This window comes from Petaurus breviceps, unplaced genomic scaffold (genome assembly GCF_028583685.1).
Source record: "Petaurus breviceps papuanus isolate PSGF00001 unplaced genomic scaffold, PetGlider_PUasm1.0 355, whole genome shotgun sequence".
Classification (NCBI taxonomy): Eukaryota; Metazoa; Chordata; class Mammalia; order Diprotodontia; family Petauridae; genus Petaurus; species Petaurus breviceps.
Genome location: NW_027186289.1, coordinates 3009945 through 3072164, shown reverse-complemented (window position 1 = coordinate 3072164; position 62220 = coordinate 3009945). Strand labels below are relative to the sequence as shown.

The following is a 62220-nucleotide window of genomic DNA, read 5'->3' as shown; positions in this document are numbered from 1 at the left end:
GCGCACAGACACACACACCGCAGGCATGTGCTCTCAGACACACACACTGCAAGTGTGCGCACAGACACACACACACCGCAAGTGTGCGCACAGACACACACACCGCAAGTGTGCGCACAGACACACACACACACCGCAAGTGTGCACACAGACACACACACACCGCAGGCATGTGCTCTCAGACACACACACTGCAAGTGTGCGCACAGACACACACCGCAGGCGTGCACGCGCGGACACACACTCACATATATATACACACACACTGCAAGTGTGCGCACAGACACACACACACACCGCAGGCATGTGCTCTCAGACACACACACTGCAAGTGTGTGCACAGACACACACACCGCAGGCGTGCACGCACAGACACACACACTGCAAGTGTGCGCACTGACACACAGACACACACACTGCAGGCATGTGCTCTCAGACACACACACTGCAAGTGTGCGCACAGACACACACACCCCGCAAGTGTGCGCACAGACACACACACACACCGCAAGTGTGCGCACAGACACACACTGCAAGTGTGCACACAGACACACACACACCGCAAGTGTGCGCACAGACACACACATACACACTGCAGGCATGTGCTCTCAGACACACACACTGCAAGTGTGCGCACAGACACACACACCGCAGGCGTGCGCACTCACACACAGACACACACCGCAGGCGTGCATGCACAGACACACACACACACCGCAGGCGTGCGCACTCACACACAGACACACCGCAGGTGTGCACGCGCGGACACACACTCACATATACATACACACACCGCAAGTGTGTGCACTCACACACACCGCAGGCATGTGCTCTCAGACACACACACTGCAAGTGTGCGCACTGACACACACACCGCAGGCGTGCGCACTCACACACAGACACACACACCGCAGGCTTGCACGCGCGGACACATACTCACATATACATACACACACTGCAAGTGTGCGCACTGACACACACCGCAGGCGGGCTCTCTCAGACACACACCCACATACACTGCAGGTGTGCGCACACGGACGCACACACACTCTAGCATTCGGAGCCGGCAGCCCCTTCCCCTCCAGCCTTCTCTCAGCTTACTCCCTACCCTGCTCTTAGATCCCAGGACCCTGCCCTCCGGGCCCCAGGGAACCAGACCTGCCCTCTTGGGCTCTGGCCTTTTTCCATGGCTGTGCACCACACCCTGAGTGCTCTCCCTCCTCCTTACTGACCTCTGCCTTCCTTTAAGGCCCAACTAAAATCCCAGGCCCTCTTAATTCCAACCTTGTCCCTATTTATCCCATTAATTTTGTTATTATTTGTTATCTTCTCCGATTAGATTGTGGGGTCCTTCAGGGCAGGGACTGTCTTTTGTCCCATTGTGGGCTCACTGGCTACTGTAGTTGGTTAATAAATGTTTATTGACCAACTAGGAGGAAATCCGTCCCCCAGTGCTCTGGACACAGTAGATGATCTAAAAATGCTTGTTAACCTAACATGGACTGCAGAATGTATCCTAGATCTACATGACACAAAAGAAACAGTGACAGGGGGGGGGGGGGGGGGGCATAGTGTTGTGGAATAGGGAGGCTCCCGGTGTGATAATGCCGTTCTGTGCTTTCCTCACTCCTGAGTGAATCTGCCGTAGTGCCCAGCAGTGGCGAACAGGTGCTATGATGTTTCAACTGTAATGCTTGGATTGTGATAGCTGACGCTAAGTGTCGTGTGTCTGGCTGTAAGATGTAGGCTCTTTGATTCTAATGGTGTGAGTCAGGCCCGTAAGAGTAAAGTACACGATTTCCTGGCAGCTCATTGGTGGAGAGCATTTATAAGGGTTTCCTTGCCCATCTCACAAGACTGCATGCTAGAGAGCCTGGTACAAAGGGAGGCACGTAATAAGAGAGAGTAATCAGTAAACGTTTGCCATGAAGTTCTCCGAGCCTCTCCCTTTGTGTCCACCCATCTCCGTGACTCTTGTGACCCTGTGTAAGCAGGAATATGTTTGATTCAGGAGGTGGTGACCTTCAAGGATGTGGCTGTGCACTTCACCTGGGAGGAGTGGAGGCTTCTGACGCCTGTCCAGAGGGCCCTGTACAGGAGTGTGATGCTGGAGACCTTGGAGCACCTTGTCTCCCTGGGTAAGCAGAGCTGTCCCCTGTGGACAAGCCCCCTGGGACCGCCAGTCACATTCCTGGAGTGTCTCTGCATCCGCCTTGCTGGAGGCTCTGGGATTTCTGAGATGCTTGGTTGAGTTTTAACTTCTTTATAGATATTCAAGACTACACAGCATGGGAGGAGACTCAAAATCCTTTTTGGCCAAGAGATAGATTGTTTCTATCACTTGTCTTCAGGTCAGAGGCCTTTTGTCTAAATGGGAATCCTGTAGCAGCCCCCCTCTTCCCTGGCCCTACCTGCAGGTCAGAGACTCTTGCTTATGTCCCTGAGGAATGAGGAGAATTCCCTTCCTTATCCTCTGAGGTCTTCCCTTGGCAATTGGCCTGGCACCCTCCTTGAGGCAGTTCTAACTCTCCCTAGAAAAGAAGCCCTTGAAGGGCATAGAGGGGCTGTGTTTTACTTCATTTTGTACCTCTCCCAGCACCATTTGTGTGCCCAGTGGAGATCAGATGTCACCAATCTGACTGTGGCTCTCCCCTGACCCCACTGCTCCCTTCATGACCTCAATCACAAACCCTCTTCCTACAGGGCTCTAGCCAACCTTCAGACCTGTTAACCAGTCCTTCCCTTGGGCCACTCTGTCATCCACCCCAACTGGGCTGCTTACTTTGCTCTCAGAAGGCATTTCTGACCCAAATCCTATTTCTCTCATGACCCTCTCCTGTCCCCTGCTTTAGCCCTGGTTCTCAGCTCATCTGCCATCTTCTACATGAGACTTTCCTTATCCTTACGGAGACTAGCTTCTCCCTGGAGTTAATTAGTATGTATTTCATTTCTGCATATGTGTGCTCATCGACCACTGGATCGAGTAGAAATTCCTTGCAGCCTGGGACTGTTCACTATTGTTTGTTATCCCCAGCAGGGCCTGCACACAACAATTGCTTAATAAATGCTCAGTAGTTGATTGAGATAGACATGGAAGTGCCCCACCCTCCTAGCTCATGTTCCTTGTGAACCTCCCTCAGATCTTTGACCTACCCTCCTTTGAAATACAGTACAGGGTGTGCTCCAGAGGGCCTTTCTCACCGGTCTTGGTGCTTTCTAAGCTGCCTTCTTGAACAGATTTGAATTTTCAGATGGTTTTCTGTCCTCAACACTTAGCCATTTCTCTCTGTATAAGCAGGGCTGCCTATTTCCATACTGGATACGCTCTCCTGTTGGAGGAAGGCAAAGCTTGGATACCTGAGCGAGGAGTGCCAAGAAGGCAATGCCCCACTGAGTGAGAAGTGGGCAGGTGGGAGGCCTTGCACGCAGCCTCTCAGCTGACAAGTCACTTTGAACAGAGACCTCCCCTCAAAGGCCCTATGGGCTGTCGGGCATCAGCTGCTACTTTTACTGAAGCAAAGCACTTTCCTCTCTCTCTCGAACTCTCTCATACTTAGTTCCATCTAGGAAAGAGATGTTCCTAAGTTTTTAATGTTATTTTTTGCAGTTTATAAAGCTTAGAACTATCAGTACATGTATCCACATGCACATGTACATATGTGCACACACAGACATATACAGGTAAGGTTGGAGAGTGAGCCTACATCGAGCACAGAACCAGCTAACACTTACATCGGGCCAGGCACTCTGCTAGCCCTTTAGCATTGTTTTCTCATCTCATCCTCATGGCAGCTCTGGCAGGTAGATGCTGTCATTATCCTCATTCACAAATGAGAGCACTGAGGTAGACAGGGGTGAAGTGCCTTATCTAGGGTCACAGAACCAGTTTATTTTAAAGTGTCGATTAACTTGAACAACGTAGTGAGACACAGGTCCTGTTTGTATCCTGGTCTGCTTCCGAACTGTTTTATTCTGTCGTCTTTTACATGGCGGTGCTTTGTCTTTAGGTGCTAATTCTGCTTTCCTCGTTCTATATCACTTCTGATGAGTTTTCTCATTTGACTTATTATCATCATTTATATTAGCCCTTTGGCAGAGGGACATCTTTGTCTACCTTGTCTGTAATATCCTTAAGATTTTATTGGGGGGGTGGAGGGCAGATAGGTGACTCTGAATAGAGCCCGGGCCCTGGAGTCAGGAGGACCTGAGTTCAAACACAACCTTAGACACTTGACACTTACTAGCAGTGTGACCTTGGGCACATCACTTAACCCTGATTTCCTTGCCTTCCCCCTCCAAAAAATTTTTTTAATTAAAAAAAATTTTTTTTAAAGACATTATTGGTGGCACCACTAGATCCACCTGTTTACTGGTAGCATCCCTGCATCTAAGGGTTGAAAAGTTTATGTAATTTTATTGTAAATTACTGGATTGACTTCTCAACAGATAGTACCATATCTTGATTCTAGCAATGTGTAATATTTGCCTATTTCTCCACAGTCCCACCAGCATTAAAATTTGAAAATATAATTTTCTTTGCTATTAAGAACTTGCACATAAGCCAGCATTAACTTTTGTCATTTCGAATTTTAAAAGTTTTATTTATCTCATTGTTCCTTTCATTTAAATTACAATTGGAAACCTAGAATAGTTTCTTGTGGCTTTGCTATATTGTGTTCCTTCTTTAAATAATGTGTGTTGGTATCTTTTTCGTGAAAAGAAGGGAACATGACCCTTAACATTCAGGTCGTATGCCCATTTTGACTTTACTGTATTATGTGGTATGAGATATAATTACTTTTTAGTGTTCTGAGTAGCTTTGTTCTTGTATAATTGTTTTACAGTTCATTGAATGCTGGGTTTTTTAATTTTATCGTTTCTGACTTTTTCTTTCTGCTGAAGATCTTTCCTCATAGTTCACTGAAAAGAGACCATTTGTCAAGGATTCCTTCTCCCCTTCTGCATCTCAAGACCCCTTAATAGTATCCCTCCTTCTCCTTTACTCTAGTTTTAATGAGCAGGCCACTCTTCTTCTCAAAACCAATCCTTCTATATTTATCTTTGCTCCTCTTGTCCTCATGTCTTCTCCAGATTTCCCTGAAGTCATCCCTACTCTCTAGTTTTCCATCTCTTCATATTTTCCTTATAGCCTATATAAACATGGCCAATTCTCTCCTACTTCTAAAAAAATCATTATGAGACTCCCTCCAGCTATTGCATTTATCTCTTATCTTTCAGTCAAACTCCTTGGAAAAAATTGTTTCCACTCCATGTTTCCACTTCCTCTCTTCTTACTTGCCTTTCATCTCTCAGAAATCTCTTAAACTGTCTTTAAAGTCGGCAATGACCTCCAGCCCTTACCCTTTTTGTTTTCTTGAGCATTCGCTGCTGTGGATCACTCTCCCTTTTGGCCTCTGTCCTCTCTTGTTTTGTGTGACCCTATGCTCTGTTGTTTCCCTCTTCTCTCTCCTCAGTATCCCCTTTTCTCGGTCCTTTGTTGATTTATCATCCATATCTTTATGTCCCCAGTGATAAGTGTTCATAATAGTCTGCCAATGGGTCCCTTTCACTTTTCTTCTTCACATGTACTCTCTCATTTCACCCCCTTCTCAATTGTTGTGGCTTTAATTATCTCTATGCCGATGGTTTTCTGATCTATGTATATAGTACTTTTCCTTCTTTTGAGCTCCAGTCCAGCAGCTCCAAATACCTATTAGACATTTCAAACGGGATGTCCCTTTTCTCTTTCCCATAAAGCCCACTTCTCTCTGAACTTTCCTATTTCTGTCGAGGACACTGCTATTCTTTTGGTCACCTAATTTTAGAACTTCTGTTTTTCTCAAATCTTCTTTTCTTCCTCACTGCATATATGTAATCCATTGTCAGAACTTGTCCTTTCTGCCTTCTGAACATCTTTCTCTTCTGTCCTCTTCTCAGGTACCCTTACCCTAGTTCAGCCCTTCAACACCTGGACCATAGCAAGAACCTCCTCAGTGATCTCCCTGCCTCATTCTCTCCCCACCTCATTCTCTCCCCATTCTAGTCCATCTTCCACACAGCTGCTAAAATGTTATTATCCTGAAAGGGCAAGTCTTTCCCCTTTGACTTGAGGACCCTCTTTCCTTTCTTATTTTTTATTTTGGTCTTTATTAATTTTTTTGTTTACTTTTAGTTTACAAGATACAGTTCCACAATTCCTTGAGTTTCAAATTTTCTCCCCCTCCTTCCTCCCCATGGTGGCATACAATCCAAATACTTTCTTTTTTTTTTTTTTAAAGCAATTGGGGTTAAGTAACTTGCTCAAAGTTACACAGCCAGTTATTATTTCTGGGTGTGGTGCTGAGTATCTGAGCCCGGATTTGATCCAGGTCATCCCGACACTAAAGCCGGTGCTCTTACTCGCTGAGCCACCTGGCCGCCCCGATCCAAATACTTTCACATTAGACATTAGTCAGGTTATAAAGAAGGATTGTATCCGATGGAATGAACAGTGGGAAAGAGGAAACAAACCCAAACAAGATAAAGAAAAAGAGCAGGTAGTTTGCTTTAATCTGGATTCGAACTCTGTTCTTTCTAGTTCTTTCTCTGAATGTAGACATCTCTCTCCATCATGAGCCTTTTGGAGTTGACTTATAACCCTGCATTGCTGAGAAGAGTCCAGGCTATCAAAGTCTCACACATACTTGTGTCTGTAATTGTGTACAAATTTCTCCTGGCTCTGCTCTTTGCACTCAGCATCAGTTTGTATAAGCCTCTCCAGGTAACTATGAAGTCCATCTGCTCATTGTTTCTTTCTATGTCTCTCTTGTATCTCATAATTGGAGGTTGAATTTTCCTTTGAGCTCTGGCTTTTTCATCAGGAAGGTCAGGAAATCCATTATATCATTGAATGACCATCTCCTTGCCTGGAAGAATATGTTCAATTTTGCTGGATAGGTGATCCTTGGTTGTAACCCGAGTTCTTTTGCCTTGCGAAAAATCATATTCCAGTTCCTCAGTGTAGAAGCTGCCAGATCCTGTGTGATCTTCACTGTGGTTCCAAGATATTTGAATTGTTTCCTTCTGGCTGCTGGTAGTATTTTCTCCTTTACCTGGTAGTTCTGGAGTTTGGCCACAACATTTCGCAGACTTTTCAATTTGGGATCTCTTTCAGCAGGTGTCCCGTGGAATCTCTTGATTTCTATTTTATCCTCAGGTTCTAGTACCATGTTTCCCCGATAATAAGACACTGTCTTATTAAATTTTTTGGACAGAAAAACACCAGAGGGCTTATTTTAATGAACATTGACAGCAATTTTAATAAACAGGTAAATGTGAACCAAAAAATGTACCTTTATTCAATAAGCAAATCACTGGGGAAGAACAGGATGATGCGCTCACTGCTGCAGCTCTGATTGGATGCAGCTCGGAGCACGGTGTGCGTTTCACCCAGGTGGGGGGGACGGTGCATACAGAGGGTACCGTAATGTAGTGTGTAGCGCAGGGGATCACCTTCACTACAGTAGCAATCTCAATAGGGCTTATTTTCGGGGGAGGGCTTATTTTAGAGGAATCTTACACAGTAAGGGGAGGGCTTATTTTCGGGATAGGTCTTATTATCGGGGAAACACGGTATCTCAGGACGGTTTTCCTTGAGGAGCTCTTGGAAGATGTTGTCCAGGCTCATTTTTTCATCATGATTTTCTGGTAGGCCTATGATTCTCAGATTATCTCTCCTGGATATGTTTTCCAGGTGAGTTATTTTTCCATTGAGATATTTTACCTCTTTTTCTAATTTTTCATTCTTGATGTTTTGTTTGACTGATTCTTGGTTCCTCATAGAGTTATTTGCTTCAATTTGTTTGATTCTAGCTTTTAGTATTTTCCTTGATTAGTTTTTGAAATTCCTTTTCCACATCACACATTTTTCTTTTTAAGGAGCTGTTTTCTTCATTGTAATGTTTTTCTAATTTTGCCATTTTGATTTTAAAAGAATTATTCATTTTATCTTCTATCTCTCTCATTTGGTTTTCAAAGTTCTTTTTGAGCTCATCTAAGAATATTTTCTGTGCTTGAGACCAGTTCCCTGTTGAGGCTTCAGCTGTGGGTGTGGAGTCAACATTGTCTCCCTCTGCCTTTGGTTCCTCCCTCTCACAATAGTAGAACTCCAGAGTCTTTGTCTTTGCAGTCTGCTTTTTACCCATTTTGAGGCAGGGCCCTAGCCACGCCCTTCCTCTAGAGTTCCCAAGCCTTCACTGTTTAGGGTTTTGCTTTGGGGCAGTAATTGCTATGTTTTCAGGGTCAGGGGGATTGGAGCAGCCGGGTTCACTCTGCCGTCCTGGTCCATGGAGGTCCAGATAGGGGCCTTTTAAATTTCTGGGCTGGGGGTTAGTCGTCCCAGGAGTAGCTGCTGCCCCTGCCAGGGGCCCTGCCTTTGACTCTTGGCCAGCCCTGCAGTGACAGGCCTGGCAGTGGCCCTTGCAGTTGGTGAGTCAGCTTGCCACCACGTTGCTCAGGCCTCGTCCAGGCTTCAGCACACGCCGGCATCTCCCAGGCCTCTGTGCCAGCCCCTGGCATCATCTTCTGGCTCTTTCCTTACTTTCTGTGCTTGGCAGTGCAGTCTGGCCTCACACAGGACTCTCTGTCTCTCTCCTCCATGGCAGATAGCAGACAAGCAGCTGCCTAGGCTTCAGGGAAAGTGGGGCCTGGGCACTTCTGAAGCAGGCCATTCTGCTTCCAGAAAGCTCTGATTGTTAGGAAGTTCTTCTTTACTTAGCTCTGCAACTTCTCCATGTTTTCTACATCTGCCTTCCAATTCTAAGACAAGAGAATCCTCCAGATAACTGAAGATGACTCTTATGTCCCCCATAAGGCTTCTCTTCATCAGTCTGAATCCCAGTTCTTTTTTCTAATTCTAGGATGAGCTGGTACCAGGGCATTCACCATGCATGCTGACTGCCCTTCTTTGGGCCTTCCAACTGAGCAATGTTCTGCTATTAATGTGGCTTCCAAAAGTGATCTGGCAGAATTATCACTTTTCATAGTCAGTGCTCTTGTACTCTCTGTAGGAAAAGGGAATAGGTTCTAATATAGCACCTCAGCTCACTCACTGTGCTAAGCTACTTTTAGAAATATTATCTCATTTGCTCCTCACAACCCTGTGAGGTAGGTGCTGTTATTCCCATTTCACACTTGAGGAAAGTGAGGTTAAGTGACTTGCCCAGTGTCGTATAGCTAGGAAGTGTCTGAGGCAGGATTTGAACCCAGGTCGTCTTGATTCCAGGCCCAGCATGCTACCCGCAGCACTACTGGCTGCTGTAATAAACCTGAGAGAGATCACACCAACCTTGGTTGCCATGCAAACGTGTTTGCTTACGTTGATCTTATGATTTACTTAAACCCCCCCCCAATATTTTCTGAATAATGAACTGCTATCTCGCTCTACCTCCTCTATTTTATATTCATGCAGTTGTTTTTCAGCCCAAATGTAGGACTTTTATCTCTGTTAACATTTCTTCTTACTATTTTTAGACCATTTTTAAAGCCTATTGAGATCTTGGCCATTCCTAACCATCCTCTGTATTAGCTGTGCCTCCCAAATCTTTGTAATTGGCAAATTTGATTAGCATGCTGTATATGCTTTCATTCAAGTCTGATCCAAAACAGGGCTTCACAATGTAGACTACCTATTTCATTTATTTATGATATATTGTGTCTTTCGTTTTTTGTTTTGACAGAAAGCCTTGTGCAAATCAAATTGCTCTTTGAAGTTCTTTGCCTTTCTTCTTGATGGCTTTAAGAATTATGTTATTGGGGGCAGCTAGGTGATGCAGTGAATAGAGCACCAGCCCTGGAGTCAGGAGGACCTGAGCTCAAATCCAGCCTCAGACATTTAACACTAGCCGTGTGACCTTGCGCAAGTCACTTAATCCCAATTGCTCTGCCTTCCCCCCTCCAAAAAAGCAGAAGAAAAAAAAAGAATTATGCTATTGAAAATATTGCATCTGTGAAATTTTCCTGAAAAATACAAGATATTTTTGTTCTTCACAGTTTTGGGGAAGCCTTGTAATTCTTAAATTATTTCTAATTGCTTGATCTTCCGGATCTGTCACTTTTATACACAGAGATGTTTTCCATTTGAGTAATGTTTTGAGTTCTGTTTCTCCTTTCTTTGTGGTTTTGCACTATTCTACCCTTCAGAAGATAACACACCCAGTTAACAACAGGTGTTTTAAATAATCTCTCTACAGTCTTTGAGTTCCCTGATATGTAAGTCATTTAATGTTAGGCAGCTAGGTGTTTTATTACTATGTCCTCAAGTCTTTTTGGCTTCACTTTTTCCTAAAATGGTCTTTGTTCTACATTGTAGGCTAGATTGAACATCTTTTTCCTTGATGGAAGAGATAGAAACTAGAACAGTTTCCTTTTTTCCAGCACAGAAAACAGTGGCTAGTGACATTTTTAACACAATTTCTTTCAGATTTCCTTAGTCAGAAGACACATTGTGAAACCAGGGACTCAAGTGTGATGTCAGACATTTGGATGGGAACCTCATTTAACAAAAGTATGCCAAAGGATAGTTCCTGGTATTCCATAACAAGAGAAGCTCAATTCAACTTAGAAAGACACAAGGACAACAAAGGGAGGTGGTCCAGACAAGGAAGAGACACTCCTGAAACAACATTTAATAGGGCGAGTGTACCTCTCTGTAGTACCTTTGCAAGAAGTTTGAGTCTGGGCTCAGTCTTTGTTCCACTCTGCAAAGATGCTGCAGGAAAGAGTCTTCATAAATCTCCATCACTTGGAAAAAGCTTCTTGGATTTTTTAAACCTAATTACATCTAATGCATTATCCTTAGAAAAGAATCTTTCTAAATATGACAGATACAGGAAGCCTTTCAGTTACCACTCAGACCTAATTAAATGTCATCAAATACATATGGGAGAAAAGCTACTTGAACACAGTGAATGTGGAAAAGCATTTGACAGAAGATCATATCTTACTGGACATCAGAAAAATAAAATTGGAGAGAAATATTATAAATGTGATGAATGTGGAAAAGCCTTTAACCATAGGGGAAGCTTGACTAAACATACTAGAATTCATACCGGAGAGAAACCTTTTGAATGTAGTGATTGTGGGAAAGCCTTCAGTGAGAGAGGAAAACTCAAAAGCCATCAGAGAACTCATACTGGAGTGAAGCCCTTTGAATGTAATGAATGTGGGAAAGCCTTTAGTGTGAGGGGAAACCTCAGTGCCCATCATCGAACTCATGCAGGAGTCAAACCCTTTGAATGTAATGAATGCGGGAAAGGCTTCAGTGAGAGTAGATTACTCAAAAGTCACCAGATAACTCATACTGGAGTAAAGCCATTTGAGTGTAATGAATGTGGAAAAGCCTTCAATCAGAAAGGAAACCTTTTGAGCCACCAGAGAACTCATACTGGAATGAAACCTTTTCAGTGTAATAAATGTGGGAAAACTTTCAACCAGAAGCGTTTCCTTAAAAGTCATCAGAAAATTCATACTGAAGAGAAACCTTTTGAATGCAGTGAATGTGGAAAAACCTTTAGCCAGAATGGTTACCTTAAAAATCATAAAAAAATTCATAGTGGAGAAAAACCATTTGAATGTAATGAATGTGGGAAAGCCTTCCGTCGGAAAGGATACCTTATTACTCATCAGAGAACTCATACTGGAGTGAAAGCTGTTGAATGTAATGAATGTGGGAAAGCCTTTAGTCAGAAGGGTTACCTTAAAAGTCACCAGAGAATCCATGCTGGAGAGAAACCATTTGAATGTAATGAATGTGGTAAAGCCTTCAGCCAGAAGAGCTACCTTAAAAGTCATCATAGAATTCATACTGGAGAGAAACCATTTAAATGTAATGAATGTGGGAAAACCTTCAGCCATAAGGGTTACCTGAAAAGCCATCAGAAAATACATTTTGGAAAAAAATTATTTGAACAAAGTCAGTGTGAGAAAGCCTTCAACCAGAATTGCCTTGATAGCCATCAGAAAATTAATATTGGAATAGAATCCTTTGAATACAATGAATGTGGCAAAACCTTTGGCAAGAAGGAAGCCCGTATTAGACATCAGAGAACTCACAGTGATGTGAAACCTTTCGAATGTAATGAATTTGGGAAAGACTTCTATAGAAAAGAGCATCTTGTTACCCATCACAGAACTCAGACTGGGTTAAAATGTTCTGAATGTTAATGAATGTGGGAAAGCCTCCAGCCAAAGTATATACTTATAAGAATACTTATACTTTAGAGAAAAGGTTTTAATATATAGTGAATGGGAAAAAGGCTTCTGAGAACTCATGTTGGAGTGTAACATTTGAGTGTAATAAATAGCTTTGTCAAGATCAATTTGTGCCAAAGTAGATGGCCAGCAATTAGGAAATGACTAAACAAATTGTTATACATTAATATCATGGGGCATTATTGTGCTGTAAGAAAGGATGAATGTGAAAAATTTAAAGTATGGAAAACATGGATGCAGAAGGAAGTAAATGACTAACAATATATATGGTATCTCCAACAGTGTGAATGGAGAGAATAACAAAAAAACACTGTGTAATTTTAATACCCAGGTGTGGTCCCAGAGAATGAGGGAAAAGCATCTCTCACTTCTTTGTGGAAGTTGGCAACTGTGTGTAATACTTTTTATTCTCTGATGCCTTCTTGGTATTTTGGTTACTTTTGTTGACTACTTTTTGTTCCTTCTCCTCCTTTTCTCCCCGCCCCCCCCCCCTTTCCCAAACGACCCACTGGAGGGAAAATTGGGGAAGGCTATATTTGGAAATGAAGGTGGTGTAAAAAGAAAATACACCAATGAATTTATCTTTTAAAAACTACTAAACAAAGAAAAGATTATGCAAGTTTGAAATTATATCCTTTTCTTGACAATATTACAAAGTGTATAGATTGGGAAATGTAGACATGGTTGACCTATGTTTCATCAAAGAATTTTATAAATCCTCACAAAAAAAAGCTGGTGAAATTTGGAATTATACAATAGGACAATCCAGTGGATTCAGGGCGATTGGAATGACTTGCCCCACCGAGTATTTATTAATGGATTGATCTGACTGTAAGCCCTGGAATGGATCTCCCCAGAGCATGCTTGGACCTCTACTATTTTAACATCTTTATCTATGGCCAGTGAGGTCAAAGATGCCATGTTTATAAAATCTTGAAACCTAGGAAGGATAGTGGACATATCAATTATATCAAATAAGGGTATCCAATTTTTTTGATTGCACACTTCTAGCAATAATTATTTGAGCGTACACCATATATATGTATATGTAAATTCACTTATTTAACAATAAGTGATTGACTTATCTAGAAGACATTTACGTATACTATTTTATGAATGCTGAGGGAGCAGTAGATATAGCACCAGGCCTGGATTCTGGAAGACTCATCTTTGTGAGTTCAACTCTGGCCTCAGATACTAGGTGTGTGACCCTGGGAAAGTCACTTAACACAGTTTGCCTTAATTCATTGTCTCTAAACTGAGCTAGAGAAGGAAATGGCAAACTACTACACTATTTCTGCCAAGAAAACCCCAAATGGGGTTGCAGAAGAGTCAGACATGATTAAAATGACTCAACAACAATATTATGAAAAATTTTGTAAAATATTTTTAAATACAATTTGAAAAGACAAAGATGAAATATTTGATTCTAAAATCATTGGGGAGCCACTGGAGTTTCCTGAGTAGGGGAAAGCCATGGTCAGAGCTTTGCATTAGGAAAGTCCCTTTAGAAGCTGTGGGATGGATTTCAGCAGGAAAAGATGAGGCAGGGAGATCAATTAGGAGGCTTTAAAGGAAGATAGGAAATGAGGAAAGCCTGGTGGCTATATGCATAAAAATGGCACAGATGCAGAAATGTTATAGAGGTAGAATTGACAGAATATGGCAACCAATTGGGTTATGTGGGATGAAAGAGATGGAAGATTATGACACTGAATGACAAAAAGGATAGTGGCACCTTCCACAGAACTAGAGAAGTATGGAAAAGCAGTATTGTTTGTTTTTTGGAGAGGGGAAGGCAGGGCAATTGAGGTTAAGTGACTTGCCCAGGGTCACATGGCTAGTAAATGTTAAGTATCTGAGGTTGGATTTGAACTCAGGTCCTCCTGACTCCAGGACCAGTATTCTATTCACTGTGCCACCTAGCCAGCATTTTAGGGAAAGGCAATGAGCTATGTTTTGGACATAGCTATGGGACATCAGAGTCAAAAAGTTTAGTAGCTCTTTGATGATGTGGGGTTGGAGAGCAGAACAGAAATCAGGCCTGAATATATAATTTTATGAGTCATCTGTACAAAGATGATCATTAAACCCATAAAACTGATTAAGTCAATTAGGGAGTGTACAGAGAGGAATGCCCAAGACCATCTTGGGCAGTACATTTAGGGAAAGTCATAGATGATGATCCAGCTACAGATGTTTGATAAAGAAGTCACAATCAGAAGAACCAAGATAGAGCCTCATAATGATAACTCATCAAGGAGGAAGTAAATCTAGGAAGAAAGGGTGGCCAGTAGTGCCATGGTGCAAATAGGTCAAGAAGAATGAAGATTCAGAAGAGGCCAATTGGTTATTGGTCATTTTCAAGAGAGAAATTTCATTTAAATCAGGGATAGCAAGGAAGTTACCTGGCAGACTAAGGCTGAGTGGGCTCTTATGGGAAAAGGGGTGATAATGTGATCACAACCCATCCATACCTATTCACCTTTGCTTCCTCTTTCCCATGGGAAAATGAAGTGTATGGAGTAATACTCCCATTCCTCCTGAGCTCAGAGCCCTCCGCTGAGGGAAACCAGCCTCTGGCAAGTGATCAGGGGATAGGTTTGGGGCTGGGATTTTAATTTTGCCTGTGTTCCTGTTGATGGTGTCTTCATTAGTTTAGATTGTAATGGCCCTAGCATATAATAGCTGCAGCAGGTAGACCAGCTGTGAGAAGGGTCAGAATAGGGAAGTGTTGAAGGGAATAATGTGTGTGTGTTTGTGACAAGCCCCGGACTGTTGGGGTAGGAGTGGATGCAGCTGATTTCTCATTTTTGATTGAGCTGGGGTCGAGCTGTGGCCCATATTGTCATTACTAATCAAGACTGTATGTTCAAATATTACAGCAAAAAAATAACTTCTGAAATCCAAGATAAGGGAGGAATGGATCAACAACAGCTTGAAATGATTAAGATTTTTTTCCCCTGGATTACATGCCAATATAGCAGTCAAAAAACCTAATGCAGTCTCGGGGTGCATCAAGGGAATCGTTGCCTGGACGAAGAAGTTATCAAACAATTTACATTGCATTCTGCCCCAGTCAGACTACATCTGTGTTCATTTCCATGCACTACAGTTTAAGAAAGAAGTAGTGTGATGAAATTTTTTTTACAGAAGGAGGTAAACTGGGTGGTGGAGGACCCTCTGCAGGTGTTCATGCCTTGAGATCGTTTTGTGAGTCTAGGGATATTTAGCTTTGAGCATGGGAAACATGATCAAACCTGAAGAGCTTTCAGGTCTGGATGCATTATTAGTCTTATTCTGTTTGCTTACAAAAGTCAAAACTAGGAGCAGGATGGAAGGTTTCAAAGGAACAGCTTTAGCTTGACCTAAGAAAAAGGTGTCCAGATATGAAATAAAATGCCCCAGCAAGAAAGAATTCCCCTAATTGGAGTCAAGGCTACATGAGTGCTTATTAGGTATGTGGTAGAAGAGCCTTTTAGGATAGTTAGGTTAGATAACCTCTGAGGGAGGTCCCTTCTAACTGAAACTAATTCTGATTCTGTGATTTAGTGAATATTGAAAGTCTTCCCTCAGCATGACATTAAATAAGTCTTTGGAAATAAGCCTATGAATAATAAAAATGACAGAACTCAGAAGAAGCTTAAATAATTATTAGAGGCCATTTCACATTTTACCCCCACCATCATTCCTGCTTTTGATGCAAAAATGGCCCTTATTTCCAAGGCAAACATCTCTATGCATGTCGATTCCATTCCATTCTTCTCCAGAACATTGCGCCTGCTGTTATCCCTGTTCTTTCCCTAATCTTCAGTCTCTCCCTATGTTCTGACTACTTTCCTGCTACTTATAAACATGTCCTTGTCTCCCCCATCCTTAAAAAAACACTAGATCTGATCTGACCATCTCCTGTACCTATTGTATATCTTTTATATTCACCTAAACTTCCTGAGAAAACTCTATACTTGCTTCCACATTTTTTCCCCACTTGTTTTTAAATCCTCTATAGCAGACTTGCACCATCTGCCACTTGTGGCACACCAGAGGATTTCTGCTACATACAAAGGAAGTTCCCCTCTACATAGGCTGTCTGAAATCCTATAGCTTGCCACAAGCAATCCATCAACAGCCTTTGAGCTACGGGTTGTGCAGGCCTGCTCTATAGTCTAACTTCTGACTATTGTTTTACTGAAACAGCCCTCTACAAACTTATCAATGATCCATTGCTTGCCAAATTGATTGCTTTTTAAAATCTTAATTCTTGACTTTTCCACAGACCTTTCCAACATTGTTGACCACCATATACTGAATATTGACTCAAGGTTTTCCAACACTTGTCATTCCTACTTGTCTTATTTTGCTGGTTTTTCATCCAGGTCATGTCCACTAATTGGGTGTTCAGACATAACTATGGGACATCAGAGTCAAAAAGTTCTGGAGCCTCTATATATCTCAGTGATCTCACCAGCTTCTATGTGTTTAGTTATAATCCCTATTCATATGATCTACAAATCTGTATGTCTAGCCCTAAACTCTACAGAGTTTATCTTTGGATTTGATCACCACCAAAAAAACTTTTTCAGTATCTACAGCTGGGTGTTCTTTAGCCATCTTAAACTCAGCATGTCCAAAATAGCTTAATCTGTAGCTTATCTACTTTTTTACAATTTCCCTATTTCTCACTTATTTTAATGAAATATGGAACACTTCATGAATCTGCATGTCGTGCTTGTGCAAGTGTGCACTACTGAAGTTAGCACTTAGTATTACTCCTGAGAGTGCCACCACCTCCCATGTATCCAAGTCTTGCAACCTTAGTCTCTTACTCAACTCCATGACCTTAATCAATCAATAAATGTGTAAGCACCTACTACATGCCATGTATTTCTAAATACTAGGAATAGGCAAGAGACAGTCCCTGTCATCAAGATACCCACAAGTATAATGCAGGAGACAACACACAAATATATGCCAACAAGCCATATACAGGACAAATTGGCTATAATTAGCAGAAAACATTACAATTATGCAAGATCAAAAAAAGCCTTCCCAAAGAAGGTGGGATTTTAGCTGAGACTTTAAGGAAGCCAGGAGTGAGAGAGGAGAGGAAAGCATACCAGGCACAGGGAACAATCAGTAAAAATGCCTGGAGTCAGGAGATGAGTGTCTAATTCTAGGAAAAACAAGGAGTTAATTGTCACTGGATGTGGGGCATAGGATAGTGATGGTGTGAGATGTTAAAAAGATTGGAAAGGTGGGGAGGGGTGGGTTAGAGGTTGTGAAGGGCTTTGGATGCCATTTATGCATTTGACCATGGAGATGATAACCACTGGAATTTAATGAGTTGGTGGTAGTGCTGGTGATAGGGTTGACTTGGTCAGACCTGTGCTGTAGGGAGATCACTGGCAGCTAAGTGGGGGATTGACAAGGAGAGAGATATGAGGGAGGTGGACCCACCAGCAGCTATTGCAGTAGTCCACGTGTGAAGTGGTGAGGGTTTGCACCAGGCTAGTGGCAGTATCAGATTAGGGAAGAGTGTATTCAGTAGAGGTTAACAGAGGTAAGTAACCTTACACATCTACTTCATCCCCAAATCTCGGCCTTTCTCTGCCATGTACACATACACATATGTGTGTGTTTATATATGTGTATATATACCTACAACCCCCTTCTCTCCATTCACCACCCTAGTAAAGGCCCTCATAATCTCTCAACCTCGACTACTGAAATAACTTACTTGGTCTCCTTACCTCATTCCAATCCATCTTCCACTCAGCTACCAAAGTGAATTTCCTAAAGCATGCCTCTGAACATGTCGCATATCAAGGCTTTGCATTACCACCAGGATCAAATGTAAAGTCTTTGGCATCTAAAGCCCTTTACAATCTGTCTCCTGTCAACCTTTCCAGTTTTCTTGCACTTTACTGCCCTGTATGGGCACGAAAATCCAGAAACTGGTTTAACTGCTCTTCCTCATCATATGTGTTACTTTGTCCTGCCTTGTTTTGGTACTGGATATTCTTCATGCCTAGAATGCTCCCTCTCCTCACTTTGGCCTCATGGCTTCCCTGGCTTTCTTCACAAATGAGCTTAAATCCCACATTCTTCAGGAGGGTTCTCCTGTTTCTCTCCTTTCCCCCTTCCTCCCTGGTGTCTCTTGTCTTTACCTTTCATCTATTTTGTATATGTTTAATAATAGACTCCATACTGGAGAAAAGCAAACATAAGTATGTAGCAATTTATCATCTTTGATTTACCCTCAGAGACTTCATAATGAAAGGGGGTATAAAAAAAAAAACCACATTAGATTGTAAGCTACCTGAAGGCAGGAACTGTCTTTTGCCTCTTTTTGTATTCCCAGCATTTAGCATAGTACTTGTCACATAGTAAATGCTTAATAAATGTTGATTGATTTATTGATTGTGTACATGTTGTATTCCCCAGTACACAGTGTGAGTTTTGTGAGGGCAGGAATTGTTTCATTTGGGTCCTCATCTCCACATCATACCGTAATCCTTAGAATGCTGGATGCCCATAATAAAGTTTAAATTTTTTGAAAGGTCAGCTAGAGGGGACACTGCATTACACATCAGGAAATTCATGCTCATGAAAAACCTTATACATGTGATGCAACAATGCTTTCTATACCACCTGGACCTACAAGAAAAAAACAGCTAATTTATCTGGAAGAATATATTCTGAATTGCAATGGCCATGAGGATACCTTTCAGGGAAAGAAGGCAATGCTAAACTTTATACTGGAGGTTAATTGTGTGCATGTAAAAATGTGGAGAAAGCTTCATAAAGAGTCATCTTTTGTTAAATACCACAACTCAGGTTCGCAGGGTGTCAGCAGCTACAATATTGTTTGTTGCTTTGAGAAATAAACTGCCCTCTTTTCTGTAAAACAATAAAGGTGCCATTAGGTGAAAACAGTTGCATAAATTAATGTAGCAAGTGTACCTGATTCAGGCATTTTATTTTTAACTGATCTTTTTTTTTTTTTTAAAGCAATTGAGGTTAAGTAACTTGCCCAAGGTTACATGGCCAGTTTTTTGTGTGGGTGTTAAGTATGTGAGGCTGGAACCGAACCCGGGTCTTCCCGGCTCCAGGGCCAGTGCTCTTACTCACTGTGCCACATAGCCGCCCCTTTAACTGATCTTTTAAGCAAAAACTATGAAATATTTTTTTTGTTCTATTTAAGAGGAAATTTTATCATATTTTCATTCACATTTTTCTAAATTTAATAACCAACAAAAGCATTCAAATATAATAGCAATAAAAATATGTATACAAAAGTAATAATACTATTTTAAAAATAAAGCTTGTTTATTCACACAAGATGGTAACCAAAAAGTCCTGTTCCCTTGTCACCTGGGGAATACTTTTCCTTCTCTTTGGTGATGTTGTTCCTTATTTGTTGTTATAATCACTGTATGTACCATTCTTGCTCTGCATTCTTTACTCTACACAATGCCATATACATTTTCCCACTTTTCTTTGGAATCTTTATACACTTATTGGGGCAAATCAGTACTCTATCATTTTCATGAAATACAATGTATTTACCTTTTCTTTAAATCATACATGTGAATTGTTTCTGGTGTTTTTGTTATTATGAATAATGTTACTATGAATATTTTTGTACAAAAAGTTGCCAGCCTCACCCTTATTCATGTTGTACTGATGATTATACAAGCAGGTGTAAATGCTGTGGGACATGAAACTTGAGTATTTCTTGATTCCTAGAGACATTCAAATCCCTGCTTTCTTGGAAAATGGGAGAAGAGAGGACCTGAGGTGAATAAGAAGGGAGTCATGTAGATGAATTGAAGGGGCTTGAATTCACGAAGTAGATCAGATGTTGAATGGGAGGAGGACAATTTTGGCAGAGTGTGGAAGAAATTGAAGAAAATTCAAAGGAGAACATTCTCTAGACCCAAACACAACTCATACACAACTTCTGGATTGTAAGAGAAGGATGATAAAGGAAAATTAAGAAGGATCTAAGAGAATTAAGAACGATGAGGAAGTTGAATCTGAGAAGATGGACTCAAGAAAAGTAACAAGAAGATAGTTGACCAGGTAGGTAAGTAAGAAAAGGTAAGTGTAACAAAAGAGCTTTGGACAGCTAGGTGGGGAAGTGGATAGAGAGCTGTGCCTGAAGTTATGAAAACTGACCTTCCTGAGTTCAGATCTGACCTCAGACACTAGCTTTGTGACCCTGAGCAAGTTACTTAACCTCATTTGCCTCAGTTTCCTCATCTATAAAAAGAGCTGGAAAAGGAAGTGACAAACTATTCCAGTAACTTTGCCAAGATCCAAATGGAGACACTGAAGAGTTAGACATGACTAAACAAGTCAGTTAATAGAAGGGGTTAGTGGATTTTACAACTCACAAAACTACTATACTTTAAATAATTTTAACAAGGTGCTTAAAGTTGAGATGTAAATACCCAAAAGTTAACTTCAAGAAAAAACACTCAACATTTTAACCTTTATGGTTTGTAGGGAAAATTGAGGAGTAACTTGCATTGATTGTGCAGTCTTTATATTTCTACCACATTTGAGTGATTTATCCCAGTTCTCAACATCTCTGGGAGGAGAAAGCAAAAGGATTTATAGGAATGCTTCTTCACACTCCAGGTTGTTAGAAAGGATGATTTTCTAACCATTCCCCTTCCCACAGTTACCCCCAAAATGTGGGTCACAAAGAGGTGGGCATGACTGAAATAGCTCAACAATAGAAGGAACCCACCAATGGGAGATGGGGCCTAGCCTGGTGGGGAAATATGTCAGAGTGAGAAGACTGCTGGAGATGCAGTTCTCAACATAAATCTGCATTACACAGAATTTAACTTTATGTAAAGAATTTTGAAAGGCTAGTTGAGGACAATATTGCTAACATCAGATGTATGAGGAAATTAGAGAGCCAAATATCCAAACATCTCTCAAAAGCTGCTTTAAGAAAGTGTCAGATCCAACCACCAGTGATAAAAGCTAGGAGCAGTGGGTGGAGAAAGGGCCACATACTGCACCTCTCTTAACAGTACTGCCCATACTTTATCATTAACTTTACCCCTCATTTCATAATTCTGTTTATTATCATGGTACAGTATTTAATGTCTGCATTTTAGTACATTTCATCATTTTATGCCTTGTGTAAAGGTGTACTCTGTGTATGCCTTTGTTATATAGGCTAAGTGAAATGGGTGGGTAGGGGCAAACTTGCATTCCATAAAAATCACTTTACACTTATGAAAAGGGACAACTGTCTGTAATTGGATGTTGGGGGGGGGGGGGGGGAAGGGAAGGAGTGGGAGGCCTTGGGCTCTGGGGAAAGCTATCCTGAGGCAGAGATATGGTTTTTAAAGTCCAGAAACTTGGGAGCAGAGCCTGAGAGTGAATGAAAAGAGCTGGATTCTTGAGGATCAAGAAACTGCTTGTCTTCTCAAGAGTGATATAAAGGAGGAATGTAAAGCCACACACAAGCAGCTTTTCAGAGGACTGCTGCTGCTGTGAATAGCTTTCAGGGTTCTGATTACATAGTATAGCGAACTCTTTATTCAGTAACAAATCAGAGCAAAACGTTCACAGAAAATCAAAATTCAGCATTCACCGTGTCACAACTCAACAACTTATCACTAAAATGGCCACATAGTTTTCACCAAAGTGGTCACATAGTTTTGAACGAAGTACAATCATTTAGTCGATCACAAAATCCTTAATTCAATCACAAAGTACAAAAGTCAAAGTTAACCTCTAGGTCACAGTAAATCATAATCTCAGTCAGTACACAGTATCCAAGTAAAGTCTTCTTTCAGCTTGACTCAAGGCTGGCTCTCAGCTTCCATGGATCCTCTTCCATGGTCCCAGCTCCAACTGTCACCTGGGTTCAAAGGCAGGCAGCTCCCAGTTCCTTGTCCAGTTCCCATTCCATATTGAAATTCAGTGTCCAGTGCACCTCAAGTCCTTCACAGTTACTGTTTCTGGGAAGACAAAGCTTGGCAGAGCCATAATAATATTCACACATATTACTGGCACCATCATCAATTCACTATCTGCCTGTGAAATAAACTCAGACCCACCAACAGGGTCTGAGAATTCAATAGAAATCAACACAGACCCACAAACAAGGTCCAAGAGGTCAGCACAAATCATTAGTAAAGTCCCAGGACCTGCAAAACCCTCCTCCAAGACTTCTGTAAACACACAACCAGAAAATCCTCTTTCAGGGCTTCCGGTAAGGTCCCAGGGCTTCTGTACGAAGTATCACAAACAAACATCAACACAGACAGGGCAGACAAACACTGCCAGGGTACGAAAAGTTTTCTCCTTGACTCAGCCACCACAAGAGTCCTCAATTCTGCTGTTTCTAGCCTGGGCCTCTCCTTATATATGATCATTAGCCTCCCCTTCCTGTTGCAGGAGTTCATGAGTTCTGGGGTTCACATGTTCTGTTTCTGAACAGACTTGATACAAGGCTCAAAAGAAACTTGACCTGAAACAAGGTGTCAATTCAATAGCTGAAACAAGGCGTGAACTACTCCTGTGCTTAACTTACAAGCTACCAGAGCTATCAGTCAGCTATTAAGTGCTTACTTTCCCCGGCACAGTGCTCACCACCGGGGTACAAAGGAAGGGATTCCTAAATTCTGGGGGGGACAACGCTTGAACAGCTGGTACGCTTGGGGCAGTCACGGGGAAAGGACAAAGATTAAGGAAGAGAATAAGGAGGTGGTGCCTAGACGTGCCCAGGATCCCACCAAGACCCTCCGAAGCGTCTGAGGCTAGATTTGAACCGAGGTCTCCCCAGCTCCCAGCCTAGCGTGCCATTTCGGGGGCAGAGGCCTCTGAAGGCGGCTTGAGGAGAATGTGCAGAAGTGACTCTCAGCAGCTCTGAGGGAAGCTCGGAAGTGGCCACGAGCATGAAGCATCCAGGTGGGCGAGGGCAGGCTGGTGCAGTGGCTGGATTCGGGAGACAGAGGAGCAGGAAGACGCCCTCCTGAGGGAGGCAGGAGAACAGCGGCTGGCCACGGCCTCCTCAGGGACCCCAGACAGCCATCTGCAGACCTGGCGGTGACAGGCGGCCACTGATCGGGCATCCCGACAGGCGCAAGCCCTGCCTCCAGGAGCGCAAGCCCTGCCTCCAGGAGCGCAGGAAGGGCAGCAGAGGCCGAAGGCGGAAGGGCACAGGCTGGGCGCGCTCTATTGGGGGCAGTGGGCGGGGGGAGGGCTGCTCATGCAGACCAGTCCGCACTGCGCAGGCTCGGACTCTGGCCAAGGTCCTGGGGCGGGGCCTACGCGGCAGACACACCCGAGGTGGACTGGCCCCAGGCACGGCCCGCCAGAGGCTCCGAGGCCTGAGACACAGTGTCAGCGGCTGGAGGGGGAAGCCCAGGAGGCGCTTTTCCCTTCGTATTGAAGGGTCTGACCGTCCGTGGCCCCACTCCGGCCTTTCCTGGCAGGGATCCGGGAGCGATGAGCCTTTCCTTCTCCAGCCCCTTGGACAGATGAGGACACGGAGGCAAACAGGTGACTTGCCCAGGGTCACACAGTCAGTGACGCCGGGCCTGGTGCCCAGTGCGCTGTGGCGCCCCCTAGTGGCCCAGAAGGCCAAATGCCTCCAAACTGTGGGTGATGCTGGTACAAGCATTAGCCCCGCACCCCGGACCACCCCTGACCCACAGAGGGTGCACCCCCCAGGCCATGCGTCACAGGGAGCCCCGAGCTTCCAGTGACTGCTTGTAGCGCATGTGGTGGCACAGCGCGGGGCAGCCGCAGGTGCCGATGTTTAGCTGCTCTGTGGCTGTGCCCTGATGCGCAGGCGCAGGATCCTGAGGCTGCAGACCAGACTGGACCTTATACCCAGGGGGATCAGTGAGCGCCTGCGCATCGGGACCTGAGCGAGTCTAGGGGAAAGCGCATGCGCATGTGAGACACAGCCCTAGCCCGATGGCTCCCCCTCGAGGTGAAGACGAGCACCGAGCGGTCCTGGCTAAAGGCTGCCCAGCAGGTGGGACCAGGGAGAGCGAGCTCATGGGGCGGCCCTTCGTGGGGTTCATGAGCTGTGGAAGGAGAGCCTTAGGGGAGAGGGACGAAGGGAGCTTCCTGACTTCTCCTGAGTACCCCCCTGCAGCAGCAAGCACCCCAAGCGTCCTCAGGGTGGCTGCCACCACAGGTTCTTGGATCTGCTTTGTTAAAGGAAAGCAACTCAAAATGGGTTAACAAGCTTACTTTAATCAGTCAGACATGTATCGTTTACCTTGTTCAGGGGAAAAAGGTCAGCACCCCAAACTTCAAAGTATACAGGCAGAATTATCAAGACAGAAACAGATCAAGTAGACAGATTTCCAAACTGTCCAGCCATTACATCTATACCAAATCAGCATCTGGTTTTTTCAAAGCCGGGGGGGCTCTGGACAACGGCTTCCCATAATCCAGATCAAATCACAGAACACTTCTCAAAGTGAGCCCCAAAACAAAGCTACACATCAGGGCTTACATAGCCTTCTCCTGGCTCAGAGAATGTAACAACCTTATTGACTCACTGGCCAATCAAGAAGTATCTACTGAAAAACAAGCCTCCCTCCCCAGGCTTCAGGTGCACTTTAGCCTAGGTGAAGGGAAGATCTTCCAAATTTACATTTGCATTACACCCAGGCCTGTGCCTGTCCCCACCCGGGAAGTCAGGCTCCACCCTTGGGGCAGAAGCAGATCCGCAAAATCCGGGCTTAGGTGCAGGAGATCCTCAGCGTGGGCTTCCGTGTTTTCTGACCCTGTGGGGTTTCTCGCGTGTCAGGGACAGGCTTGTGGGTGCCCGGGGCATGCTGTCTGTTGTATTTATATGAGACCCACTGGCGTGGAAACTCCTGGGGTGTTCATCCCAACGAGGGCTCCCTGCCGGCTTTGGCCTCCACCCTCCAGGCCCAGGAGGAGACAGGCCGGGACATGGGATCTGCCTGGCAGAGCCCACGGAAGTGCTGCGTGCAAGGTGCCGAAGGGCGAGAGTGGAGCAGCCCCTTCTGGGAGGCTCCTTGGCCGTGTGGGTGGCGCAGAGCTTCGGGAGCCTGCGGCAAGGGCCGTGGGACCTGTCCCTGCGTGTCCGGGCCCTGACAGCAGGCTTCGGGTGAGGCCTCTCTGGCTCACTTAGACATCCTTGTCAGGACCCCTGTATCAGACGACTCCAGGGTGCCCTGTAAACATTCAAAGCAAGGTTGTTTAAGATAAACATGAAGCCATGTCTGCCCCAAAGGAGCGCGTGTCCTATTAGGGGTTGACCATGCACACAGATAAAAGGGTAAGTTTGTATATGAGACAGAACCAAGAAAAGAGAAGGCCGCATTGGACACTGGGAGAAGAAGAGGTTAGGGCAAGAGAGAAAGGCCGCTGGAGAGACGGAACATCCGGTGTCTTCTCACGGCACTGCTGCACATCATTTGTGTCTTCTTCCGTTTGTGAAGGACAGCAGGAGTATTGAGAGGAAGAATCCTGAACGGTGGGCGGTTCATTTTATATGAAGATCTATTGAAGAAACGGTATTTCTGTTGAAGAGAGTTTGGGGGGCAGGGGGAGGTTTGCCCACTTCATTAGAGAGCCTTCTAAAAGAAATCAATGAGCTCTTAAAAGAGTTTGGTCTAGTTAGTACCAAAGGAAAAACCAAGGTAGTGAAAAAAAAAACCTGTTCTCCAGATTATGGCATGCATTTGTATTTTTTTTTGGCCATAGAATTGATCTCTAAGTACCTTTAGCTTAAAAGAAACCCATATTGTTCTTCCCTGAATCTCGTTCAATTATGTGTGTTTTTGTGTACATGTGTGTTACTTAACATATGCCATATCTGAACTTGTGCCCTAGTCATCTGGATAGAATGACTTTTTCCTATGATCTGAGCAGCCAAAGGAAAAAGGGAGAAAAAAGAATTTCTCAGCTGATGGTTTCAAAGCTTTAAAAGGATTTAGTATTATCTCTGTGTTCCTTATTCTGGCCAGTTGAGAATGCAGATAGAGACAAATAACAAAGAAGGTGTTTCCCTTCCTCCTTTCTCCATTTGTAGAAATGTATGGCTTTGGAAAATAAAGAAAAGACTAGCTTTATGATTCATTTATAACCTTTTAATTTATAACCTTTTAATGTGGATTTCCAAATTGAGATAGGAGTATTGACTGTTTTTATATACTAAAATATCTGAACGAGACTTTTTGAGTTGTGTCTCCCTAAAACTGAAAAGTAGAGACTTTGTAGAATTTGTAAACAAATCCATCCATACTTCTCTACAGGGATTTTTGTTGCCTTAAGTTTAGGTGTAAGGAGTGATTTAAAATTTGCGATTTGTTCCTTGAGATTAGAGCTGCCTCTCACATTGAAATTTACCCTCTCTCCCACCATATAGAAACTATTAGAATATGTATGTGAATGAAAACTTGCAGAGGGAGTACTTAGAAAATTGGCTTATAGAGGAACTAACATACCCTCCTCCCCAACTCACTTCCCACCACATCCACTCACAACCAAATGGGAGGCTATGACAATTTGTTATGCTGATGGCTTTAAAAGTTTGACTTTTGAACATAGAAATAAACTATATGGTGATTATTCTTCCCACTTGTTATTATGGAACTTTAGGAAATTAACTTGGTTAATTATAAATGGATATGTATACATGTAATGGCAGCAAAAAAGTACTTAGCACCTTGTTTGAGATACTTAAATATTTAGCACCTTATTTGAGCCCATTGTGATTTGAAGGTGGGAGGAACTTGCTGACAACAGGAGGGGTGGGACAGGAAAGAGAACCACCATATATAAGGAGGAGCAGAAGCTTGGAGAACTGACAGAGCAGAACTGAGAAGAGCACTTGTGGTAGCCGGCACTCTGTCTGTCTGCTCTGTCTGTGTTGATTTGTGTTGCTGATACTTTGTATAGAAGCCCTGGGATGTTACTGGAAGCCCTGAAAGAGGATTTTCTTGTCTGTTTACACGAGTCCTGGAGGAGGGTTTCAGGGGTCCTGGGACTATGCTGATGATTTCTATTATCTTCTCAGACCTTTGTGAGTCTGTTTATTTCTATGGTGAGGATTTGTGTTGACTTCTCGGACCTTGTTTGTGGGTCTGTGTTGATTTTACAAGCAGATAATGAATTGATGATGGTGCCGGTAATGTGTATGAATGTTGTTTGCCTCTGTTAAACTTTATCTTCCCAGAAACGGAAACTACAAAGGACTTGAGGTGGACTGGACACTGTGAGCTTCAATATGGAATGGGAACTAGACAAAGAACTGGATGAGGAGCTGAGAGCTGCCTACCTGTGAATCCAGGTGATGGCTGGGTGAATTCAGGCAAAAGCTGGGACCATGGAAGAGGAACCATGGAATCTGGGAGCCAGCCTCCAGTCAAGATGAAAGGACCTCTCCTTGGGTACTTAGTGCTGACTGACAAGATCATGATTTACTGTGATCTAGGGGTGGGAGAACTTTTTACTTTGTACCTTGTACCCCTTAAGGATGGTTTGAGTAAAGAATGATTGGAAACTAATCTCCAATCAAGAAGAAAGAAAACTTTTTGACTGAGAGATTAAGACACTGTGACCTAGGGGTGGGAGACCTTTGTACTTTGTATCACTTAAGGAGGATTGCTCCTTAAGGATGATTGAGTTAAGGACTTACTGAATGATATCTTTTGTGTAAAACTATGTGGCCACTTTAGTGATAAATTGTTATATCATTGTGAATGCTGTGCTTTGATTTCTGTGAATGTTTTGCTTTAGTTTACTGCTGAATAAATACAGAGTTCACTATACTATGTGATCAGAACCTTAAAGCCTTTCATAGCATCAATCCTCTGGAAAGCTGCTCATATTTGGCTTTATAATACACCAATTTCTTACCACTCTATCACCTAATTGAATAATGTTGAAAATAGAGCAAAATAAGTAAATGGGACTACGTTTATATCTTTGAGTATTATAAGCTTGTCAATTGTTTTAAGACATTTTATCTCAAAACCCACCAGTGTGGGACTCTCTCCTTATTGGTGTAGATGAATGCCCTGCCTTTCATGAGGGGCTGTTCAAGGATGCTAAAAGCTTCAGTCTTCTTTAGACCTTTTTCAGGTTTGAGTTGTTTGGGGCACTCTTGGCTTTCAGTTTTAAGAGGGAAGATGGATGATACTAGCCCCACTTCAGGTTACCAAAGTAGAAGATTCTGGGAAGACTTGCCAGTTGTCTGTCTTCCTCATGTTCCTGTCACTAGCTTGCTACACTAGAGAATTCAAGGAGATTCCCCTTGGCTAGATCTGGGATGCTCTCTTGGCTGAACCATTTCACTCCCAATGGGGAAGCTCTTTTCATTCTGTGTTGGCTGGTCTACATTCTCCTTTGTATACCTTCTCTGAGTTCTGTTTTGCTATGATTTGGGATAAATGAATGTTGATTGTAGAACTGATATTTGTTGGGAAATGGGTCAAGTTTTGAACATAAAACTTGGAATCTTCCTTCTCTCCCCGCCCCCCCAACCATGACACTGATCACAAGAAGCTAGATTGAACTTGATCATATCCCTTAAACCAGGTGTGGGGAATCTACAACCTGAAGGCCACATGGGACCCTCTGGGTCCTCAAGTTTGGCCCTTTGACTGAATCCAAACTTCAAAGAACAAATCGCCTTAATAAAAGGATTTGTTCTGTAAAACTTGAACTCAGTCAGAAGCCTGCACCCAAGAACCTAGAAGTCCACATGTGGCCTCAGGGCTACAAGTTTGCCATCCCTGCCCTAGACTAACAATATCTAAGAAAGAAAAAAGATATGATTCTTTTTTTTGGGGGAGGGGGAAGTTAGGGCAATTGGGGTTAAGGGACTTTCCCAAGGTCACATGGCTAGTTTTTTGTGTTAAATGTGTGAGGTCAGATTTGAACTCAGGTCCTCCTGATTCCAGGCTAAGTGCTCTATTTACTGTGCCACCTAGCCACCTCAAAAAGATATAATTCTAACATGGTACCCCCCTCTCTCTGAGGAGAGCAGAGTGGACTCATACCAACTTCCTGCTCCTCCTTGCAGGAATTCAAGTCTCCCTTGGAGAAAAGTGATGGGAGAAGGGGCTTTGTTATTGTTTTTCAGTCATATCTCACTCTTTGTAACCTCATTTGGGGTTTTCTTGGCAAAGATATCAGAATGGTTTGCATTTCCTTCTCCAGCTCATTTTGCAGATGAGGAAAAATTACTAAACTTGAAAACAACTTGGAATCTATCCAGACAGAGGTGATGGATTTTGAAAGCTGAGCAACTGGAGAAAATTTCTGAATTGCTGGACTTCCCCAGTATTGTTAAGAACAAAAGAATCTGACCATTGTGTTTTTAAAAAAATGCTATTTCTAAAAAAGATCCCCAAAATATATTATAAAGGGACAGTTTATACATAATACTTATTCAGTAACAACAGGGGTGAACACCAAAATCTTTTCTTCCAGACACATAATTATTAATTTCCAACAAAATAACAAGTCATGATAGTTTGGGGCATTTGTGAGTGTCACTCACCTGTTTAATAAAATTACCAATTACCTGGAAATTATGTTCCTCGAACTCTTCAAATATAGCAAAGTCCATAAATAATATAGAGAAAGTGAAGAATTCAGGACATTGGGGGAGGAGCCAAGATGGTGGAGTGAAAGCAGGAACGTGCTTTTTTTCCCCACACCTACCACCTCTAATACCTGTAAAATATGACTCTAAACAAATTTTAGAGCTACAGAACCCACACAGTGACAGAGAGAAACAAGTCTCCCACTGAAGGCAGCCTGGCAGGCTGACAGGAAGGGTCTGTCACACCAAGCTGGGAGCCGAGCACAGGCCCCTGTGAGTCGTGCAGTCCCAGGCCCAGGGCAGCCTCGACCAGTGGCCTAGAGTGGCTCAAGCCGACTTCAGGAGAGTGAATCTCCAGCAGTTGTGGCAGTTTCCAGACTTCTCAACCCATAAACACCAAAGAGAAAGTCAAAGATCAGTGGAGAACTGGGTGACAGGACAGCATGGTTCGGCCACTGCCCCGGGGCTGAGAGTTGGTGGAGGTGTGTGTGATAGTAATGGCAATTAAAGATTCCCCTGTATTGGCTTGGTTTTCAAATTGATTGTGTTAAAACCCAGAGTTTGTTAATCCCACCTGTGGGATGGGCTTGTTGATGTGAAAAGAAAGTCCTGAAGTGGGAGGAGCTGGTGACGTAGATTTGGAGAGACACTGGAGAGAGGCGGAAGATTTTTTTTTTTGGAAGCAGCACCTCGTGGAGAGAGAGAGAGACTAAGAGGATTGCTGGTGGCCGCTTTGAATTGCCCTGGACTTTTGAGACCTGCCCCCTGAGCTGCCAAGGACTGAGGAGACATGGCTGTTTTGCTGGTACTTTGTCTGTCTGTTTTGATGTTATTTTGCCAGATTTGTCCACTGGTGAAAGACTGTCCTGTTGAAGAAGTCCTGGAACCTGGCATTTGGTTAAGAAGGCCTGAGACTGTCCTGCAGACAGAGAGTGAATACTGTCCACTGGTGAGGGACAGTACTGTTGTTGCAGGGGTCTGGAGACTGTCCTGCAGACAGAATGAATACTGTCCACTGGTGAGGGACAGTACTGTTGTTGCAGGGGTCTGGGAGCCTTTCTGTTGGTTCAGAAGCCCTGAAGAAGGATTTTCTTGTTGTATGTTTACAGAAATCCTGGGAGAGGGCTTTGCTAATGTGTTCAGGGATTCTAGGGCTGTTCTACAGACAGAGGATAAATTCATGAAGGGACTGGCAATGTATCTTATGGCCTTGCTAAGCCTTGTCTCTCCAGGAACTAAGATTGCTGAGAACTTGCCTCGTGTCAAGATGAAGAAAAGACCTCCATTTGGGTATTAAGTGCTGTGTTTAAACTTGATGTAACTCTGGGGTAGATTCAATTGTGATCCAGGGGTGGGGAACTTTTGACCTTTTTGTGTTCTATGGTTGAGCAAATGAATGTATTTTACTAATGTTTGGAAACTAATCTCCATTTGAGAAGAGGGGCTTTGTGGTGGACTTAATTAAGGTATAGCCTAGGGGTGGAGAAGTATTTGGAACAGAGACTTTGTAATTGATTGAATGATTGGAAGGTCCTGGGGTGGGGTAGTACTTGGAGATTATTTAATCACACTTAGTAAATGCTGTATTTTGAATGATGTCATGTTTTGATCTTCTCTGTTCTGAGTTTGTTACTGAATAAAATAGAGAGCACCTATGCTGGTATTTTGAACCTGGGAAGTTGCCTTCTTTTGGCATTACATTACAGTGTGGCAGCTGCAGCTGCTGCTGTGGCTGCCTCCAGAGCTCCTGGCCTGCAGATTGTGGGGGGACCAAGTGACCATTCAGAGGGTAATCACACTTGCTTTGACAGTCTTGGGTGATGGTCCTGAGGTGAGGAATGCTAGTGTGCCAGAGCTTGTGGTGGCTGTAGAGAGGGCACTCTCCTCATAGTTCTGGCAACTGCGAAAACCCCAGAAATTTGGGGCACAGATCTCTCCACTCTGGAAGCAGAGTCCTACCTTGGCAAAGAGCTCAAAAGTCAAGTAATTGGCTGGAAAGGAAGGAGGAAGAACAATCAGACCATAGAATCCTTTTTTGGGGACAAAAAAGATCAAAACATGCAACCAGGGGCAACTAGGTGGCACAGTGAATTGAGCACCAGCCCTGGAGTCAGGAGGATCTGAGTTCAAATCCAGCCTCAGACACTTAACACAAAAACTAGCCATGTGACCTTGGGCAAGTCACTTAACTTCAATTGCCCTCCCAAAAGCAAAAAAAAAAAAAAATTGGAACCAGAAGAAGACAACAAAGTCAAAACTCCTGCATCAAAAGCTGCTTCCTGCAAGGACCTGTTCTGTTCCAACTGAATGTGTTACAGCTGCTCTTCTGAATTTATTTTCTTTACTGTCATCTCTATATTCACATGGGGACCCATGAGAGATTATAACATGAAGTGCCAATATGGTAGCTCCAGTGTTATTAATGGTTAAAAGGGTATCATAGGACTCCTGATAGATGTTTCCCATGAGGCTTGTGGTGTGCTTGGGATGATCTGCTTAAAATGGATCTTACACCAAGTTTTTGGTACATCTGTTTTCTCCTTTGCTTTCTTTTAATGAAGTGATACCATTGACAGTTATGGAATTTAAAAGACCTCAGAGGCCAGCAGCCCAACTTATACCTAATAAAAACTGGGGTTGTCATTTTGTGAGGCCTCAGCCATGCTCACCTTGCTCTCCACACTGCCCTCACTCTTTATCATCAGTCTTGCCCCTCAGGAAATCTTTCCCTCCTACCCAGGCCAGCTGCCTTTTATGTTTTTTCTTTCCTTATGAGAATGTAAGTTCCTTGTGCATTCTGTTTTCCTGTATTTGTATTCCTAGAACTTAGCACAGTATCTGGCTTACAGTAAGCACTTAATAAATGCTACAGTTAATAAGCATTTATTAAGTGCCAGGAACTGTGCTAAGTCCTGGGGATAACAAGGAATGCAGAAGACAAGGCCTGCCCTGGAGAAACTCATGGTCTACTATGGAAGTCAACATGCAAATAATGATTTACTATAAACAAGCTACAGACAGGATGAATCAGAGATAATCAACAGAAAGAAAGCACTAGGATTTAGAAGGGTTGGGAAGATTCTGTAGGTGGGATTTTAGTTGGGACTTGAAGGAAGCCAGGGAAGCTGGGAAGTGAGGATGAGGAGGGAGAGCATTCAACCATGGGAGATAGCAAGAGAAAATGGGACAGCCAGAAGGCCAGGGGTGAAGAGAATATGGAGGAAAGGGGTTTAGTGGAAAGATGGGGGAGAAGAATGGGTTATGAAGGGCTTAGAATGCTCAAAAGATCATCTCTCTCCCTCTCCCTCTCCCCCCTCCCTCTCTCCCTCCCTCCCTCTGTCTATCTCCCTCTTTATCTCTCACTCCCTTACACCATTCCTTACAAGTATCCTCTGGTCTCTGCTTAAAGACCTTCAGTGAAGGTGATCCACTTTTCTCTCACTCCGTGAGGAAGTTGGTCCTCCCATTGAGCATATAGCTGCCTCCTTGCAGTTTGCACATACTGCTCATCCTTCTGCCTTCCCGGACCAAACAGAGCAAGTGGATTCTCCCTTGCACATACTGTTGGCCAGTTCTCATATTACTCCTAAATCTCTCCTCCAACCTCAATATCCCCACATTGTTCAAAATATGCCCATGGGGCTTGACCTCAAGGCCTTCACCATGGGATACTGCCTTCTTTTAATGTTCTTGCTTATCAACAGACAGGAAAGGACCTGGACCTGTGGGGTCTTGGGTGAGGAAACTCCCTGCAATGCACACTGGTACACTAGAGTCTTCAAGATTTGCCCACAGCAAATGACTTACCCAGGGTCACATAGTATGTTACAGACGCAGGACTTAACGAAGGTCCCATAGCCACCTTTGTCCTTTGCCTGGCAGCCTCTCTGCTTCTCAATGGCTTTCCTCTAGTTCAGGGTCTCAAATATGGTAGATCATGGAGCGCACCAAAGAAAGAAATCTGTCTCTTTCGCATATATATTTTTTTCTCCCTCACATCATTTATTAGCATGACTATAGAAGTTTATCCTTTAAGGTTTGCAAAGATCCTCACAACAAGTTTGGGAATTAAGTAGTATTATTAACTATTACCATTATTAGTTGTTAGTATCATTATCTCCACTAAAAGATGAGGAAACTGAGACAAATAGAGGTTAAGTGACTTGCCTGGGTTCACAAAGCCAGTAAGCATCTAAGGCCAGACTCAAACTCATGTCTTCCAACCTTGCCTGCAATACAACCCTGCCTTCTCCCCACTCTCCCATGTAACCCCACTGCTAATCTCTTCCTCTTTCTTTGTCTTATTTCTCTCTTCTTTTCTTTCTCTTTGTGTTTCCCTCAAGAGAATGTAAATCCCTTGAGGGCAGGAGCATTTTAACTTTTATCCCTGCATCCTCTACTCCTTGGGCACAGTGCAAGTATTTAATAAATGCTTACTGAATTCAGTTTGTGAATTGAAGCAAAAAACCTGGGAACAGTTGGAGGAGCCAATGCACCAATTATAAAAAACAACAAAACTTCCTACCAAATTATACACATTCATTGTAAAGTGAGTCAATTTACAAAACAGGAAAAGTTCTACTCTAATCTCCAAACCCGATGTTATTTGTATGAATTACCAAAGGGTTCTACAATAAAGACTGGAATCTCTTTATGGAACTTGAGTGAACTGAAATCACCCAAGGTAAGGAAAGAAATGTTTCTATACACTGAGAAATGAGATGAAATTTCAAGAGAAGGAAAACCTGAACTTGCCTGAAAGTAGGTTATAAGGTACTCAAGGTAATTTTCTTCATAGCCCCTACACTCCTGTCTGGGAGAAGAGCAGGGTCTTGAGGAGCCTGATCTGAATAAAGAGAAAGGAGGTCAACTAACCTTGCTGGACAGCTCCTGAGCAAAGTCCTTCACTCTCAAGCCTCTCAGCCACCGGGTGCCCACTCTAGACCAATGGTTCCCTTCTGTTTGTTTCATGAAACCCCTTCAATGATGACCACAAAATGTGCTGTGAACCCCCAGAGTAATTTGATATAGTAACATTCTTTTAGATTTATTCGTCTGTTACATATTCATTGCTTACAATAAGTATAACTTTTGCCCACGAAAGTTCTGAATTATCTGAATGATCACATTATGTGATCAGAATTACAAAATTTTATCCAATTTATAATGAAAACTAAGTATAAACTTATAAACCTCTAGTGATAAAAAGTACAAATATTTTATGTGGAATATTCTATAAGAATTTAAAGAATTACTCTAACAAGACTCCATATTAAAAAAAAAAACAATTGGGGTTAAGTAACTTGCTCAAAGTTACATGGCCAGTTATTTCTGGGTGGGTGCTAAGTGTTTGAGCCCGGATTCGATCCCAGGTCATCCCGATTCTGGAGCCAGAGCTCTTACTCGCTGTGCTACCTGGCTGCCCCAACAAGACTCCATATTAAAATTATCTGCAACACTTCATATGGAATGTTGTTATTTACAGCCTTTGCTGAATATAAGTAGCAATTTTAATGAAATGTTACAGCTTGGAAGGTGTTTAACATAATGTAATAATTATACATAAACTTAATTTCTGGATTCTGTATGGGAACAAAAGTTTGCGATATTTGGCTTCATACTAGACAAACACTGTTTTAAATATGTTTCTGCATTGAGTTTATGTCTGTATTTTAATTCAAAACAAGAATGAGGGAAATGTTTGCTCACATGAGGAAGTAAATGATAAAAGTTTTACAAACTCTTGCTGAGAGAATGAAATTCATTTTTACTTTTAGTTCTCTAAACAACAAAAATAAATTGGTAGCTATGATATAAAATATTTCTTTTTCTACTGGCTAATGACATGCAATGTATTGAATAATAAATGTACTTAAAATTCAAGTGAAAATATTGATTGTTTTAAAAAAGAAAAAAAAAACAATGTTTACATGTAAACCAACCTTTAAGAGGAAACACATAACTTTCTTCTCTCTCTGTTCTCTTGGCTGGCACACCAGAGACTCTCTCATAGAAATTCTACAAAACAAGAGGCCAATGTGGCCAACCAGTTCACTTGAAAATGCTCCAACAGAACAGGAACATAAGTGGAAGATGAGTCTAAATTAGAAAACAGCTTTAGGGGCGGCCATGTGGCTCAGTGAGTAAGAGCACTGGCTCCAGTGTCGGGATGACCTGGATCAAATCCCGGCTCAGATACTCAGCACCACACCCAGAAATAACTGGCCGTGTAACCTTGAGCAAGTTACTTAACCCCGATTGCTAAACAAAAAAAAACCAAACCAGCTTTAATTCTATAGAGGGTTTATTTCTGCAGACACTTGTGATGGTCCCTTCAAGCTGGTGTGGAATGTGTATGCCCAGCGATCATGGATTTCAAAGGCCAACATTCATAACACCTGGATCACATGATTAGGCAGCCAATGAGGCTTGGTGACAGGGTAACAATCAAGGAATACACACTTATTAAATGCTTACTATGTGCCAGGCGCTGTGTACAAAAAAAAGGTGAAAGACCCTGCCCTCAAAGAGGAGACAACATGCAGAAACAAAGCAGACTGCAGACAGAATTAGAGGGAAAGCGAAGCAGCTGTTCACTGCAGTGAAGGGCTTACAAGCGTGCAAGCACAGACCCTTTCACACTCAGATACACACCAATACACATGCACGCACCTGCACTTCCTCACTTGGTTGCACACTCACAGGTGCACGCACCTGCCCTTTCTTTCACACTCTGCAGGTGCTCACTTTTCCCTCAAAGCTTGAAGGGGTAGGGGGGAGAAGGAGCATAGGTCCGGGAGGGGCTGGGGGCCGTGCGCCTAGCCGGCCATTCCCTCCCTCCTCAGGGCTGCGTGTCAGGGCACTCAGAGTCCCAAAAGGGAGTTTCCTTGGATGGGGTCTGCAGCAACGGCCAGGACAGACGCCGGCGGCCTCCCGAAGCATTAACGCCGGACTTCATCTCCCAGAAGGCACTGCGAAATCCTCCAGCTCTCTGCCTCTGCGCCTGCGGACTGCGTGAAGCCTGATTGGTCGCAGCCATCTAAGCAAAAGGAGGGCGAGGAGGGGGAGGGGGAGGGGGAGGGCGAGGAGGAGGGGGGAGGAGGAGGAGGGGGAGGAAGGGGAAGCTTCACACAGCAGGCCTGATATAAATGCATCATCACCATCATCATCTACAAGCTGAGTCACACTTGTGTTATCCTGGAAGCCCCTGAAGGATTTTGTGCAGGGGCACAACATGGTCAGATTTCTCATTATCATGGCTCTAGGGCCAAACCCTGACCCAGACGTGCACCATCCTTATGCTTGATCCATTGGGACTATGCTGCCAGCATCTAACTTCTCTCTGAGACAGCTGGGTGGTGCAGTGGATAAAAGGTGGCGCCTGGCCTCAGGGAGACTCATCTTCCTGAGTTCAAATCTAGCCCCAACGGGAAGCTGGGTGATGCAGTGAATAGAGCATGGGCCCTAGAGTCAGGAGGACCTGACTTCAAATACCGCCTCAGACACTTGACATTTAACTAGTTGGGTAACCTTGGGGAAGTCACTTAACCCCAGTTGCCTTGCCTTCCCCCCTCCAAAAAAAATCTAGCCCCTGAAACTTAATAGTTGTGTGACCCTGGGCAAATAAATTCACCCTGTTTGCCTCAGTTTCCTCATCTGTAAAATGAGATGGAGAAGGCAATGGCAAACCACTCCAGTATCTCTGCCAAGAAAACCCAAAATGGGGCCACAAAGAGTCAGAAACAACTGAACAACAATCTCTCTTTGGTTTCATATTTCTCATGTTAAGGTTCATTTTTCTAAAGCCCAGTTCTCATTATATTACTCCCTGGGTGAACAAAGCTTCAAATGGCTCCTTGTTTTATCACCATATATGAAGGGGCACCACAGGCCATCTGATCCAACCTAGAAAAGACTCTAGGGGAGAACCCTGCAGTCCTGACTGCTCTGGGAAGTAGTGAGTCCTCTCTGCATTATAGGAGGGCAGCTTGTTTAGATACTGCTTGGAAAGGGGGGTCTCTGAAATCCTTTCCAATTCTGAGATTCTGGCTTACATGGAAACATCTCCAATGTCCCCTATTTAACTCCCATAATGAGGATGGGGGCATTCAAAGCACCCAGGGGTGTTGTTTTCCTGTGTTAGGTACTATTCCTACCCCAGGAGTAAGACGTGTCTTTGGCACTTCCTACAGCAAGCATGCTTTAACTGTGCTAATTTTTTATCATTTCCGCTTGGGGTTGTGAAGCTTTGAGATGAGAAGATCCGAGCTTCACATGGAGATTTCTTGGGATTCTATGCATCTCATTTTCCCACTTGGTGAAGAATAAGGCATAACACAGAGTCTTTCACATAGCAGGCACTTAACAAACACTAGTTGATTGCTACCGAATGGGAAGAGAAGTAAACATTTGAAGAGCTAGGGAGAAGAAAGGATCAGTGACAATGAGAAGTTAAAACTCCAAACCCTTCATCACCCATTTCCCCATCTATCTTTTCCACTTACCCATCATTTCTGTCACTTTCTCCCACCCATGAGGTCCTCTGCCTTCTCTTTTCCTAATGTGATATTTCAATGTCTTTGAGATAGCAGCGCCCCCCCCCCCCCCCATGTGGGAGGAGAGCGCTTGCTGGTAGCCAGAAATCTATATGGGTGCATGGCACTTTGTGAATTGCAGAGAGCCATCCCATATGACAAATAGTATCTTTTAAAGACAAAAAAAGAAAAGGAAAAACATTGAGCACAAGTCATCAAGAGTGAAAAATTCGAAAACGTGTAACGTCTCACACCTGTGGACCTCCCACCTCCATGATGGGGTGAGCTAGGAGTCCTCTCATGTCTCTTCATTTGAATCATTGTTGATCTTTGTAATTCTGTTACATCCACTCTTGACTGTTATCGGTGTGGTTGTTCATTCAATTTACATTGTTGCAGTCGTGTTGTTTTGGATCTTCTTTCTTCACTCTTCATCAGTTCATATTAATTCTGTCCGCGTTTCTCTGCATTCATCATACACATCGTTTCTCATAGCACAATAATGTTCCATTACATTCATATGTAACAGTTTCTTAAGCCATTCCCCAGTTGGTGGACATCTAGTTTATTTCCAATTCTTTGATATCACAAAAAGTGGTGTATATGGGAACTTTCTTCTGATGGCTTTCTTATGGTATAAGCCCAGGAACAGAGTCTCTAGTTCAGAGAGTATAGACTCAATACAACAACAGAGGTTTTCGTTTGAAAGCAGGTTTGGGAAGTCACCCATACAGCATGTGACAAAAAGCGCTTTCCTTTTGGAAACATGCTTGAGTGGTTTTATCTACATTCTACAGGACAAGAATTTTTCCCCCTATATAAATATAGAGTAGGAGTGGGGGGAGGGCAGGAAATCCTTGTCATGTATACATACACACATATATATTTATGTATATAACTGCACATGTGTGTATATGTGTGTGTGTGTGTGTGTGTGTGTGTGTGTAGGGAGGAGATATATTGAAGTAATTTTTGAATTCCCTGAAGATATTGCAGATGTCAGCAAGACAATGGATGGTCTGCCTCTGGTGTGCCCAGTTGCCACCTGTGTAAATGAAGTGTCAACTTTGAAGAGAACCGATTCCGGTCTGTTTAGAATACTAGCAGAATCCTGAAAATCGACAAAAAGAGCTGCTATAAACATTTTAGAACATAGAAATTCTTTTTCTTTTTCCCTAACCATCTTTGGAAATAGACCTAGTGATGGAATGCTGGGACAAAGGGTATAGGTAGTTTAATAACTCTGGGCATAATTCCAGATTGCTCTCCAAAATGGTTGAATCATTTCACAATTCCAGCAACAATGCATTAGCATCCCCATTTTCCCATAGCCCTCTAACATTTTTCAATTTCCTCTTCAATTTTAGCCAATCTTATAGGTGAAAAATGATATCTCAAGATCGTTTTAACTTGCATTTCTTATAAATAATAATTTAGAACATTTTTATAGTAACATAATTTGTTTTCATTTCTCCTTTGAAAAACAGCCTGTCATATCCTTTAGCCATTTATCAATTGGGGAATGATTCATATTCTTAAAGATTTGCCCAACTTCTTTACATATTTGAGATGTGAGATCTTTATTTGAGAAACTGTCTATAAAAATTTTCCTCCCATTTTCTGTTTTCCTTCCAGTCTTGCTTACATTTGCTTTGTACAAACCCTTTTTATTTTAATGTAACCAAAATTATCCATATTATACCTTATTCTGCTATCTCTTTTTTATTCATAAATTGTTCACATATCCATAAATCTGATAAGTACTATGTTCCATGTTCTTCCAATTTTCTTATAATCTCTCTTTTTATATCTGCGTCATGTGCACATTTTTTTTTTAAAGCAATAGGGGTTAAGTAACTTGCTCAAGGTTACACGGCCAGGTGTTTCTGGGTGGGTGCTAAGTGTCTGAACCTGGATTCGATCCCCAGGTCATCCCAACACTGGAGCCGGTGCTCTCATTCGCTGTGCTACCTGGCCACCCCCATATGCACATTTTGACCTTATCTTGGTAAATGGTATAAGATATTGGGCTATGCCCAGTTTCTGTCATACTGCTTTCCCAATTCTAAATTTCCCAAATTCTAAACCCAAAATATTAAGTCTTTACAGTTGTCAAATACAAGGTTACTATATTTATTTGCTGCTATAAAATTTTTATTACTTTATTCCATTGATCAATATCTCTATTTCTCATCAGTACCAGATAGTTTCGGTAATTACTGCCACATAATTTCGTTTCATATCTAGTATTGCTAAACATCCTTCTTTTACATTATTCCCATTATTTCCTTTAATTTTCTAGACTTCTTGCTTTTCAAATGAATTTTGATAATATTTTTGTCTATTTCATTAAGATAATTTTTGGTCATCTAATTGGGATGGCATTAAATTAATAAATTAGTGTGGGTAAAATTGTCATTCTTATTATTTTGACCCTGCCTACCCATGAACAATTAATTGTTCATCTTCAATTATTTGAATCTGGTTTTATTTCTATGAAAAGGGTTTTTTTTAAAATAATTTTGTTTATATAGTTGCTGGATTTCTTTTGGCAGTTGTACTCTCTGTTATTTGTGCTGTCTAGAGTTATTTTGTTTGTGATATATAGGAATGCTTATGACATATGAATTTACTTTATATCCAGCTACTTTGCTAAAAAAAAAATATATATATATATATATATATATATATACACACACATTTATTTATTGTTTCAACTACTGTTTTTTTTTTAGGACGGGGGAAGGCAAGGAAATTGGGGTTAAGTGACTTACCCAAGGTCGCACAACTAGTTGAATGTCAAGTATCTGAGGACAGATTTGAACTCATGGTCTCCCTGAATTCAGGATGGTGCTCCATTCGCCGCACCACCTAGCTGCCCCTCACCTTGTTTTTTAGTTAAATATCTTTGGAACTGGTTTTATCTGAGAGTACATAAATATGTTCTTATTAAAGAGATTATGTATTTGACTACCCAGGCTCTGATTAATTTCACCAGACACTTGATCTAGTGACAATTAAAACCTCAAGGAGATTGGTGACCTCAGATATTGGAAATTAGGTTTCCAGATTCTGAAATTTCTATCTACTTTTTCCATAAATGCAGATACAGAAATTGAATTTATCATCAATCTGGACTTGAGAACTATGTTTTATTGGGTATAAAAATATAACATCCCCTAAACCAAGAATGATATAGACACTTCTGTGCAACAATGTTCTTCATGATAGAGTTAATTTCCACCTTTGAAGGATCAGAATGGTCTAATTCTGCATGGTCCTCACCTACTTCCAAACCTGGGGTCTATAGATTCCTAAGAGTCTCAGATTTCAGGGATCTGTGGACTTGGATATAGAAAAAATACATCTTTATTTTCATTAATTTCTGATTGATATTGAGTATTTCCTTCAATTATGAAGGTAGGTAACATTAATATGAGTAGTGGTCTATGGGATTCATTACACTGCTAAATAAGTCCACCACACACACACACACACACACACACACATACCAATAGGCTTGCTCTCAGTCCAATTAAAAACTGTTCAGGTATACGAGTTAAGTGCCAGATAAGTTTGCTAATGCTGTTGTCCCTATCAAGGACATTTCAAAGCACATCATTTCCTCCATGTGTGCCTTCTACTATTTCTTATGAACAGTGTACCCATTTGCTATAGAGAAAATTCAGGATCCATAATCATTGTATTTTCTATTTTCCATTTTCTATACTATTCTCAGGTAGCTGACAGATGAATTTTTATTACTACAAATGTCTGGGTCATGACTATATGTTTGGCTGAATGACTGGGGCCTGAGGAGAAGAGAATTAGATAATTAAAGGCTTTCCAGTTTTCAGGTAGGATCAATGGAATAGTTTTGCTGCTGCTTCCAATGGCATACAATTCATCATGGGGCAGGTTAGTGCCTATCAGGGACATCACAAACGCTTCCAGAATAAATAATCAATTTTATCCCCTCACAAGAAATGCAAAGTTTGGAGATGGACATTGGAGTAATAATGTCATTGCTGTGGTGTGTATGGGACCATAAGACCCCCAGATGATGTAACTACTTCTATTCAATGAGATTGTTCATGTCAGTGAAAGAGCCCACCTTTGAAACCTCAGTATGGTGTAATCTCACCTTGAATATATTGGTCCCATTCATTGATCTAAAGGAAACAAAGTTTGCCTTCATGCCAGTAAACACATGTTTAGGATATGGGATGGCAATACCAATTAAATTTGCTACTGCTACAGACATTAACAAGGTTCTTATAGAACATATTCTTTTACATTATGGGTCCACTAGTATTATTCTCTCTGATCAAGGTACCATTTTATTTTTTAAAAAGTTGATAATTGTGCTTATCCTTACCCTCTTCCTTGGGTTTTACATTTCCTTTTCTTCAACTTTCTTTATACTTTATGGAATAAAACAAGTAATACCATAACAGTACAATAAAAAGAGGATTGCCTATGAAACTGTAAATCTACTATGGACAACTTGCTATTCCCTTCAAATATACAACAAAATTATCTTGTAAATTTCTTTTTTTCTTCACTCTCCCCTCCCTAGCCTAGGGATGGCTACTATTAGACACAAATAGGTATGCATATATATGAAATTATTCTATACATACTTCTATTTATCATTTCTTTCTCTGGATGCAGATAACATCTTTCTTCATATGTCTTTCATAGTTAATTTGGTTATTATAACAGTAAAAATGACTTTTTTCATTTTTGAAATGTTTTATTAATTTGTGATTTATATCATTAATTTCCACCAGATTTTGAGTTACAAATTTTCTCCCCGTTTTTCCGTTACCCACCCCCCCAAAATAGCAATCCCACAGGATATACCCTCCTCTGACCTGCTCTCTCCCATATCTTCTCCCATACCCCCCTTAGACTTTACCAGTGGATCTCTATGCCACAGTGCCTGTGTGTCTTCTTTCCCGATTACGTGTAAAATAGTATTAATATTAGTATATATGTAGGTGCGGCCAGGTAGCACAGCGAGTAAGAGCACCAGCCCCAGAGTCGGGATGACCTGGGATCGAATCTGGGCTCAGACACTTAGCACCCACCCAGAAACACCTGTCCGTGTAACCTTGAGCAAGTTACTTAACCCCAATTGCTTTTTTAAAATAGTATGTGTATATATATACACACATATAATTTTTAACATTTGATTTAAAAACTTTGAATTCCAGATTCATTTCCTTCCTCCCTTGTCACCCACCCTTGCTGGGAAGATAAGCAGTTCAGTATAGGTTGTACATGTGTGGCTAATGTAAAACATTAACCAAGTAGACATATTGTAAAAGACTGAATATATTTCCCTCCCTCCTATCCCACCACCCACTTGTTCTATTCTCTACTTTGATCCCATCCCTTTTCAAAAGTGAGTGCTTCCAACTTCCCTCCCCCCCAGCCTGACCTCCCTTCCATCATCCCCCCATCATCCCCTTCCCCCTACTCTCCTGTTGTAGCAGCAAGCGCCCCAGCATCCCCAGTGTTGCTGCCACCACAGGTTCTTGGATCTGCTTTGATAAAGGAAAGCAACTCAAAGTGGGTTAACAAGCTTACTTTAATCAGTCAAATATGTATCGTTTACCTAGTTCAGGAGAAAAGGTCAGCACCCCGAACTTCAGAATATACAGGCAGAACTATCAAGACAGAAACAGATCAAGTAGACAGGTTTCCAAACTGTCCAACCGTCACATCCGGAGCTTGTGCTCAAGCCCCACCTAAAATAGGGTTTTCTGTGTTTGTTGTGTGCTATCCTTGTTATATTGTTGTGAAATTCTGTTGACACCAGTTATTCCTAATGTATTTTTGCCAAGTAAGGGACATGAAAGATCTTGGGGCCGAATGTAAGGGTTATGGGATTTAAAGATCTTCCATGCCCCATTGGACTTGCTGAGGTAGCGGGAAGGGGTGGGGCAAGAGGAAGCGGAAGCCAAGCTAGAGTTCCTGTGGTGGTCAGCAGTGGCGGCGATGGTGGCAGCAGCAGCAGAGGCAGCAGCAGCGGAAGCGCGAACCCCTTTTTGAGTCAGCCAGAATTTCTGCTAAGGACTCCTGCTGAGGACTGACAGGGGCCGGAGCTGCTGGGAGCGCACTTCCTGGATGCTGGGTGGTTGCTGTGAGTGGGGAGAGGAGGACCTTTGCCTGAGGTAGCCTGTTCTCTTTTAAAGGCTTGAGAATGTGGGTGCTTTCTACTTTATCTACCTGTGCCAATTTCATAACTACTCTGATGGCTTTGACTCTCAGTCTTTTGGTATTTTAATAAATGTTCTAGCTTTATCATCCATATAGAAAGCCTGATATATTTTGTGATTGATAACTACATCAGCATATCTATAATTGCCATAGGCATTGTGAATATTGCATTGCTGATACACCTGTAGGTTGAGATACCCTATTTAGTATGTATTTCATTCCCTCCCCGAGCCAAATTCAATGAGAATGAGGTTGACCCATTCCCTTTTGCCTTCCTATTCTTCCCTCCATTGTAACCCTTTTCCCTTGCCTCTTCTTTATGAGATAGTTTACCCCATTCTGTCTCTCTCCATCTCCTCTCATCTTCTTCTCTCACCTCTTAATTTCCCCCTTTTAAGTATCATCCCTTCCTATTAAATTAGTCCTGTGCCCTCTATCTATGTATACCTGTAAGCATACATGCACACATTCACACATGTATTCAAACTCCTGCATACCCTTAGATGTATATACATATGTATATAAGGGACTATATATATATATATATATATATATATATATACATATTCCCTTCAACTATTTTCATACTGAGAGAAGTTTCATCAGTTACAAATATCATTTTTTCCATGTAGGAATGCTAATAGTTCAACTTTGATCTGTGGCTTATGATTTCTTTTCCCTGTTTACCTTCTCTAGCTTCTCTTGCTTCTTGTATCTGGATGTCAAATTTTCTATTCAACTCTGATTTTTTCATTAAGAGTGCTTGAAAGTCCTCTATTCCACTGAATGACCCTATTTTCCCCTGAAAGATGATACTCAGTTTTGCTGGTTAGGTGATTCTTGGTTTTAATCCCAGCTCCTCTGACCTCCAGCATATCCTATTCCAGGCCCTTTTATCCCTCAGTGTAGAAGCTGCCAGATCCTGTGTTATCCTGATTGTATTTCCACAAAATTCAAATTGTTTCTTCCTGGCTGCTCATAATATTCTCTCCTTGATCTGGGAATTATGGAACCTGGCTATAATATTCCTAGGAGTTTTCTTTTTGGGATCTTTTTCAGGAGGTGATCGGTGGATTCTTTCAACCTCTATTTTGCCTTCTTGTTCTAGAACATCAGGGCAATTTTCCTTGAGAATTTCTTGGAGGATGATTTCTAGGCTCTTTCCCTGATCATGCCTTTCAGGTAGTCCAATAGTTTTTAAATGATCTCTCCTGGATCTATTTTCCAGGTCAGTGGTTTTTCCCATGAGATATTTCACATTGCCTTCTATTCTTTCATTTGTTTGGATCTGTTTAACAGCATCTTGATTTCTCTTAAAGTCACTAGCTTCCCTTTGCTCCAATCTAAATCTGAGGGAACGATTCTCCTCATTGAGCTTTTGAGATTCTTTTTCCATCTGGAAAATTTGGCTTTTCAAGGCATTCCTCTCCTCATGCCTTTTTGAGCCTCTTTTGCCAATTGAGTCAGTTTGTTTTTTAAGGTGTGATTTTCCTCAGTCAGGGTGTTGATTCTCATTTCATAATTTTCTTACATCGTTCTCATTTCTCTTCTCAATTTTTCCTCCACTTCTCTTATCTGCTTCTTAAGGTCCTCTGTGGCCTGTAACCAGTTCGTATTTTCCTTTGAAGATTTTGGTGCAGGAGTTCTGACTTCACTGTCTTCCTTTTGTTCCATGCTTTGTTCCTTTTTATCCCCAAAATAGGAATCTAATGCTGGAGTCTTCTGTTTGTTTTGCTTCCTTTGGCTGGTCATGTTGATCCTCAGTCACTTGACCCCTGGGCTTTTTGCCACAGTAGGACTCTGCCACCAGACAGGGGAGCTTTTGTCCCAAACGCTGGGGTTTTCTCAGCTGCCGGAGGTATTAGTTGGGTGCACTCTCTGAGGCCTCCACATGCTCTGGCAAGCTGGTCACATGCTCCAGTACCTACACCCTATACCACAATCCAGATCCAAGCAGGTTAAAGCAAGAGTGATTACACCTCAGAGTGGTTGCTTGGTCCCCCTGCACTCTGCAGGCCAGGGGCTGAAGCTGCCACATGGCACTGGCTGTGCTGGGCATCTCAGCGGCTTCTTGCCCTGGGAGCAAAAGCCGAAGCTCTCCCAACTACTGGTCCCAAAGTCCACACTGCACTGACCTCTCACTTTCTCCTTCACATCTATGTGTTGATGAATCTGGAAATGGCCACAGCTGCTGGCGATCTGGAGTCCCCCAGCAGCTGGGCAGGCCCGCCCTGGGGCTAAAACCTCCAGGAGCCTGGGTTCAGCTCCCAGAGTGCCGCTCTGGACGATTCCTGACAGCCTGCCAGCCTGCCGAGCTGTCCTCAGTGGGAAGTTAGCTTCTCTGTGTCGTTTTTTGGGTTCTGCAGCTCTAAAGTTTGCTTAGAGTCCCCTTTTTACATGGATTGGATAAGGTGGAAGCTGGAGCCACAGGGAGGTCTTGCTTCTACTCATCTTGACTCCGTCTCCAAAAATGATTTATTTTTAAAACAACATTGCTGTTCCTGTATACAGTGTTTTCTTGGATCTGTTCATTTCACTCTTCATTATTTTGTGCAAATCTTTCTGTGTTTTTCTAAAATCATTGAGATCATTACTTCTTATAGCACAGTTTAAACTGCTAAGCATTCAAACTCTACTTCAGAGAGCACAACTCTGATAGCCTAGCCACATTGATTGAATGCAAAATGTACACACACCAGCACAGACCAGGCCCCAGAAAACCAAAAGTAGTACTCAGGGAAACTGAATCAGTGACAGCAGTGGCAATTTCTAGACCTCTCAGCACACATATTGTAAGAGGATTGGACAGTGGGTCACAAGGAAATTTACAAAAGTTCCTTTGCTGGCACCAGGGGCAGGACTCTCTTGAATTGCCTATCTTTGGATCTTTGGCCACAATCCTGGGTCTTAGTCCCAGTGTGAAGAGGAACACTAGTACTCCAGAGCTTGTGGCCACAGGGTAGCAGGGACTCTGGTCACAGTTCAAGGGCTGAAAAGAGTACTTGTGGTTGCTCACAAGCCAGTACACAGTACAGGAGAATGGTAAACACACCTCTCTCTAGATCATACCACCTCAGAGGAGCCTAAAATTTACGGGGTCCCAGAATCATCTCTGAAGACAACTGTACAAATATCCTGAAGCTTGGAACAGCACCCCTTCCACTTGGGAAGCAAAGCTTCACTTTAGCATAGAGTGGCTGCTTGTTTGATTGTTCTCATTAATCAAGAGTAATTTCTCATCGTGATTAGCACCTGGGACAAAAGTTGACTTCTTCTGGGACATGCCTGGCTCCCCTTGCAGACAATGTCATGTCTTCTACATATGACATGATGATCACACCTCTGGGATCAATTATCTGAGGTAATAGTTTATCTGTAACTAGGGCCCCAGCTGTACATACATGAACACGCTGATTGACTGAACCAAGCCCAGCAGGTGATGCCAGCCTGGTAAGCTTCCCTTTGTGCATGGGAGGAAATATACTCCACAGGGTGGAGGTGGCTAAAGAACTTCACGCAAGTTGGACGTTTGCTGGGGGCAAGCAAGTCATCATGTAAGAGGCTCCAGAAGAGGCTTAGGATGCTGTCCCAGAATCCCAGAGTTCCTCTTTGGTTCCTCTGCACCCAGCTTAAGGCTGCTCAGACACCTTGACCCCTCTGTTTCTTTTCACTTGCTATCTTTTATGGCTTCTTTACTTTACGAATTTAGATACTAGGACATTTGGGACATAGACATTTAGTGATTATATTGCTTACTGTCTCTGGTACTTTTGAGGGTAATATTGTTTCCCTGCTTTTCTCTCTTACCATTGCTTTGTTTGAGAAAAGGATTGCAGCACCTGGTTTTGGGGAGAATCCCCCAACCCAGCCTCCCATTTTCACTCTATTTTGGGATGTGTTTCGTATATCACACAAATTGGGGGGGGGGGCTTGTTTTCTTGTTCAAGCTGCTATGTTCTTTCTTCTCTTTTTTTCTGCTACTTTACATTGTCCCCCTCCTGGGGTTATTGTATTGTAATGTATATTGTATTGTGTTGTACGTGGTATTGCATTTTATATCTACATCCCTATACATTTATGTGAAAAGTAGTGGGGGAAATGAACAAGTCTACTTTCAGGTGTTTGGCTAACAAACCAGCCCAAGCATATGGATATATGGAAGATGGTAGCCAGTCCTGGCCACCAGTGCTGAGTTAGGTCACAAGCCTGTCCCCATGGAAACGGGATCTGTAAACCTAACTTCACTGGATGGGAAACCTCCTGATTGCCCCATTACAGAGAAATCTCAAGTCTCTTTTGTACTTTCATTTGACTTCTTTGAGATATAGATTTAGCATGGATATTGCCAAGTCAAAGTGCATGCCCAGTTTTATAGCCTTTGGGCTGTAAATTCCAAATCAGTGTAATCAGTATAAAAGACAGAGCAGAGAAAAGTACTTTTTAGGAATCCTTTGGGATCTCTTAGGATCTCCCTGCTTTGAGCTGTCTAAAGTCTCTACTGCTCTATTCTAAATGTTCTGCATCTCACCAAGGAAGGCAGAGCTTCTTCAATTTTCCTATGCCACGGCCATCTTTGGCAGGCTAGTGAAGTCTTTGTTTTCCTGTTCAGAATATTGTTGTGTTGTATACATTCAAAGTGGAAGAGAAAAAAGCAAAACTCAGTTACAATTTAGTGAAAATGCAACTCATACTTGTCGGGGCATACCCAGTTCAGGAACTATGGAGTCAACCCGAAGGAGCTCTGTAGCATGTCCAGATTGCTTCATGGAAAGGTCTCTGCCTAACCTGTCAGTGGGTGTAGCCTCCCTTGATTGGATGCCTGAACCTTTAAAACTGATGACCTGAGCCCATAACTCCTTTTCTGCCTTGTGCTCCTTCCTACTTTGTGCTGAGGGTGAACATGACAGTTTGTCCCCTTCACAAGCTGGTGCCATGAACTCAGTCTGAGAGAGGAGAAGTTTATGTCCTTCCCCTGCTCTCCTTTTATCTCAATCGGGTCTGAGGTGTTCATTTCTGTCCTGAACTATTTGTCCCTCTGCTTTTAAATTTTTTTCATTAAATGTTTCCCAGTTAAACAAAAAAATTTAACATTCTTTTTTGTAAATTTTGAGTTGCAAATTCTCTCACACCCTTCTGCCCCTCCCATACTCCTTGGAAAAGTAAGCAATATCGATTATACATGAGAAATCAGTGATACAAAACATTTCCATATTAGCAGTGTTGCAAAAAACCCACACACAAACATGAAAGAAAAATGTTTTTAAAAAGTATATTTCAATCTACATTCAGAGTTCATCAGTTCTTTTTTCAGTGGAGCCAGATTTTTCATTCATGGGTCCTTTGTCTTCATCAGAGGAGCTAAGGCTTCCATGGTTGATCATTGCTACAATATTGCTGTTACTGTGCATAATGTTCTGGCTCTGCTCACTTCACTCTGCATCAGTTCATATACCTCATCCCAGGTTTTTCTGAACCCGTTCTTCTCATCATTTCTCGTAGCAAAATAATATTCCATCACAATCGCGCATCACAGCTTGTTTAGCCATTCCCCAGTTAATGGGCATCCCTTCGATTCCCATTTCTTTCCCACCACAAAAAGAGTTGCTATACATATTTCTTTTTACTGTGTATTTAAAAAGGTTCAAGAGACATAACTTCTCGGTAATTTAATCATTTTATTAGCAAGGCCAGAAGGTTACTAATAAAAGGATGGTCATTTGGCCATCTTTCTTAGCCCAAAGACCCCTAATGGAGCTGGTGCCCTTGGAAGAAGAGGTGATCCTGAGTAGTGCCTAATCAACTCTGATTGGTTAATCAAATGGGAAGTGGGCTATCTTGGGATAGGTGATTTAGGTCACTCAATTCAGGTCACTCAAATCAAAGAGACTTCAATTTCCATACCACCTGTCTGAGCAAACACAATGAGCAGGAATATACCCATTAGCCTAAACTTAGAATTTCTTTTACTAGATGCTTAGATCTTGGCCTGGGTAAACCTCTAAGAGAGATTTCCCACACAGGTTGATTTCTGAATGAGGAAGTAGAAAAGGGGGAAAACCTTGGTCCTGATACAATGATTAGTTATTAACTATAAGAAAGAAATACAGTACAAATAGGTCCTTTTCCATTTTATTTGATTTCTTTGGAATATAGACCCACTAGTGGTATTGCTGAGTCAAAAACTGGATGCTCACTTTTCAGCCTTTGAACGTTAAGTTCCAGATTGTTCTCCAGAATGGTTAGACCAGCTCACAGCTCCACCAACAGTGCATTGGTGTCCCCACTTTTCCACATCCCCTCTAGCACTGGTCTTTTTTTTCTAACATTTTACTAACATTTTTTCATGTTAGCTAATTTGATATGTGTGCACTGCTATTTCAGAGTTGTTTTAACTTGCATTTCTTTAGTCAACAGTGATTTACAGCATTTTCTCAAGTGACTATTCATAGCTTTAATTTCTTTTTCTAAAACTGCCTGTTCATATCTTTTGAACATTTATCAATTAGAGAATAGCTCATACTTTAATTAATTTGTCTCAATTGCATCTCTCTCTCTGTACATATATATGTATACATATATACACAGGTGTATGTATGTATGTATGAGAAATGAGGCCTTTATCAAAGAAAGTTGCCACACCAATTCTGGCTGCATTAGTTTTGTTTGTGCAATAACTTTTTAATTTCATGTAATCAAAATTTTCTATCTTACTTCCTGTGACCCTCTTCATCTCTTGTTTATTCATAAACTGTTCCCTTATCTATAGAACTAAGAGATGAATTTTCCATGCTCTCCTAATTTATTTATATCACCCTTTTAAATCATCTACCCATTTTGACCTTATTTTGGCATGCACTGTGAGATGCTAGTCTATACCCAGTTTCTATCAAACTGCTTTCCAGTATTCCCCAGGAATTTTTGTAAAATGTTGAGTTCTTACTCCTTGGATCTTTGGGTTTATCTAACACTAGATTACTATGGTCATTCACTCCTGTATATTATGTACCTAATCTATTCCACTGGTCCACCACTTCATTTCTTAGCCAAGACCAGATTATTTCAATCGTTACCATTTTGTAATAGTTTGAAAGCTAGAACTACTAAACTTTCTTCTTTCACATTTTTTCATTCATTACCTGCATGCACTTGACCTTTTGTTCTTCCAGATGAATTTTGCTATTTTTTTCTAGGTCTATAGAATAATTCTTTAGTACTGTGACTGTTATGGCACTGAATAAGTAAATTAACTTAAGCAGAATCATTATTTTTATTATATTGACTCAGCCTACCCATGAGTAATTAATATTTTCCAATTGTTTAGTTCTATCTTTGTGTGAGAAGTGTTTTGTAATTGTTTTTGTGTAGTCCCTGGGTTTATCTTGGTAGGTATTCTCCCAGGTACTTTACATTGTCTGGAGTATTTAAATGGAATTTCTCCTTCTATATCTTCCTGCTGGGTTTTGTTGGTAATATATAGAAATTCTAAAGATTTATATGGGTGTATTTTTTAACCGGCAACTTTGGGAAATTTTAATTGTTTCAATTATTTTTTTTTAAGTTAATTCATCTTCAAAGAGCGATATATTTCTTTTTTTGTTGCCTCTTTTAATCTTTAAATTTTTTTTGTCTTATTGGTATAATGTCTAATACAATATTGAATAGTAGTGGTGATAATGGACATTCTTATTTCACCCTTGATTTTATTGGGAAGATTTCAAGTTTATCCTCATTACAAATAATGCCTGCTGTTGGTTGTAGGTGGATACTACTTACCGTTTTAAGAAAGACTCCATCGATTCTTAAGTTTTCTAGTGTTTTCAACAGGAATGTGTGCTATATTTTGTCAAAAACTTTTTCTGTATCTATTGAGATAATAGTATTTTTGTGGTTCTTCTTATTGATATGGTCGATTTTGCTTATATAGTTTTCCTAATATTAAACCAGCCCTGCATTCCTGGCATAAATCCCACCTGGTCCTAGTATATGATCTTTGTGATATATTGCTATAATTTCCCTACTTGTATTTTATTTCTAATTTTTGCATCGATATTCACTAAGAAATTGCTAGATAGTTTTCTTTCCCAGTTTCAGCTCTCTCTGCTTTAGGTATCAAAACTATATTTCAGTCACAAAGGGAATTTACCTTTACATATTTTTTCTTTTCTTTTTACAGCAACAAATATTTATAAATCCTCCTGTGTGTATCTACATAGACAAAAAGAGAAGTCCCTGCCCTTAAGAGATTTCCAGCATAGGGAGAGGAACACATTTACAAAAAGTGTAGTACAAGGAAGATTGAGGGCAAAAAGCACAAACTGGTGGTGTCATGAAGGATGGAGCAGCAGAATTGAGCCTCAGGGGAGACAAAAGTTTCTGAGAGAAAGAAACGAAGAACAAAAACACTTTGGGCATTGGGAACAAGTTGATTTAATTGACAGAGGTGGAAGATAGGAGACAAAAGGGAACCCACACAGCAAACCCTTCCCTCCAGAGTCTGACGTGTTCTTCAGATCCTACTTCTTCTGTGGGGGGTAGGGTTTTAGATTGGGAAGCCTTCTTATGAGTAATAAGTAAAGAGAATATTTAAGAGGTAATCTTTCCAACTTAGGGGGATGGTGTTGGGAGATGATCATAAATCAATAAGTTTTTATTGGGGAGACCAGGTAGCACAGCAAGTAAGAGCACCAGCCCCAGAGTTGGGATAACCTGGGATCGAATCCAGGCTCAGACACTTAGCACCCACCCAGAAACACCTGGCCGTGTAACCTTGAGCAAGTTACTTAACCCCAATTGCTTAGGGGAGACCAGGTGGCTCAGTGAGTAAGAGCTCCAGTGTTGAGAAGACATGGGATCGAATCCAGGCTCAGACACTCAGCACCCACCCAGAAACACCTGGCCGTGTAACCTTGAGCAAGTTACTTAACCCCAATTGCTTAGGGGTGGCCAGGTGGCTCAGTGAGTAACAGCACCGGCCCCAGAGTCAGGATGACCTGGGATAGAATCTGGGCTCAGAAATTTGGCACCACACCCAGAAATAACTGGCTGCCTAACCTTGAGCAAGTTACTTAACCCCACTTGCTTAAAAAAAATTAAGTTTTTATTAAGTGTCAGACCCCGCATTAGGAATACAGTGAAACAGTCCTTATTCTAAGGGGCTGACATTCTACAAGTATATGTTAGACCAATATTAAGTAACTCAATGCAGTATAACTTTGGAGGAGGAAAGGCTTGATTCTTGAAGAAGGATTCTGTGAAGTGGAGGTGGAGGTCAGGAGGGAGTGTTTCCCAGTGCATGGAGAACAGCCAGTGTGACAAGAAGGGGAAGAGGGAAGGGAATAAGCACTTATATGGTCTACTATGTGCCAGGAACTGTGCTCAGGACTTTTACACTTATTTTATCCTTAGGGATATGGAAAGATATGGATATGGATAATGGAAAGACATGACCTTACTATCTCCACCTGATCCTTGGGGAACTGAAGCAGGCTTGTAACTTGTAAGTAACTTGCCCAGGCTCACACAGCTATTGTCCAAGACCAGATTTGAATTCAGGTTGATTCCAGGGACTGCACTCTCTCCTCCTGGTCACCTTTGGTGAGACACACAGACAGGACGTGAGGAATAGAGGCCAGCTGGGTTGGATCTAAGAGTGCAGGAGTAGGAGTAATGTCTAAAGAGGTTGGAAAGACAGGGAGGGCCATGGGGTTAAGGGCTTTAAAAACTAAACAGATGTCTAACTCTAGAGGAAAGAGGAAGGCACTGGAATATATTGAGTAGAGGAATGACATCGTTGGATCAGAAGTAAAGGGGAAATATGTATAAAAGGAAAACTCTTTCAGGGACCTGGAATATACCAAAGGGGAAAAGCCTGAGGTGGGTAAAGAAATGGAAGAGAATGAGGATGGTTAATAAAAAGCCACTGGGCAGATAGAGCTTCTTGGGACACCTGAGGACAGGCCACTGAAGCTGATATGGAGTAACCCCTTCCTTTCCCAGCAGGAGCTCCCATGGCCACAGTCAGCCTCTAATCTAGACAACATGGATAGTGGATGATGCCAGCAGTGACAAGAGACATTGACCATGACAACTGAAGCATCCATAGGCCTGAAAGTGGGGGAAATGATTCTGACTCATCCTCTAGCTTATCCCAAGGTCCTGGTCATCCTTGTCATTAACCCCCACTCTCTTCACCGTTTCCCCACCTGGGATGGCTACTCCTGCCCTCCAGAACCTGACTTAGAACCTCATTCCTCAGTGCTGGCCACAGATTTCCACTCTACCATGGAGTCCCCAGGTCCTGGGATGTTCCAAGTCGGACCTGGATCCCCGCCTCAGTCACATCTCTGTTCTGAGAGGAGGCTTCTTGTCTGGGCCCCCTAAGGTCCCATGAGAGTGGGGCTGCCCCTCCAGTAGGCCTCCTAATGGAGTTCAGCACTGCCCACTACTCCCACTTCCTGGTGGTGGACGGCCTTTTAAGCAACCTCCCACTCCTGGTGGGATATGTAACCCACATCCTGCTCCTTCAGCCCCTTCCGCCTCCCCCTGCCCTTCAGCCCCTCAATAAGGCCACTGCTGACTCATCTCCTGGTCTTGGGTTCCAGCCACTGCCAGGTCCCTCTCTTCCCCCATACTATGGAGTAAGGTATGGGCAGACTACCCCTGGCCACGATAAAGCATCCATTTATCCCACCAGCTCCCTGCAGTCCCTGCTTTGGCCCCAGCTTCCCTGCTGATCCTTGTTGCCTCCCGCTGCAGCTCGGCCACCTCTCTGGTTTTCTCCTTCTCTTCATCAGCCTCTCCCCAGTACTCAGCTTCCTGAGAGCTGTCCGGTCACTGGTGCTCCTTCCCTCCTCCCAAGGGTCATCTTGGGCCTTGTAGGCAGCATGGAGCAGCCCCCACCCCTTACGACCGACTGGGGGCCCACACAGTTCTCCCCAAAGCCCCTGGTCCCAGCAGCAGCAGCTGCACGACGCCCAGCGGCAACGGCCGGGATGTCGCACCTGGCTGTGTCTTCCTTGCAGGGGTCCAGCCCTGGCTCCCACAGGGGCCCTGCCTGACCACCATGGCCTTGTTTCCCTCCTGCTCCGGGCCTGCAAGCCAGGGTCTGGGAGCCTTCGGGCTCAGCTGGGCCCAAATGAAGCAGGAGCCCCAGGAAGCCCCTGCCCCTGGGGCTAGACATGTTCAGCCATGCCCTTTACCTACTTCTAGATTATAAAATATTGGTTAATTGTGTCTTAAATGTTTGGTACAATTCACTGGTGAATCCATGTGGTTCTGGGATTATTTTCTTAGGAAGCTCATTGATGGCTTGTTCAATTTCTTTCTCTAAAATAGGGTTGTTTAAGTATTCCATTTTCTCTTTCCTTAATCTGAGAAGTCTATATTTTTGTAAAAATTCACCCATTTCATTTAGGCTGTTTTATTTATTGGTATCTAACTGGGCAAAATAACTCCTAATTATTGCTTTAATTTCATCTTCATTTGGTAGTGTATTCATTCTTTTTGTTTTTAATATTGGTAATTTGGTTTTCTTTTTTTAAATCAGGCTAACCAATGGTTTATCTATTTTATTAAGGTTCCTCCCCCCCCCCCATAAAACCAGCTCCAAGTTTTATTTATTAGTTCAATTTTTTTTTACTTTCAACTTCATTAATATCACCTTTCATTTTTAAGAATTTCCAAATTGCTGTTGAATTGGGGGGGGGGGTTAATTTGTTCTTTTTCTAGTTTTTTTAATTACATGTTCAATTCTTTAATCTGCTCTTTCTTTTATTGTTGTACTTGCTTATAAATATAATATTTCCCCTAAGTGCTGCTTTGCTACATCCAATAAATTTTGATGTACTGTCTCATTGTCATTACCTTTAATGAAATAATTGATTGTTTCTATGATGTGTTCTTTGACCCACTCATTCTTTTTTTTTTTTTTGGTCTTCATTAATTTGTTTACTTTTAGTTTACAAGATTCGTTACCACAATTCCTTGAGTTTGAAATTTTCTCTCTCTCCCTCCCTCCTCCCCGCCATGGTGGCATACAATCAAGTATAGTATCTGCAAATACTTTCACATTAGGCATTAGTCAGGTTATAAAGAAGGATTGTATCAGATGGAATGAAGAATGGGAAAGAGGAAAGAAAACCAAACAAGAAATGAAAAAAATGCAGGTAGTTTGCTTCAATCTGGGTTCAATCTCAGTTCTTTCTCTGGATGTAAACTTCTCTCTCCATCATGAGTCTTTTGGGGTTGACTTATGACTCTGGATTGCTGAGAAGAGCCAGTTTATCAAAGTTGCTCGTCACACATACGTTGTGTCTGTAATTGTGTACAAATTCCTCCTGGCTCTACTCTTCTCACTCAGCATCAGTTCGTATAAGCCTCTCCAGGTAAATATGAAGACTGTCTGCTCCTCGTTTCTTATAGCACAATAGTATTCCATAACATGCATATACCACAACTTGTTCAGCCATTCCCCAATTGATGGGCACCCCCTTAATTTCCAATTCTTTGCCACCACAAAAAGAGCTGCTATAAACATTTTTGTACATGTGGGTCTTCCTCCCACTTCTATGATCTCTTTGGGATACAACCCTAGAAGGACCAATTCATTCTTTAAGATTAGATATTTTTCCAATTAATTTTTAATCCATTCCTTTATTGAATGTAATTGTTATTACATTATGGTCTGGAAAGGGGTGCTTTCAATATTTATGCTTTTCTGCATTTGCCTGTGAGGATTTTATGCCCTAATACATAGCCAATTTTTGTGAAGGTACCATGTACAGCTGAGAAAAATGTATACTCCCTTCTATGTCCATTCAGTTTTCTCTAGAGGTCTATCATATCTAACTTCTAAAATTCTATTCATCTCCATAATGTCTTTTTAATTTATATTTTGGTTAGGTTTATCTACTTTGAGAGGGAAAAGTTGAGATCCCCCCACATGTATAATGTTACTGTTTATTTCCTCCTGTGATTCGTTTATCTTTAAGAATTTGGTTGCTATGCTATTTGGTAGATATATGTTGAGTATTGCTATTGCTTCATTGTTTATGTGCCTTTTAGCACTTTAGCACTTATGTCTTTTAATTGGGTCTTTTGCTTTTTCTGTTTCTTGGTTTCAAGTGTGTTTCTTGTAAACAACATATTGTTGAATTCTGGTTTCTAATACATTCCACTATCTGCATCTGTTTTGTGAGTGAGTTCATCTCATTCACCTTCACAGTAATGATTACTAACTATGCATTTCCTTCCATTCTATTTCTTTTATTTATCATTTTTTTGACCTACTCATTTCCAGGTACTAGAGGCGATCTCCACTGGACCCAGAAGTTTGAGCCATGGCTACTTTGGAGTCAAGATTGAAGGGGTATGGTGGAACCAGCCAATCTAGCCTAGACATCCTGACAATTCAGGGTTTGTGAAACCTGAACCCAAGGGAAGTTTTGAACTTGGAACTGCGATTGGGCTGGGACTAGGAACCAAGCTGAGATGTGAACTTAATTCCTTTTCCCTCCCCAGAGAATTAGGTTGTCCTTAAGGTGACACTATTATGTCTCCCATGTTTGGGGGGAGTAAATTTATGTATTTGTGATTCTGCCTTTTGAAGAATCTACTGTGTCAAAGCTCAATTATTAGGGTTAAAGGAGATGGGCTGCAGGGTATCGCGCTTGTGTTTGTCCTTCATTTTCAAAAAGGACCATGACATCGGAGAAATGATGGCATGACTGCTGTTGACTTTGATTTGAGTGAGGGAGGACTGTGCAAGGTCACCAGCCTCACTTTCTCCTCCAGAGCCATCTGGATCCAAGGAGTTGATATTTGTCAGGATGATTGGAGATGGCCCAGGATGCAATGGGAGACCCTGGCCCTTTTAAGGCTAAAGCCTCTGCAGGTACTCACTGAGAGTGAGGTAATGCCCATTCAGTCAAGAGGCCTCTTTAAGAAGTGAGTCAAGGGATTGTCCCTTTAATGAGAAAAAGAAAAAATTCAAGCTGAAAGGGGGAGACCCTCAGGTTTGGTGTTCCAAAGAGAAACAGTTGCCATTGAAATTCACTCTCAGCAAGGAGGTCCCCAAATACAGTCATTAAGTGGAGCTGGGGCAGAGACCTATTGCTTCAGGGTGAAGTGGGTTGAAGTCTTGAAGGCTGGAAGTCAGGAAGGAAGGCAGGAAGGAAGGAAGGCAGGAAGGAAGGAAGGAAGGCAGGAAGGAAGGAAGGAAGGCAGGCAGGCAGGAAGGAAGGAAGGAAGGAAGGAAGGAAGGAAGGAAGGAAGGAAGGCAGGAAGGAAGGAAGGAAGGAAGGAAGGAAGGAAGGAAGGCAGGAAGGAAGGAAGGAAGGAAGGAAGGAAGGAAGGAAGGAAGGAAGCCAGCCAACCCCAAATTAAATGGGCAGTTTCTGGCCATCAAAATTCACCCTCCTTTCAAGAGAAGGAAAAGGAGCGGGAAAGGGAGAGGAAGAGCTGAGTTACCCAACCAGCTGGATCCCCATTCAGGGAGATCAGTCTACTCACAGGTTGTATTTGTCCTTTGTCTTGAAAGGGGACCATGGCATCAGGGAAATGATGACATGACTTGAAGTTGCCTTTGATTTGAGTGAGGAAAGGCTGTGCAAGGTCACCGGCCTTACTTCCTCTTCCAGAGCCATGTGGATATCCCACTACACCTGGGAAGAATAGAGTTGGTGAGGGCTGGCATCATTTGTACAGGGCCTAGATGCCTTCCAATTCCCTTAAGAGAACTCCCAGAGAACTGAGGAGGAGGAGGAGTGAAATATAGCATACCTGGTCTTCACATGGTGGGGGCCAAGGGAGCTACTTTGGTCAAAGTAAACGTGAACTTTTTCTAATCCAATATCTCAGACCCCACAAAAAATCTATTCGCTGGATCCCTGGGTCCCATGTTAAGAACCTCTTCTTTTCTATGAGTACACCCAATCTATCTGACTTTCTCCTTCCCTTGCCCTTAATCTCACCATGCTGTTTCCTCCCTCTTCCCACTACTGTGAGCCCTTCCAAGATCATATTGGCACTGGTAAAATCTTTGTTACCCTCTATTGTAACCCATTAGAGACTAAGCAACAAGTCTCATACCTTTACTTTGGTAAAATTAGCCCAGTGAGAGTCAGAAAAGTGGCTCAGTGAGAACCAGAAAATGGAAAGAACGAGAAAAGAAGACTTTGGATGAAAGCAAGTATGTTAATTGTGCATAGACATCAAGGGTTGGGTGCTCGTGAGTGAAAGGGGATTGATAGAGCTGAAATGGGATATCTGGTGGGGGTTGAAATGGGGGAGATAGGAATAAGGGAATAGGTAGAGGGAGAAAGGGGATAGGATTTGTAAAACAACAGGTCTCTGTTCAGAATTAATAGGATGGGGAGAAGTGAGTTTGTTAGACCATGGCAAACTTTGAACAATGAGTCAAGGAAGCATATCAGTGGCTAGAAAGAGGTCTATTTGAGGGAGACAGGTTATTAGATTGTCCAAGGCCCTCTTTGTAGATCATACCTTCTGACAAATAGGGCTGTGTCTTGTGTGATCCAGAAAGGCCACCTTATATTTGAAGTAAAGCAAGAAGAGTAGGGACTAGAGAAAAATCTGAAGAATAGACAGGAAATGAAAGTTTGACTTAAGTCTTATCTAGAAATAACCCAGAGAGAATTAGGGAATGCTGGGCTGCAGTTGGTGGCTGGTACATAATTGGTCTGGATCCAGGACTGATGTAGGGCTCATTGAGAAGTACTGAACTGACCACACAGGCCAGGAGCTTGTGTCTGGGGTTGACTTGGGGGTTGCTGTGAATCCTCTGCAGGGAAGAAGGGAGAGGTGTGTAGAAACTAAAGGTAGGGACTCCTGGCAGGGGGACATAGTCTAATTATGGGAATAATGTGTATGTTGGCTTGCAGTTAAGAAATATGTGCCACCTTTGAGGAGGTCCCAAGTGCAGAGCAATTATAAAAGAAAGTGTTACCCTCTTTCCTCCGCCATATCATATCTGTCTATTTTGAAGTTTGCAGGAATGTCATAAATTAATTAAATTTCTATACAGGTACATAGGGATCTCCCTCCCATGACATTAAGAGCATGAGTTCTAATGCCACCCTCTTGAGTATGTCTTCAGCCTCCAGACTTCAATTGGACTTCTGGGGAACTACTTCCTAGTTTGTTTTCATCCTTACATTCTTTGCTGGACACAAACTGAGGCCCATAGACATAATTCTTGTCCAGCTGGTCTGGGTCAACTCTTTGGTGCTCCTTTTTAAGGGCATTCCCGAGACGGTGGCAAATTTGGGCCTGAAGAATTTCCTGGATGACAATGGCTGTAAAATTGTCTTCTACATTCACAAAGTGTGTCGTGGTCTTTCTATTAGCATGACCTGCCTCCTGAGTGGCTTTCAAGCCATCAACATCAATCCCAATAGTTACAGGTGGGCAAAGATTAAAGCCAAAGTCCCAAATTCCATCATCCCCTGCAGTCTTCTCTCCTGGTTGTTGCAACTTCTACTCAATATAATTGTTCTAGAGAAAGTTCAAGGCCCAAGGGTATCCATAAATAGCTCAGAGATACTCATTTATGGATACTGTATTGTTTTAGACACAATTAGTACCGAGTTGTTTTCAATTACAGTCGCACTCCCTGATGTTGTATGTGTGGGCTTCATGGTTTCTACCAGTGGTTACATAGTGTTGGCTCTCAACAGGCACCACAAGCAAGTGAAGCATATACGTATGAGGAGCCTTGTCTCAAGAACCTCTCCTGAGATCAAAGCCACCCAGTCTGTCCTCCTTCTGGTGACCACCTTTGTCTTCTTTTACTCACTCAATTTCATCTTGTTCACATATATGCATTTCAGAAAGCCAAGAACCTGGTTGGTGCAGTGCTCTGCCTTCCTGGGTTCCTGTTTCCCAACTTTTAGTTCATTTGTGCTGATCAGCAGTGACACCCAAATTCGAAGGTACTGTTGTAGTCTTTAGGGAAGAATCATCCCATGACTTTTGATTTTGATTGTATCTTCAATGCTAAGGACAGAGTATAGCCAATAGTACCTGTTAATACATATTGACTGATTGGAAGGTGGATCTTTACGTTCAGGGCTCTCAGAGTCTCATTTTCCCCCAGGGCTCTTATGTGATGGCTCTAGAAAATATCTTCCTAGGACTTTTTCCCAGAAGCACGGCTATCTAGAGATCCCTTGAGGTCAACAGCTGAACTCAAAAGGATCTTTCTCTGATTTACCATTCTCAGTGTCAGCTTCAGAATCACTGGATAGCAGAGGTGGAGGGGACCAAGGAGAAAGAAAACTTGGTAATATGAATACCTGAAAAAGCAATTCATCAGTGCATTTGATGAAGGTCTTGAACACTTCCAGAGAGAAGAAATCCACAACTTCCTTTAGCCAATCATTGTTGGGACAGAAGTAAATGTTGGGAAATGTTTTGCTTTTCCTTGTCCTAAACTGGAATCTCCTTGTCTCTGACATTTGTATTCATTTCTCCTAGTTTTGCCCTGAGTCTAAACACAAGTTTAATTTTTCTTCCATCTGATAACTCTTTGAACATTTTAGAAATTAACATATGTCACTAAGCTTTCTATTCTCCAGGCTAACCTGGAGTCACCAAAGTGATTTTCCTAAAATG

General features: G+C 42.3%; 1 protein-coding gene and 1 long non-coding RNA gene across 2 annotated transcripts; both read left to right on the top strand.

The window, feature by feature from the left end:
- Window positions 1–1802: 1802 nt before the first annotated feature.
- LOC138168157 (zinc finger protein 84-like) lies at window positions 1803–19835 on the top strand. Its single transcript, XM_069097196.1, has 2 exons — window positions 1803–2138; window positions 10460–19835. The coding sequence occupies exons 1-2, from the start codon at window positions 2105–2107 to the stop codon at window positions 12199–12201; spliced, it is 1776 nt and encodes a 591-aa protein (XP_068953297.1). The 5' UTR covers window positions 1803–2104; the 3' UTR covers window positions 12202–19835.
- Window positions 19836–23451: 3616 nt separating this feature from the next.
- LOC138168193 (uncharacterized) lies at window positions 23452–28046 on the top strand. The gene is made up of 2 exons (XR_011170058.1): window positions 23452–23784; window positions 27452–28046. It is a non-coding gene; the product is annotated as an uncharacterized lncRNA (long non-coding RNA).
- Window positions 28047–62220: the final 34174 nt, after the last annotated feature.

Excerpts from the sequence above, each read along its gene's own strand:
- LOC138168157 (XM_069097196.1), top strand. The coding sequence starts at position 2,105 with ATGCTGGAGACCTTGGAGCACCTTGTCTCCCTGG. Across the intron at positions 2,139-10,459 it reads GGAGCACCTTGTCTCCCTGG|ATTTCCTTAGTCAGAAGACA; the intron begins GTAAGCAGAGCT and ends AATTTCTTTCAG.